Here is a 72,089-nt window from a genome sequence, read left to right on the forward strand (position 1 = left end):
TCTCTCTCTCCACTTATTTCATTTTTACATTTTATTTTTCCCCTCCTGACGATTTTATTCTGGTCAGGACAAACCATCTGAACTGGAGGGGTTAGATTTCGCCCTCTTAACCCCTCCCCCTTTGGATTTAGCCCTCTCAACCGCCCCCTCTTGGATTTTGCCCTCTTAAACCCCTCCCTCCCTTACTATCAGCTTTTTTCCACCTTAAAGAAATCGTCAGGTAGGAGCTAAAAGAAAAGGTTACGTCCCAGGGGTTAAAATAGATCGTCTCTTCCTCTCTTCTCGCTGACCTTTGACCTCGCCATCACGGAATTCACCTCTGACCTTTATAGTATTTCCCTCTGTGTGTGTGTGTGTGTGTGTGTGTGTGTGTGTGTGTGTGTGTGTGTGTGTGTGTGTTATATGTACAGCCGGATGTTGAATCTGGTGGGGAGAGTGTATTGTATTTCTGTTTGCTGTTCTGTCTTTTAATGTAGGAAGAAAATGAGGTAGAGAGAGAAGGAGAGATGAATGAGGGGAAGAGTGAGATAGGGTAGTAAAAGGGAAATGATGGAAGAGGGGAGAGGAAATGAGAAGAGAGGAACTGAGGACGAAAGAGGGGGTGAGGGACAGAATGAGCGAGAAGTAAGATGAATGACAAGAGGGAGATTGGGTAATAAAGGGGAAATTAAGGAGGAGGAGGAGAGAGAGAGAGAGAGAGAGAGAGAGAGAGAGAGAAAGAGAGAGATCTATACAGTGGAGTTTATATGAATCACTGTGCTTTATACGTATATATTCCACAAGGCTTCACCAGAGCACTGTATTTTCCATTATTCGTTTGACCTTTGCCGTAACTCAAACCATATACATTTTGAGCAGCCCTGGACACATCACACACCCATGCCCTACTCCAGCACTGATACTCAACCACTCACTCACTCATACCTCTGTCTACCCTTATATTTGGTTGGTTCATCATTGTCATCATCACACCATAGTCATTATCTACCCTCATCCTCATTACTTGTCATCGCCTCCTTGTTTCTTCTCCTCATTCCTTTTCTCATTTTCTCTCCTCCTCATTTCTTCTTTTCGTACTTTACTATTCTCTGTTCCTCCACTTTTCCCTTCCCCAGATTCTCCTCTTGCCTCCATTCTTCCCTCCTCATGGACGAATACCTCCGCTTCAAGTCCTCCCTCCGCCCCCGTCCATTACCACATTGTTTCTTTTGTCGCGTCACTCACAACTCCGCGTCACTTCAACCTCCCCATCCACCCTTCTTCTCCCCTTCCCCCTCCCCCTCCCCTCTCCCCTTTCTCCCCTACCCCCCTTCTCTCCTCCTCCCCCTCTTCTCCCCCTGCCCCTTATCCTGGTCTGCCCTCTTCTCCCCTTCCCCCCCTTTCCAATTCCTTTCACACCTACCCCACCTTGCCTCCTTAAATTTTCCTCCTTTCCTCTCTCTTCCTCATTTCCTCTCCTTTCCTTCATTCTCTTTTCCTCTTCCCCTCCTTTCCCCTTTCACTCCTTTGCCCCTCCTCCTCTTTCTGTCCTCTACCCCCTCCCCTTCCCTCCCCTCCACCTCTCCTCTCCCCCTTCCCTCCCCACCACCACTCCTCTCCCCCTTTCTCCCCACCACCTCTCTCTTCCCCGTTTCCATTTCCCCTGGCTCCCACTCTACCCCCACCCCCCAGCATCATGCATGAAGCACTCCAGGTGACACTCTTGCCACTCCCCCAGTCTCTCCCCTCCCTTACCCCAGATCTCCCCTCTCCTACTCCCCCTACGTAGCTTTCCTTCCTACCTCCCCTCACCCCTTTCTCTCCTCCCCATCTCCCGTTTCCTATATAGTTTTCTTTATCTTCCCACTAGTCTTTCTTCCCCACCAATTCCCCACTCTATCCACATCCCCACTCTCCCAGCCATCCCAATTCCCCACTCTCCCAAACTCCCCACTTTCCCACTCTCCCAATCTTCCCATCTCCCCACTCTCCCAGTCTTCCCAATCCCCCACACTCCCAGACTCCCAAATTTCCCACTCTCCCAAACTCCCCAATACCCCACATTCCCAAACTCCCCAATACCCCACATTCCCAAACTCTCCAGTTCCCCACTATCCCAAACTCCAATTCCCCACTCTCCCAAACTCTCCAATTCCCCACTCTCCCAAACTCCCCAGTTCCCCACGCTCCCAAACTCTCAAATTTCCCACTTAGCCAAACTCCCAAATTTCCCACCTCCCCAAACTCTACAGTTCCCCACCACAACACACCGCCTCTTCATTATGTATAAAACTTTTGAACTTCTCTTGGAAAAATTCTGCAGTGATGGAGTGATTGATGTTTTAGTATAACTCTCTCTCTCTCTCTCTCTCTCCACACATTTCATCTCTGCTCTTTTCTTGCCAATAACCCCTCCAAACCCGCTTGTTCTCTCTTAACCTAATAAATGTATTTTCCCCCTCGCCATTCCCTCTCACCCCCACTCCATGCACGCTCACCCCAACATCATTCTCACTCCCTCACCACTCTCACCGCCTCCCTCACCACTCTCACCGCCTCCCTCACCACTCTCACTCTCGCCCACACCAGCAGACCTTCCATTTCCCATCGTAACCCAGCACATAGGACGAAAATCACCGCAGGTATGAAGAGCATGAACCGTGTACGTCTTTCTTCCCAGCCTCAATCCCTGAACCCCATCACTACCATTCACCCCTTCCTCCACTCTCTGTTTCCCCGTCATAGTTCTCCCGTTTCCCAGTTTTTCCCCCCATTTCCCCCCCTCACTACTGTAAACTTTTCCAACCCTCTCTGGCAGCCCAATAAATCTGGACTCCCACCACTCCAAACCACCCCAATTTGATCCCTCCCTACCATGCACCCCTCCAGTACCCGGATTGTTTTTTTTTTCTTTTCAACCGTGTTCTTAATACTTTCAACCGATTATTATATTCAGCTTGTGATTAACGTTTAGTAATAGTAGTTGTATTAGTAAAAGTAGTATAGCAGTAATAGTAGTAGTAGTAGTGGTAGTAGTGATTGGTATTCCCTCCTGTCTTCCCCAAACAGATTCTCTAAGTCCCTGTGTCCCAGTTGAGCGTTCTTCCATACACCTTCTTTTTTTCTTTTTTTTTTCCAGTAAGCTTTTGTGTTCTTTAGTCCCAGATAATCATTCTTACATTTCCCATATATCGTGATTTTTTTTTCATTTTTTTTCAACACAACGTCTCTACTTCCAGCCTCTCGACCTGTCCCAAAATTAGTTCCCATCAGAATCCCCCTCCTCCAGCCCTCTCCCCTTCCCTTCCACCTCCCCCTCTCCCTCCCTCCCAGTTCCCCCTCCCCCGCAACTCCCCTCTTCCCCTTCCCTCCCTTCCCCCCACATTCACCATCAGATACACGACAATCAGAGCTTCAAACCGGTGCCCTCCCTGTCCTGTGTTTGCTTACATTTGGGGGATTGTGTGTGTATGTGTGTGTGTGTGTGTGTGTGTGTAATTGTGGTGTTAGTATGAGAGGATTGTGGTGCTGGTGTGTGGTGGTGAGTCTGTGGAGGTTGTGGTTGTGATGCCGATTGTGATTTTAGTACTGGGTATGAAAGGCCGTGTTTGTGTGGTTGGAATATTGTGTGGTTGTGTGATTGTGGTTGGAATATTGTGTGTGGCTGTAATGTTGATTGTGGTTGTAGTACTGTGTGTGTGTGTGTGTGTGTGTGTGTGTGTGTGTGTGTGTGTGTGTGTGTGTGTGTGTGTGGTCTATGATTGTATGGCTCTGATGATTGTGATTGTAATACTGGGTGTGTGACTATTTGTGACCTATGATTGTGTGGTTGCTGTGTTTGTGTTGGGAGTAGCAGTGTTTCCGTGTATGCATCCAACAATCTCCGTGAAACCTGCTTCGTGTATGGCATTTATTAACGTGTACTGTTTGGGTGTGGCGTTTTTGACCCCGTGAATCTTTATATTATTTTTATTTTTTATTTATTTATTTTTTTGGTTCCATCATTCGATTTTTTTCAACTTAGACCTCTAGTAGGGAAGGTGTTATGGAGGCTATATTTAACCCTTCCATTACAACTTTTCAAAATCGAGTCAAATCACCTGGAAATAGTAAGATTAAAATGGAAAATACGACATGGGATTGAAGGGTTGATAAGGTCGTGGCGGTGTACGTTTAATTTTACGTCTAAATATACTGATGAATAAATTTTGCTGACATTACCCAGGAAATTATACATCGTCCTGCCAGTTAAATTTAATCGTGCAGTTTTATCTTAGGTCTCTCTGGATATCATATGGTTTGGGAGGATGTGTATAGACGATAGGAGGGACCAAAGCAGACCAGACCAGACCAGACCATTTCGTAATTCCACATCACATTCACGCCGCAGCTGCATACCATACCACACCACCGTCACGGTATCACCACACACAAAAGCACACCACAAGCACACCACCACACCTACAGTACACCACACAGTGCGGTATGACCATCACACACCACAGTAAACCAACACATCACAACGCCACACCACCACACACCACAATAAACCACCACATCACACCGCGACACCATCACACACCACAATAAACCACCACATCACACCGCAACACCACCACATACCACAATAAACCACCGCATCACACCACCACACACCACAATAAGCCACCACATCACACCACCACACTCACGCAGTCACCACCGCCATCTCACCATACCACCAGCACCATACCGCTCACACACCACACCACACCACCAGCACCTCCCCGCTTTGCGTCTCGTGGAACAATATTGTAGTAATAACAGTAGTGGTTCCTGCTGCTGCTGCTTCTGTTGTTGATGCTGGTAGTGATGCCGCTTCAAAATAATACTCGAGTCACACACACACACACACACACACACACACACACACACACACACACACACACACACACACACACACACACACACACAGATGCAATTCACATGACCCATCATTTGTGCCTGTGTGTTGCATTTACCTCTAATATGAAGATGCAAATGTCTTTTTCAATTCATTACTGTATATTCATGCATTCATTTTATTTTCATTTTTTTTTTTAGTTACACACGCACACTTGATATATTCGTGTGTGTGTGTGTGTGTGTGTGTGTGTGTGTGTGTGTGTGTGTGTGTGTGTGTGTGTGTGTGTGTGTGTTTTATCCTGACAGTTATATTCTGGCTAGGTGAACATTTAGCATTCAAGAGGTTATTTAAGGCTGTATCTGTCTTCCCCTGAGATGAATAAAATTGTCCGATAATAGCCAGAATGAAATATTAAGGACATCATCGTACTGTAATACCAAATCCTCTGACAGCTAGGATTCCTCAGCCTTGCAGTCGCTGGTAGAAGGCTAGAATATAATAGCTAAGTTGGTGTACAGTAGTGAGAGGAATAACTTCGACAACTAACATTGTTTTAGAGTGAAAATTATTTATCCCCATGAGTGTTAGTAGTTATTGCTGATTTGAACGATGTCGTCTGGCGGTATGTAAATTAAGTAATAACACATGTCAGGGGCATTGAAAGTTAACTGAAATGTTTGCAAGATTATGGTTGAACATTCGTGATACAACAGAAATATAACTAGTCGCATGGCATTGTCGTTAGGCTGAACGAAGGGTGCGTACACCTTGATGAACATTGTCACTGCATTTACTAGAGCAGCATCCACTGACAGAGGCAGATGATTGTGTTAGGTGAAGGCAGTGAGGGACGGGTTAGAACGATCCTGTTAACTGAAGAGCTTACTGAGGCCGCTCGTTGCATCCTGGAGTGTTGGTTTTGGTGTCTAGGCCTTGAGTGCTCAGGATCCCAGCACTGGTGTGGACCATGTCTACAGGCTTACAGCACAGCAGGGACATTATTACCGTCATAGCTTCACAGTGCTGTATTACTAAAACAGCCTTATTCACATATTTCACCTTGACAGATTCAAAACACAAGCAGAACCTTATCTTCTTTGATCCACAGCACTTTCAGGATAGACTTACTTTCACTGATTCACACCCAGAACAACTTCCCTCACACAGACTTACATATTTACAACCCTCACACACACACACACACACACACACACACACACACACACACACACACACACACACACACACACACACACACACACACACACACACACACACACACACACACACACACACACACACACACACACACACACACACACACACACACACACACACACACACACACACACACAGCGAGAGAGAGAAGGGGGGGGGGATCATAACCATCAGTTTCACAGGCCTCATTTTCCTTACCCTGTGCCCTCATTCGCTTACAACCCAAACAGGTTCATAATTCTGGCGGATTCACAGCCTAGGTACTATAACATTAACACTTTCACAATCCTCATATCCACACTCCACACGCGTAGAGCAGGGCCATTCCCCCGACCGGTATATCCATCCAGCAGAGCACAAGGCGTCTACACAGATTCACAACACTGCCTTAACAACCCCAGATCCACAGCACTGGCGGAATACCCTCGCCTTCACGTACTCATAACCCGCCTGTTTATGACCCTTACAGATTCAGCTTAAGGATCGTAACATTGCCAGAACGCAGCAGATGAGGCCAGTACTGGGGTGAAATATTGAGAGAGAGAGAGAGAGAGAGAGAGAGAGAGAGCGACCCCTTGGCTAGCTGCCCTGTGGAAATAACAACAGTATTGTAGTGGGTGAACTGTGTGCGTAGTCCCCCCCTCACCCTTTCCCCCCCTTTCCCCCCACAACATCATTCATAGTACCCCCCTTATCCCCACAATAACACTTATAATACCCTTCCTCACCGCACATCATCATCATCATCATCAAAATCCATCCTAACTCTCTTCCTCCGCCCCATCCACACACTCATGTTTCACACCTCCCTTACAGACTAGCCCCCACCCCCCTACACACACACACACACACACACACACACACACACACACACACACACACACACACACACACACACACACACACACACACACACACACACACACACACACACACACACACACACACACACACACACACACACACACACACACACACACACACACACACACACACACACACACACACACACACACACACACACACACACACACCAATAACGTATTTTCTTTCCCCACTCACCCTATCCACCCCCCAGACTCACCCGCATCCTCTCACTCTTATACTTATCCCACTCACTTCCCACTCATTCACCCCTGGACCTACCTTCTCTTTACTGCTACACTATTCACATCTACAGCCAAAATCACCTCCGTCCCTCCTACTCCTTCCACCTACTCCCCACTCTTCTTGCAAAGTCCTTCCCCTTAACTCCATTCCCTTCCACTTCACTTTGTACTCCCCTCCTCCTGCTTCCCCCCACTTCACTTCCTACTCCCCATTTCCTATCCCCCTCTTCCCCTAACGCCAACGCACACTTCATTACTTATCTGAACGTCGCGTTCCCCTGTTAGCCTTGGTGTGGAGCTGATGTTTAACTACTCCACAACTACAACTGCTTCTTTCCCATCCCTCACTACACCATAGTCACTACACCTCCCCTCTCACCCCTTCCCTCTCTCCTCTCACCCCCTCCTTCTCTCCTCTCACCCTCCTTCTCTCCTCTCACCCTCCTCTCTTCTCATCCCGCTGCTCCTCTCACTCACGCACCCTCATCCACCACCAGACACCCTTCGTCTTCCTGCTCACCCCACCTACTCCTCACTCTTCATCTACACTCTATTCCGCCACTAACCCTCCCCTCCAGCCTAAACTCCTCCACTCCGTCTCACTCACCTGAGTGTGGCGTCCCCTTGTCAGTGGCAGTTGTCAGTGTGAGTTGTGATAGTTCCTTTGTCAACAACGGATGGCCCTTCCTCGTACCTGAGCAGAAGAGGATGTACAACGAATGTCTGTGGATGAATTAAGATAAGGTTGCAGTATATACGTATGTGAATATGTATTTATATATATATTTATATTTATGCATTTGTGTATAATTGTATATGTATGTGTGTGTATATGTATCTATATGTGTCTGTCATTTTACTGAAAACATCAACCCCTTAACACACACCGGTGTATTTGTCTAGTTAACACCAAACTGTTAAATCCAGCAGAACAACCATGAGCCCAAGAGTTGAAATCTCTTAACCATATAGACACCGAGCGCTATTTTCCTTCACCACGCTACTTCAGAATTATATTCAGCCTTGTATTGGACGATTTTATTCAACTGATAGAAATCCTACCATCCGGAGAGTAAAGAAAATATCGCTTGGCCAGTTTAACATCACTATTTGTATATTCCTTCAGTGTCCATCCCCTCCACCCCCCCACCCAGCACCACGCCTCACTCAGGACAGTCAATATTCCCGATGCTCCACATTTCCTAATCAATAGTCCACTTAATCGTCTTGTTAATTCAGATGCACGTAGGTTTATTTTTTGCACTAGTTAATTCAGGTGCATGTAGGTTTATTTTTAGCACTAGTCCACTTAGACCTCTCGGTACTATGGGTCCACTTAAGCCTTTTTTTTTTTTAACCATTTTATTAATATGAATCACTTATTACTCTTGCTTATTATTATTATTATTATTATTATTATTATTATTATTAGTGGTAAGGGAAAAAAAAAAACAGCTAACTCCATTACCCTATGGATCTCTTTTAAACTGAACAAAGTCATCTAGAGAAGCCATGATAAAGTAAAAGGTGAAAGCAGATACAGACAAAGATAGATGGAGGCAGACAAGATAGACACACATAGGTAGATGACATAATAGAGACGAATGAATGGAGAGAGAGAGAGAGAGAGAGAGAGAGAGAGAGAGAGAGAGAGAGAAATATATCATGGTTCTAAAACGGTTTACAGCGACGGGTTAAACCCCCTTTCCCAACCGCCGGAATTAATTTTAAAAGCGGGGATATATCCGGTAATATTGCGCCAGTAAGCCGTTCCTTCATCTCTTTGTCTTGGGGTTTTTCGTCCTTTTGCTGCTTATTTCATGTAGCTTAGTGGAAGGAAAGACAGTTGTACGGCTCTGCATCCTTTTCACAGCACTTATTCGCGACTGCATCATACTCCGGTGTTAACTTAGGCTCCTAGTCAGTCTTTCATTTTCCTTTCTCACTGTTACGTGCCGTATTTTACTTAGAATCTCACTCACATACGCTTCTGGTTAGTCTCATTCCCCATTATCTCCAATCTCTCATCTTCCATTTTCTCCCTTCCGTTCCTTATTTTTGCTCAGAACCCGAGTCCTTGACCTTATCTTGCCCAGTTTGGCCGTCCCCCAGAGCCTCAGCGTAGCCGGCTCTCACTCCCACCTCCCTGCCGGCTACACTTTACGGCCACGCACGCACCGCCATTTTGGGCCTTATTGCGGAGGGACGGAAGGGCGAGAGTCGTTCGTTCGTCCGCCGAAAATCCGCCATTCAATGAGGAAACGGTTAAAAGCGTTGGCCCTCGGCTTCTCCGGCTGGAAAATTTTTGAACATGGCTCTACTCTTGGGTCCGCTTCAGCTTGGCCTAAAATTGCCATCTCGCTCTCGTGACTGCTGAGCTTTAGTAAGAGATTAACACCATGATATAATACTACAGTAGTTACGAAAAGTACCATTGAAGGGATATAAGAAAATAATATTGGATTGTTTTACCCCTTTATGTAACAAGATAAGTGTTTGTATTTGGTCGTTCAAGTTTGCATATGAAGGCATGCGATTGTTGAAGATATATGGCAGCAATTGTGTCTACATATGATTCCATTCGAGTCATGATTAAGGTATAGAACATTAAAGTACCTAAAGGACAGCGACATTCTCGTGTATCTTACATATACATACATCATCTAATCCTGTGTTGCCCTATGAGGAGCTTAGGGTCCCGGGGCTAGGCAAGTTGGTCCTGACATTTAAGATGAGAGTGACCAGTCTCACTCATCCCTGAGTGGCATGACGTGAGCAATAAACCCCAACCACCCCTTGGATATACACCTGCACAGGCTCAGTCCGGTCGGAGGGCCGTAATTAGTAAACCACCAGGCGCCATAATTTGGTTGTATGGTTACCACCCAGCGTAGTAGATGGTTTCCTGGTGTACAGGAAACCATTTGGCTTGTCACTCAGTGTAGAGTCACCGGCAGACAGATGGAAGAGGAAAGAAAGAAGGAAAGAAGGACAGGAGGAAGGAAGAAAGAGAGGAAAGAGCAGCTACCCGAGAGCAACACTACATCGAGTGAGTGAAAATACGACAATATTGGAGTCAGGAAAATAAGACAACATTCGAGGCATAGAAATAGAACAACGTTCGAATGTTGAAAGTGAAAACAGTATTCGAGTCCTGAAAATATGACAACAATTGCAAGTTAGAAAAGGTGACATCATGCATATGTTAGGAACGTTGTTGGCCTCATTATTAAAATAAGTGTTTTAGGCAGTTTGATTGTACTAACCACCATCATGTTATATTTTCTGGAGCATATCTGGGAGCTTTAACCTTTTGGCACATAATTAGATAAGTGCTTTTGTTCCGCTGGGAATAGCGTTGTCTGGGGTGGCAAGACTAAAACAAAAGAATAAGAAAAAAAATAAGAAGTGGGTGACAAGAATAAAGCAGAAGAAAAGAATTCGAAAATTGAACCGGGGTAGCTGGAATAAAACAAAGGAATTAAAGAAAATACCATATGTAAATAAATTGTTTTAATATCCGTTTATCATCAACAGCGACATTTCAGCTCCTTTACTTCTATTTGTTAATTATTTTTGTTTATTTATTGCCGCTTCCTGACAGTTTTATTCCGCCCAGGAGAGATTTCAGACTGAGAAGGTTAGATGTAGGCGTTATTAACAGTTTTACTACGACTGTACTCATAATGTTAAAAAAAAGTCATGAGGTAGCAAGTATAAAGGAGAACCAACGTCTTTGAGCTGAAGAGGCTACCTGTAAGAAGTGTGACTGACTGACCGATGGACAATACCATCATGATAAAAGGCACACACACACACACACACACACACACACACACACACACACACACACACACACACACACACACACACACACGTATTTTCATGAATTTGGAGCACCTCGTTACCAGGCGGGTGGGGTGGGGTGGGGGAGTCTGTGTTCAAGAGCTCAGCCCATTATAACCTTCAGTAATGCTAAAAACCTCTGATCAGCCAGCACTGCCCCCTTCTCCACCGCCTTCACCATCACCCTCCACCATCTACACCACCACCATCTCCCCTTCTCCCATCTTCATCGTTCCACATTCTTCTCCCCCTCCCTATCTTCCATCACCCTCTCCATCTGCCCCTCTTTTCTGTTCACCACCACCCTCCACCATCTACACCATCGTCTTCCATCTTTACCCCCACATTCTTCTTCCCCCTTCACAATCTTCCATCGCTCTCACCTCCAGATTCATCACCTTTCACCGTCTTCCCCTCACCCATCATCAGCCTCTCCTTCATGTTCACCATTTCCATCGCTGCCCACCATCATATTATAATTAACTTAGTGGCAGCTCGTTAAATAAAGGGTTAATGAAGTAAAATCCGAGAGAGTATCTTCCATGACAGTGATATAAACCCGTGAATAAATGAAGGAATAGGTAATCCACAAATGACGTGTTTGTAGTTAAAAAAAAAAAAAATCATCAGCCTTGTGTTGCATCATTAACATACAAGTGAAGATTATCGTGCTGTATGCATAATAAATTGCATAGGAAGTGTTGCAAACTTTCTAAACCAAGAAAATAGAACAGGTATAATTCCACCGTGATTTAAACTACCTGTCTGGAATCACACAGTATCATTTAAATCCGCAAAATTATAGTAACCGTATCAATGGAAAATATGTATCGCTTAAAAACACGGTACCGTTCACAAATAAAAACAATATTACCCATTCAGCAGGGGAGAAAAAATTCTGAATCTAGTGCTTCATAATGTAACACCGCTGCAGTGGACGCAACTGTTTTTTTCTTCTCTCTGATTTAATAATACAGTATATCTGATAGTTGACATGACATATTAGGTAACAGAAATGCTATTACAAAAATCGCTACGCCGCCACTCACCCATCACATGAAGTGGCGCGGGAAATGAGAGGTGGAGGAATATATGGAGTGGAAGACTCGGGAAAAAAGGGGGAGGGGGAGAAATGATAGGGTGAAAGGAGGGGAAAAAGGAGAGGGAAAAATGAGAGAGAGGAAAGGTTAAAAGGAGAGAGGCCAAGTGAACGGGTCGGCGAGAAGAAATTGGCGGGGAAATGAAAATTGAGAAGTCCAGCTTGCGTCTTGTTGCCACAGGCGGCACTATACTCCTTTTACTCTAATTTGACTCAGATTTTTCCAGATTTTTGTTCTTGTGCTGCTTATTTTATGTAGCTCAGTGGCAGAAAAATAGAATACAGCTCTATGCCATTTTCATAGCATTCCTTCGTGACTAGCATTATATTCTAGTACTAATATATTCCTACAACTCAACATTTATGATGGAGAGATGACAATTTCAGGCCAAGTTAAAGTAAAAAGAGTATAGTTTTCACGGCGCAATCGTCTGTCCGTTTTAACTTTGACGTTGAATGTTGATCTGTAACAAGACACTAGAATGTGGTATTAGCCAAGGAGAAATGCTGTGGGGAGGATGTAGAGCTGAAGTACTGTACGAGAAATTAGTTGCAAAGTAACGAAAATGTCAGCCATGTTAAGGCAAAAGCACTTTAGTATTTGCGGTGCCAGGTCTCACGGTATATATTACTTAGAGTGGCCCAATTTTGCTTTCCAGTTTCCATTCGATAATCTAGATAAAGCGAATTATTATTATTATTATTATTATTTCCTTTGTAGACAGGAGAATATTTGAACCAATGTTTAAGAAGCAATTACTCAAACAATATAGTTTTTTAGCATACAAAACCGAAATCTTTCTGCCATTTACCGAGGAGGACGGTGGGTGATGAAATGTTCTGTGCGTGACGGGTGAGGAAATGTCCGGTGCATGACGAGTGAGGGAACTGCATGACCTACTTCGACCTCACATATCCCAGGAGGGTTTTCTCGGCCATGTTGGTTGGATTGGGTAGGCGTGCCAGTTACGGTTCAGCGGCATATACCGTATTAAAGAGCAAGAGTATAGCCTTCAGTTATGATCTTTCCTGTAATTGCTGCTGTAATAACATTCCCTATAATGGAAGGTATCTTAATAGTACTAGTAAAATGGTGCCACTGCCCAGTGATATTATTCAAAGTTATGTGAGGCCTTGGGCGGTATTCTCGCGCGGTTAGGAAGCTTACCAATATCCCTTCCCAGCAGTTTATTTCTGATTCTGCTCCGTTTCTATACTGGTGTGTTATGCAGCCTATGTCAGTATTAAAAAGTTATAAGAACTAACAAAGAGGATATTAATGGGTAGTTTGGAAAATAAATTGCTAAGGAAGAGGTGTTAGGGAGACTCTTTACCTGATGAGAATACGTGAAGGAGTTGATGAAGACTGTATGTAATCTTTCCAGTTCGAGAAGCTTTATCCTGAATATAATAGTCTGGTGGTAACAAAGATAAAGAGAGAGAGAGAGAGAGAGAAACTTGGTGGGTTTTAAGTAGAGACATTTGGTGAGATATATTTGAGAGAGAAATCAGATATCCTCCCTGAAATAACGTTCCTATTATAAAGGTCACATAATTTCTATATATTAAAATTTGTCGATTACTGAACCAAGAGACTAACATTAGAATTTGGTGGTAGTCACGAAGAAGTGCTGTGGAAAGGATGCAGAGCTGTAGTATTTAGTCACGAAGAAGTGCCATGGAAAGGATGCACAGCTTTAGTATTTAGTCACGAAGTACTGTGGAAAGGATGCACAGCTGTAGTATTTAGTCACAAAGAAGTGCTGTGGAAAGGATGCACAGCTGTAGTATTTAGTCACGAAGAAGTGCTGTGGAAAGGATGCACAGCTGTAGTACTGCATTATTCAGCCATTGAGCTACGGGAAACACGGTAGAAAAGGGTTAGAGTTATATGTGAATAATTTTGTAGGTTGGCCAGCATGGACCTGCCGATCATTTGATTAACCCTGTTTCTCCTGTGGCGTCTGTGTGTGTGTGTGTGTGTGTGTGTGTGTGTGTGTGTGTGTGTGTGTGTGGAAATAGCACGAGTTGAAAAAAAAGACAAAGAAAAAAGTTCTGAGTGACATTATTTACGCTATCTCCAAGCACAACAGCAACAGAGTAAGCACGCGACGCTCTCATACGTGGCCTCAGATTAAGGAGAACAACATTATATTAAGAACCGATAATTGAACGTAAATGTAGTTCAGTAATTAAATAAAAATTGCCTTTTCATTATATAAACTGTCATGAATGCTATTTTTTAAAGTTATATGAGTAAATATTTGGTTAATTGATGGCAGAGAGAAATGATTGCTCTGTGTGTGTGTGTGTGTGTGTGTGTGTGTGTGTGTGTGTGTGTGTGTGTGTGTGTGTGTGTGTGTGTGTGTGTGTGTGTGCCTGTGTGTGTCCATTTATACCGCCTTATTTCTCATTTCATCTCAATTCCGTCACTTCTCTGTCATCACCCACCATAAACCCTCCGTCATTTCTTTTTCATTTCCCCTGATTTCCTTTCTCTCTCATCATCACTCTCACTCCTCATTCCCTCCCTTCACTTCTCAAAATTTCTCTTCTTCGTCTCTTTCACTTCCATCTCATCTCATTTCTTCCCTGTTCCTCATTTCCCCTCTCAGTTTTATTCATTTCCACTCGTCACCACCTACATCTTCCCTCCCATCTCCCTCGCTTCCACTCTCGCTTTTCCTCTCTTTTCTCTCCTCCTTCTCCTAACACATCTCTCTCCTTCCCCTACACGCATTCATCACCGATCTCTCTCTCTCTCTCTCTCTCACACACACACACACACACACACACACACACACACACACACACACACACACACACACACACACACACACACACACACACACACACACACACACACACACACACATCCCAAGAGAGAAAGGTCGTGGGCATATTTTGTCTTTGTCGTCTGCCAGAAAAAAAGAAAATAAATAAAATAAAATAAATATAAGACGACCAAATTAACGTCCAGTACAGATACTCATGCGTGATTAACCAGCCCTCCATTTGCCGTAATTACCGCTCTAAATTAACCTTAATGACCCGAGAAAGGACGTATTTTCCCGGGAACGTCAAAGGCAGGGGCTGCGTTAGATCCTCATGGGGCTGAGCTACGAGGCGTCAGTGTCAGTTGATCTGTACGCTGTTCACTTTACCTTGGCCTAAAACTTCCATCTTGAATGCTGAGTTATGACAGTAGATCAACACTTGAGTATGGTGCTAGTCACGAGGAAGTGCTACAGAAAGGATGTGGTCACAGTATTGATTTTTTGTCCTTGAGCCACATGAAACAAGCTGCAGAAACATGAAAGTCTGGTCCCATTGAAAGTGAATGAACTTTAATAGTTTTGGAGATCTCGTAACACAGTTTCCTTAGTGATTTTTTCTACTTTACACCTGTCTCTGGTATATATGTTATTAATGAAAAGTACGTCGTTGTTTGTTATAACTGTTAATAACATGGTAAGAATAACTAACTTCTCACCCTACATACAATCTCTACCAGACAGCCTAAGCCACTTGGTAGAGATACATTGGCTGTATCGTCCCCACTTCGGTCGGGATAGGCTGGTCCTGCAGTGGACACACAAACGGCTGATGAGACGAATATATATATATATATATATATATATATATATATATATATATATATATATATATATATATATATATATATATATATCCGAATAAAGGGCACGGTGCTGATATATATATATATATATATATATATATATATATATATATATATATATATATATATATATATATATATATATATATATATATATAATTAACCGGGTGTGTTTCCTTGTTTAAAATCGTTTTTTGGTAGAATAAGATTAAAAAGACAGCCACTGACAGGAGTCCCGGCAGTAATGAAAATGGAAGGGAGTGACATGTGTTGTTAGTCTGGTGTAGTAGTTTGAGAAAGATTGGAGTTGACAGGTTGTGTAAAGGTTAATGTTACATTGCGGGGCAGCCTTGGCGGCGAGTGAAACTAATGTAAACATAGTAGGAGGAGGAGGGGGAGGATAGCTGATGAAAACTTATATTATGGGAGGAAAACTACACTGCTACTAATAAATTTCAGTTTCGGGCTAGATTATTAATGGTCGTAATTAAGTAGATAAAGCACCAGCATAAACGAAAAGAAACATGTATTGTGTAGTAAGGATGGTAGCCGTTTGTTATGGTTGTTTGTTAGCCTAAAACTGTGGTAGTGTGAACGTATGATATGTGACCTGAAAGAGAAGTATGAAAGTGTGACAGCGAAGGAGCATTTGTAGTACAGCAATATATTGTATGCCAGTTCATTTGGCATACAATATACTGCAGTGTGGAAGTATGGTACTCAGATGGTATAGCAGTGAGAGCACGTAATGGTGCGCTAAGCAGTGCATGGTATGATTGGTGGTATTCTAGTTCTTTATGGTAGCATGATAACCTAATTCATGGTAGTGTGTGTGTGGTAGTCTGAAGGCATGGCAGTGAGACAGTAAGTAGTTCGGTGGTATGGCAATGTATGGTGCTATGTGGAGGTGTCTGATACGGTAGACAAGCCTGGTTCTTCATCTTGGTGGTATAGTAGGCTTAAATGATAGTTGCGAGGGAAGGTAAGAGATATGATCCACTTTCCTAAATGGGTATTAGTATTGATCTTGGTCCCAGAGTACACCTTTGTGCTGCAGTAAATACTCATTGTCATCGTCTGACCAGTACCAGTTGGCGAGAGTAAAAGAACAGGGTTTAAATATGGCAGTAAAAGAGTTGAATAGTAAAGTACAGTAATAAAAAAAAAAAAAAAGTAAAGGTGGAGCAGGCGTCTGGAAGTGCTTAGCTGTGATGCTTTTCTCCGCAACCAAAGGCCCAAGGCCATCGAGCCTGTGGAGGGTTATTCACCCACTGACCCTAGAAGTTGTCTTACATATTTACATTATTAACCGTCTCACGTAGGATAGATGGATACTGAGTTGCGTGGCTCCAGTTTCCAGTTTCAGAATTCGAACTCTGACGCTATCGAGTCTGCAGCTTCGTAGCTAGCAGTGCTAACAACCTGTCTTACGTAGTTTAAAAAGTACTAATATTCAGAATAAAATGTATCACAAAGTAATATGGGAATGTAACAGGGAAGTTGAAATGGAATGAGAGAAGTGGAAGGCGGGAGTAAATTGAAGAGTGGCGGTATACCATCAAGGCCTCGCAGCTTCAACTTACGAGATGGTGCGAGATAACGCGAGATGGACGAGGTATTGACAGGTACCGAGGGAGGGAGGCAGGAAGGGAGGAGGGAAGAGAGGGAGATAGGCGGAGGGAGAAGCGGGGCAGAGGGAGAAGAGAGGTGGGAAAGGGGGAGATTGGGATGGGGGGGAGGGGAAAGGAGGAGAAAAGGAAGAGGTAGGGAGGGAAGGAGGGCTGGCAGTCCACGCTTCATTTCGTCTTTTCCTCATCTTTCCTTCCCATCCGTCTTTTTTTTTTTTTCTGGAGTTTTTTTTTTTTGCCCCCCCCCCTCCTCTCTGCGACCTTCATTCAATAATTTGTTGCTTTTCCGTCTCTTTAATACTGTGTGTGTGTGTGTGTGTGTGTGTGTGTGTGTGTGTGTGTGTGCATTTATTTGAGGACATAGTGGATTATTGTTTCTGAAGCAGGAAAGTATGAGGCCCAAATCATAACCTGACTAGCTAAAATCGTATCTCTCTGGGAAGGACAATTTCAGTGGGATGTCTATTGAATAGCTGTGTTGTCTGTGTGTCTGTTTATGTGTGATGTGTAGAGGTAGATGGAGGAAGAGGAAGGATATTATCAAGGCAGTCTGTGTAGTTTTGGGCAGTTTGTTTGGGGTGGCTGTGGTGGGAATATACGAGTATTTGTGCATATATCTGAAGTGTACTGTTGGTTGGAGGAAGTGGGATAGTGGTGAGGAAATGATGTGTAGGGTTGGGAGATTTTGGATGGGTGTGTTGGCTATGCGTTTGTGCAAATGTTTGTAGAGCGTAGTGTTGGAAGTGGGGTAATGGTGAGGAAATGTGTAGGGTTGGGAGATTTTGGATGGGTGTGTTGGCTATGCGTTTGTGCAAATGTTTGTAGAGCGTAGTGTTGGGTGAAGGAGGGATGTTGTTGAGGCATTCTGAGCTCGCATAAGACGCATTTCATATCTCAGTAAAACAGTGAACACAAGAGGAAAAGACAGTGCTCGTGTCAAGTACAGGAAAAATCATGGCTTAATCTCCCTCCTCTCCCCGCTCACCTCGCTGAGCCCCACCCGTCCCCACCCATAATGAACAAACAGAGGAGGAAAATCAACATGTGGGCGTGGGCATGGAGCAAACAGACCAGAGAGACATCAGACATTCCAAACATTCAGAGCGGGGCCAACTACTACACGGCACTGGCAGCTGTACTTCGCATGCAAAATTTGGTAGCACTTAATACAGTAGTTATCATCTTATATTTAGCTGCATTTTTATATGTTCCTTCCAAGATTTTGAATTATTCCTATAAGTTTTATCATAAGCAGTACTTTTTGACGTATATATCATTTTGTATTTAAGCCATTTTTTTTTTTTCCCCTCCCCGAGATCTTGACATATTACTAATGAAGGCTGCATATAATTTGCATCACATGCAAGATTTGTTGATGCATGTATCCCCATATATTTAACCCATTTTTCTTTCTCCATCCAGGATACAATTTTCTTTGTGAAAAATTAGTTGACACAGGAGTCTCCTTTTATTTAGGGCATTTCAGTCATTTTTGTTATCAACCCCAAATTTTGAATTATTACCACTTTTTATCATAGGCAAGATTTGTTGACACGTGCACCCCCTTATATTTAGCCCATATTTCTCCGTCACCCTTCCAGAATTAGGAATAAATACTTAATCAGTTCTATCGCTAATTTCGACTTCGTTCTAAATGGATCTAATGACAGTGTAATTTAATCTTTATGGAATCACCATGGAACTAAAGGTTGCATTGCTATTCAGTATAGTGCCTTTGGAGTTTCCTTAATGTCTCCTCCCTAGCAAATTATTCTGCTCATTGGACCTCAGTATCAGTTTGTATGTTGTAGATGCAAATCTCAACCGCCATCATCATGACCATCGCTATCCTCGTCACTCACCACCACTTTATTTATTTATTTTTTACAGAATAAAGTTGGTTGGTGGTTTATCTTCTTTTCTCTGACTTTGCCCAAAATTGCCATCTCTCCATCTCGAATGTTGATTTTAAAGAGATCAGTATTTGAATGTATTACTGCAATCATGAAGTGCTTTGGAAAGGGTGTCATAGTATCTTATTCTGCCACTCAGCTATGTGAAATAAGCTGCAAGAAGACAGAATTCAGGGCCAAGTTAAGGTAAAAGAGCCACAGTAAGAATGGAATTTCTCAAGCCTTGAGAGTACTGAAGGGATTAATGCAGTTTGATGTCTTGTTTATGGGATAATCTATTCTTGCAGCCTGCAGAGTATTTTATTCACCTTGGAAAGGGTCAGTTGCTGTCTGGGGGTTAATACTACCAGTCAGATAATCAGTAAATCAGATAAATAATAGCAAGTAAGTTATTTGGTCAGAAAGTTCAGTCAGTTAGGTAGTCAGTCAGTCAGTCATTTAATCAGCTAATCATGAAGTTTGTCACAGTAAACCAGTAAGTCACTCTGTCAGTTAGTTAATTGGTTAATTAATTAGTGTGCTAGTACTTAGTCAGTCAGTTAATTTTGGTGAAAGTGAGGTTTGTTAGTGAGGAAGTGTAAGTCTGCTACAGAGACATTACAGTGCAGAAGCCTGAGTATTAGTACTGGTACCAGTAGCTCTTTCATGGTTGAGACATGTCTAGCATTCTAGCTAATGGCAGACATTTTTTCATCTTAGTAAACAAGCTTCAGTGTTAATACCAGGACCACTAACCCTGTGTGGATTGGAACAGTTGTACTCCAGGTATTGACCACTAACCCTTTCTTGATTAGAACAAGTGTACTCCAGGTATTGTAATCTTGCTATCACGAAATAATTTTATTAATCTAAAACTTGGTTGTAGTTTTGTCCAAGTACTGTATTACATAATTTTTAATACATGAAGTCTTCACAGAGCTGAATGAAATTGTTTTTTGTGCTTGAGCCCATAAATCTAAGGGTCGTAGTATCAGAAATTCTAAATGCATCAATTGCTCGTCCTTAAGACATCAAGAAAGTAATTATAATTCACAGTCAGCTGCCCATTTTGCATCAAGTAGAGACTGTCCATTTATGATTTCTCATAGGAATAGATTGATTGAAAACACCAGTTTCGACCATTCAAAAAACTGACTACATCCCTCTTGAACCAGTTAAGGATGGGTCTTTTAAATATTCGTTCGATTTGTATTAAGATAGACTGTATTAATGAAACTCAAAATCAGCATGAGCTTGACATTTGTGCATGACTGAAACCTGGTTGTATGAGTCTGATATTATTATTATTCATAGTGCTTTGTCGAAGACACATTATAAGTACAGTATTCCCAGGCCTACTGCTGACTATCCGGGAGGAGGTGTAGCAGTCATCTGCTCGGCAGCACTTGCAAACGTTTCTCTCATAGACTCAGACCTGACCTCATCTTCATTTGAATTTATGGAATTAATAATAAATTTCCATCAGAATACCATTATAATTGCAATTTGGGCACAGATCGAGGTTTTATGGAGGAGTTTGGTTAATTTCTTGAAGTGTTTTCTCTTTAAATCTGGAGGACATCTTGTTTGCGGTGATTTCAGTTATTAGGTTGACATTCTGGATTCAGAACCATTTTCTTCAGAATTCCTTGAGCTGATCACCTAGAATAATTTTTTCAATCATGTGAATGATCCAACTCATGTCTCGGGATATGTCCTTGACTTGAGCTTGTCCCCTGTTGGTTGCAGGCTTGTATCTGATGTGGAGGTTGATTCAGTTGACCCCCTCATCTCTGATCATGCTCTGATCACTCTTAGTTTTGATATCCCGAAACCCTCTTCCAATGAAAAGGCCATCAGGTTCAGAAATTACAGGAACGTTGACTGCCATTTGATGTGTTTTGAAATTGATTGGCATTTAAACTACATTGATTCTTCTCTTTCTTCTGATGATTTGGTCAATATTTTTAACAATGAATTTAGGTCAGTTTTTGATCATTAGTGTCCTGAGGTAGTAAAAACAATCTTTGTACGTGATAATTCTCCGTGGTATGGTCCATCCATTAATTCTTTGTGTAGACAAGGTAGAAAGGCAGAACGTGTGGCACTTGCAACGGACTGAATTAACTCTTGCATTATGTTTTTGCGAGAAGAGCAGTTGTTCACACCGTAAAAGCCCAAAAGGCTAGGAAATATCAAAATAAAGTTGATTCATATGGTGGTGATATATATATATATATATATATATATATATATATATAAAATGTCTGCATTTGTGAACAGTTTGGTTGGTCAGAGGAATGTAATTGTTAAACAAACTTCTATTCTGATTTTGCGTCATTTTGTATAAACTAAGATATGTCGCACAAGAAATGATTTAGACAACAGTTCTTCTGGTGAAGTGTACTCAGTTGACTTCCAGTCATGGAGCACAGGAGGTCATTTGCTTTCAACATTTCATCCTATCTATCTATCTATTGCCAGACGCCTCAATCCCGTTTGGGGTGGCCACAAACAAAATGCCTCCACGTCACCCTGTCCCCCGCCACTGGATGTAAACAAAGTCAAATGTTACATAAGAGAACTTAACAAAACATTTTGCCCACCCGATCCGTGTAACGTGTCACAACTGTCTGATGTGTATGAGCACGCAGCAGATTTTATCTGCAACATAATAAATAGATGCCTCTTAGAAACTAATTTTGTGAAGTCTGAGATTTGTGCTTTGCTTAGGCCCTTAATCAAGAAGCCTGTCCTTGATGTCAAGAGCATGACAAATTATTGTCCCATCTCTAACCTGTTTTTCTTATCCAATATTATTGAGCGGGCCATGCATGATGAGCTCTTACCATCACTGGAACATAACAGAGTTGTTCTTGTTGTTCAGTCAGAATAGAGAAAATGCCATTCAATTGAAACTGCACTAAAAAGGATTCAGTGACTTGGTGGCAAATACCTAGAGTGGGATGTCCTTTCTCCTAGTTTTGTTGGATCTGTTTGCAGCTGTTGATACAGTAGATCATAAACTATTGTTGGATGATCTATATTTTTATGGCGTTTGTGATAGTGCTTATTTGCTTCTTAAATCATATGTCGTACAGATCTCAGGGTGGTTGTTGATTACGCTAGCTCTGATTTTGCTCCCCATCTGTTTGGAGTCCCTCAAGGATCAGTTTTAGGTCCAATTCTATGTACAGTCTACACGAGTAGTTTATCATCTTTACTTGATACTTATGATGTGTCCTGTCATTTTTATGCTGGCAACATTCAACTCTTTGTTATGTCAGATATTGATAATACCAAGACTAAGCTTGAATCTCTAATGTCTTATATTAAAATTTGAATGGCTAGGAGGAAACTTAAGCTAATGATGGTAAAATGTAGGTCATCATCATCAGAGGAAACAGAAGGGGTGACGACACTGATAATGCCCTGGCTTTGAACATTGGTATGTCGCAGTTTCATCCAGTCATTTCTGTTTGAAATTTGGGTGTTTATTTTAATGCAGAGTTAAACTACAAAAAACATATTAATCAAGTTGTCAGAGGGTGTAAGTTGCATATTTGAATTCTGTACTCTGTAAGAAAATTCCTGAATAGACGTTGCCTCTTAACATTGGTCCATGCAGTGGTATTGTCTCGTGCCAGTTATTGTAATTCACTGTGGATTGGTCTTCCAAATAATATATTAACAAAAGTTCAGTCTGTGTTGAACAGGGCAGCACGGCTTATCTTTGGTCTTCCCTCAAGAACCTCAACTACCCCATTGCTAACTGAGCTGCATTGGTTACCAGTAAAGGCTAGAATTGAATTTAAACTGTGTCTTATTACATTCATTGTTCTCAAGTTTGGTGAACCGAAGGATCTTGCTGAATTGTTAAAACTCCCATCGGCACACCCAGATGTGATGTTACATAGTGAAGATGATTCCTTGTGTCTTGACGAGCCTGGAGCCATTCACCAGTCATCTTTCTTTGATCATTCTTTTGTGTATAGAGCCCCAAGATTATATAATACATTGCCATTGTCCATGAGACAACTCTCTTCTGTTAAATCCTTTAAGAGACAGGTGAAAGCCTTTCATTTTTCAAAATGCAGCAACCTGGAAAGTGGTACTATTACAGATGATTATAGGGTTTAATTGTTGCCCCCCCCCCCTTTTTTTTTTTAACTGATGAACCTTGTATTGTATATGAGAAGTCACAATTCTTGTAATTGTAAAAATAATGTATATGTGTGTCGAGCGCTAGTGAATTCCCAATGTTAGAACTGGCACTTTTGAGAAACAAAGGACCAAATTGTTATTATTATTATTATTATTGGATGCAGCAGAAATGAAGTAAAAAAGCTGTTAATAGTTAAGTGAGTATTCTTGGGGGTGGGGAGAGAAGGGAGGGGAGGAGGGTGGAGGGGGAAAGGAGAAAAAAAGAGAGAGCGGCGAGAAAACAGGAAAGAAAGAGGGATAAGGAGGGGGTAGGGGGGAAGGCAACAAAAAGAAGCAGTCTCCCTGCTCTTCAAGACAACACATCAGATCAGTGATGTCCTATGCTTCCCAGCATGTGACTCCATCCTAACCCATTTCAATGCCTTGCATACCTTGCAGAACAACCCTGTGCATCATCACTGGCTTCACTAATGCCACTTCCACAGCTCATTTATACTGTTGGAAACCAAAGTCCTCCATGTTAGGAAATATGTTAACTTGAGAGGCACACAATTCTACACAACAGCCTTGTAAATATATAACATCCACACTGCACTCATAGACCCACAAAAAAATCTCCTCAGATATTACCAGACCCTCTTAAAAACATCACACCTCCAGACACTCCAGCATTAGTACTGAAGAAACACCTACATACTTATTTCACATGTGGGCAGTAACAACACCTTAGAACACAACTGCCCCACTTCTTGACAGCCACCCATCAGAGGTATCATTATATGGAGCTGATCGAGTTCACCTAGCTAGGCTTTCATCAGAGCGTCACCCACCCCTTCTCAGTTATCAGCATAGATTTGGATTGGTTTGAATCACAGATGCCACATGCCCAGCTTGTAAAATAAACCCACTTAACACAACTCACATTATGGAGCACCGCATAGCATATGCCACACTAAGACACAGACACAACATAATCAACACAGGGCTCCTCTGGGGTGACCTCATAGGGGCAGTTGCTTACATGCATGTCAGTTTTGCTGGACCATGCATAACCATAGTTGAACAACAGCCACCTCACCATCATGACACAGTTAGTCCATGAACATAAAAATCTAGGAGTTCCCAGTTTAAATGGGTGGTTACTCTTGGTCCACTGGGGTTGGTTCAGATGGCCGTGGCACTGGAGCAACAGTGACATTTTCCACCAATATATACTAAATAGTAGATTTTTAAGTACTGTAGGAATGGAATAGAGTTAGATTTACTGATTTAACCTCACTGGTAGACACTAACATCAAGACTGTGTATGGTGGCAGTGTGTGCCCTGGATGAAGCATGGTGGCAGTGTGTGCCCTGGATGAAGAAGTTGTGGTGCCTACCCGGGAGCCAGACTTCTGTTTCCCTGCATCTCACCATGGGAAGGATCTTGGTCCAGTCCAGTGAGGTACTTTCTGCCACAAAGGGGGTGCTGGAACCCTACATAGATTATGAAGACAGCCTCGTAGGAGCACTTGCTTACCTGCAGTTAACAGTTCTCTTCAGACAGACTGGGGTTAAGCAACCTCTATGATGCAATGATGCCTGTTTACTTAATTCTTCCTACTGCTAGGTGGAAAACCTATTATGAAGTAGTTGGTAACAGTCTGTATTAATCCCTTCAGTATGATGAAATCTTAATGAAATTTTATTCTTGATGTCATCACAATCATCCTGACCTCTTCCCACCAAAGGATGAAATTCACCATTAACTTACTTGGTTTTCCTTTGATATACATCTTCACCCAAAACTACATCATACTTGCACAACAGGTACTGAGAACTAAAGTCTGTGTACAAAAGGAATTTATTGTACTCTTCATACAAAAGGTCAAAACAATAAAAAGATATGGTGTTGGAAGATTGGTTAATAGTAAGCTAAGTTCACCATCACTTGTGTGAAGAATATCTGAAAATATATTTCTATTATATTCTAATTAAAAACTGCATCAAACTTTGTAATATCATATTTGACTGTGACCTAAAACACTAACATAACATCATATGTTTCAAACTGATTAAAATAAAATGGAACATTTCTTCATATAAATATCTCTATTTTATACAATTTGTAACTTGAATCACGGAAGTGTGAGTGAGTTAGCCCAACTATCCCAAGACCTAGTATGACATGATGTACAAATATCTATGAGGGTGAAATACAACTACCAAAATGAGGGTGGATCTCAGGGACCATATTTTTGTTGGTTAAGGAGGCTCCCTAGCACCTTTTCCTAACCAGTTTATATCAGCATATGGCATGTAAATAATCTCATTTACTATTTATGCAGATTATCAAAATTGCACAAAGCATAATATTAATGGGTGGTCTGCAAAATAAATGGTTAAGGAGAGGTGCTGGAAGAGCCTATTATGCAAACAAGAATATGGGCCCAGCTGACTGAAGTGTTCACTTCAGTACAATGATGGTGACCCCTGAAGGGACTGCACAGGGCAGCCACACAAAATATGTACCATATGTACAAAGAGATGTGCAACATTCATTAGTTCCTAAAGCTACTAAAAATAAATTAGTAAACAGAAAATAAGTATCAAGGATTCAAGTTAATTTTCTTTCATCCTATTGACAATAAAATTATAATATATCCTTTCTTTGGCATCTGAGAAAAAATATCCACTAGCCTTTTTAAAACAAAACCCTAATAAATTGAAGGGGAAACAAATTGGGATTGTCATTTAATGTGTACCAGGACTTATCACCAATTAATCACGTCCCCCTTATTGTGGACTCCTAAAAGAACCAGTTCTAGAAATCAAATAAAATCACACTTCTGTAAACTGAAATAAAAATTATATAATACTTCAGGTTTAAAGATAACATGTATTCAATCCTCTTCCTCTTCTTCCTCCTCTTCCTCTTCACTTTCACTTTCCTCTTCTTCCTCCTCCTCCTCCTCATTGGCATCTACAGTCCTTGATTTCTTGGTTCCAAAATTTCCTTCCTTAAAGGCTCTCATTTCCTGTGAAAAAAGAAAATCAAGCAAATAATAATCACTAACAAGAGATCCTTTGTTAAATGATATCATCATCATCATTATCATTCGGACCTCCTCTCCTACCCTAGGGAGAGAGGTGAGAAGGAGCAACATCCAGACAGCTAATGTGTACCCAATGCAATGGGCCACACTCCCATTCACTCATCATTCAAGCCCTTGAAATCATTGCTCCATCAGATAGGCCAAAAAAAATTTCACCACAATCTGTAGCTTCACATATACCTGATAGAGCCAATCCAAACGCTGTCACACTAAAAAGGGGTGCCAAAACCCTAGTTATGCGCTTCCCGCACAAAATTCATCCATCTGGCTTGGTCTCTTGTTAGTCCCTTAACCTCACCAACTTCCATACCTCTCTTCCTCACACACTCAAGTCACCATATCCCTCCACCTTCTAGGCCTACCTCGCCTTCTCCCACCCTCAAATTCGCTGATATACCTTTTTCACCACTCTATTGTCATCCATTCTCTCCACATGACCAAACCATCTCAGTACACTCTCTTCAATTCTTTGTTAAACGTAAGAGATGGATACGTTTAGGTGAAGCTACAGAATGCGGTGAAAGTTTTGGGCATATCAGATAAAGCCAGAATTCTGGGGACGTGAATGATGAGTTAATGGAAGCGTGGCCCATTGAACTGGGCAAACTTGGGCTGTATGGAAGTTGCTACTCCTCACCCAGCACTAGGGGAGGAGAGGAGGTCGGGATGACGACAATGATCTCTTGGTCTCTCCTGAGATCATCTCCAACAGGGGATGGGCAAGTTTCAAGCTACTTCTGCCCTTGCATACCTCTCATGCACTCCTCTCCCTCTTCTCACCAATACATAAATCCACACACTGACTTTTATACCACTTTAAGGTACAGAACCCTAATTCCTATCAAAGAAATGGAGTGGGGCAGGACCCCCCCCCCCCCACCCAAAAAAAAAAAAAAAAAAAAAAAAAAAAAAGTGGGAGAACTGTCAAACAGCAAATCCTGTGAAATGAGGCACACAATCACTTGCACATCATCTAAGCTTCCATAATCTTAGCTCCATCTCCCAAAAGAAAGCCCAGCTGTATACACTTTTTTTTTCATAATTCTCTTAGATACACTTCACAGACACCTGTGTAACAGTCAACCCATTAAAAAAAAATCATCGTCATCATCCAGACCTCCTTTCCCACCCTAGAGCAGGGTGAGGAGTAGCAACATCCAGACAGCGTAAGTTTGCCCACTCCAATGGGCCATGTTTCCATTCACACATCATTCAAAGGAGGGAGGAGAAAGCCTTGTCATGTGCATCTCCATTCAGTCCTCTCTTTTCTTAGCTCCCTATTTCGCACCTCTGACACCTCCCAATCCCGAGGTATTTTCGATTTTTTTTTTTTTTTTTTTGGCTAAAACCTCCACTTTTGGTGAGAAACATCAAAAATTCATAGAGAAATCGCCCACCTGAGGTTTAAAATACTCAATCCAGGTACCAGTACCTCCTTACCTGACTGGGTTTTCTAACAGGCTGGCACCAAAGAAAACGAGTTCTATGGGAGGGTAACTATTTCACACCACTCATAAACGGTATTTATTTTTTAACTTAGTACGAATTTATATGTAGTACGAGAGTATATTGGTTTTCAAACAGTAATATAGGCATTATAAGCATTGTTTCACTCACTAACTCATCAACATACCTGACCTTCTTTTGCCACATTACCTGATCAATATTTCTGACTGTTTCTTCCTCTAATGCTATGTAAACTTTGTCCTCCACATTGTCATCGATTGGGGAATCACTCTGGCCCTGAATGTCTTTACTGGCCAGGTCACTGGTAACAGGTGAATTGCCGAGATAATGGCGTGAGGGGGGGAGGGGGGAGGTTATGTGGTGTAAGGCATTGTCCCTGCTTGGCATCTTGTAGAGGAATAGAGGAAGGTGTCCCATGTATACGTATGAAAAATCACACATGAAAATTGAAAATTGTGCAAATTAGGGACCTTGCAATTGCACGACGTACCAATACGTCGTCAGGACTGGCAAATGCAAAATGTTGCAACGTACCCATACGTCGACGGGACAGGGAGGGTTAACCGCGGGCTTGTTTTGCTTTGACTTGTGGCTCCCACGGGCATATTCGCACTCCGACAGACTCTCTAAAAATATTTGCCAAAAATCAGTTATTAGTCCTAGAGTATTAAAATCACATATGCATATGGCACATACCTTCAGCTTTCTCCTGGGGTGTTTGTTGAGCCTTCATCGAGTACCGTAGGACTTGTGGAGACCTCTGAAGTTGGGTAACGAAGTCTCCACTTTACACTTCCCGACAACCCGTAATATGATTACCACAGCCTGATATTATCGTTAGAAACACTATTCTATGATTCTCAAATAGTTTGGAATCCATACTCCCCCCCCCCCCCCAAAAAAAAACACTGTGAAAGCAATGAGAATTACAAGCGCGTATATGACCTTCCCACTTGCGATCGTTCGCCGCTGGTATTCAGTCATTTATTATTCATAAAACCCATCACACTTTATATTTCTATTACTATATAACACTTATATATATCTACAGTCTTTATCCATATGTTTCCTTCAGTAATAGTAGTTTATTGTCACTGTAGGCATTCAATTTCTCTTTCAGTAAAATATGTAGCATTCACTTTCTCGTCCTGTATACTAGCGTTGAGAGTGAATGTCACTTTCACCTTCACTTTCATAACTCATTGTATTCATGCATGCTAGAGTGAAACTTTCACTTTCATTACTCTTAGTATATATACTCGTATTCTTATATTACTACTCATTTACATTTCTATTTACGTTCTCTATTTTATTTACATTATTTACATTTCTATTTTATTTACACTGTGTTGGGCACTGTCACTTGCAGTAACTTATAAAACTGTTTTCCACTGTTCGCTTATATTTACATTCACTGCTTTCACTTGCTGTTTACACATTATTTACATTTCCACTTGCACTGTTTTACTCACCAGAAAGATTGTAGTCACTCTCTATCATTTGTCAGCCCTTTACCTCTCTCCACACGAGGTTTAGTAGGGGGTAGAGGTCACAGGGCCCTTTGCATGGGGCTAAAATGCGGCGGAATTTAGCAGGCGCGAATTCGATGTACTTTCACCTTGAAATACGACAATAAACTGATACTGGTGGCCTGCCAAGGGAGAGTGCAATACTGCCAACGTCAGCCTTGTGAGAGCTGCTAATATATAGCTATGAAATGATTGGCAGGAAAACTAGACAATACATAATAAATTAGGTAGTTCCAGGTGAACGTAAATATCACTTAGGCTTCTCCTTTCCCTCCTTATATATATTTTTATTACGACAACAGATTATATGGCATATTTCATGGGGAAATAAACAGCGAAAATTAGCGAACAAGTGCACGTGAGGTGTTGTCAGGTGATAATTAGCCAATTCCAGGTGTATAGCACTATCACTTACCTTATTTCTTTTTTGTATATATTATTTGGTATAAGAATAGGGCATAGGGTTTATTTCAATGGATGAAATCAGTGGAAAATTCCAGGGAAGATTTACTTAGTGTAGCACGGCCGGGCAGGCGAGAGGAGAGGGTAATGAAGGGGAGTCAAGAACAGGAAAAAATGGCTTGATTGTCAACAATGGATGGGAGTACAGAAGAGATTAGGAGTGCTGACTAGTGTTGGACATTGGCAGTACTGATAGATGATACAAGCCCCATACCATCTCTCCACTTCCTAAACCTTTCCTCCATCTCCCTTTCGTTCTCTGGAATCAACACCAAATCTGCAGCATACAGCATCTCCCACGGGAGTCCGTTTCTAAAGTCACGTGAGAGGGCCTCAAGTACCATGATAAACAACATGGGACTCAAGACTGACCCCTGATGCACACCAACATTCACGGAAAACTCATCACTCAAAACTCCGTTCACTCTTACCTGGGTGTGAGCACCCACATACATAGCCATAACCACCCTAACCAGCCACTCCTCCAGGCCAAGCTTTCTCATTGCCCACTTCACCACCTCTCTAGGGACTCTGTCAAAGGCCTTTTCCAAATCAACAAAAACAAAATACAGATCCCTTCTCCTACCAATATATTTTTCCTGAAGCTGTTGAACAATGAATATAGCATCAGTGGTCCCCCTACCTGGCATAAACCCAAACTGCATCTCATCAATATTCACTCTTTCTCTAATCATACCTTCTAAAACTCTCTCCATTACCTTCATTATCTGGTCTAAAAGCTTTATACCTCTATAATTTCCTCTTTCCAGGTCATCACCCTTCCCTTTATACTCATTTACAATTACACTCTTCAGCCAATCATCTGGGACAACACACTCATAAATAATCCTATTTATCAGGTCAGTGACTAACCTCACCCCTATATCGCCTGAGGCCTTCAACATTTCGGCAGTCAACCCAGACACACCTGCTGCCTTCCCCACCTTCATCCTGCCTATTGCCTCACTCACAGTAGCAGCATCAATTGAAGGCCAAGGGCCAGACACTGGATCTGCTGGCTCCAAACCTTCCCTGTCCCAGTCAAACTCCTCATTCAACAACCGGTTATAATGCTCTCTCCATGCATCTTTAATATCCTCACTGTTCACCACTACCCTTCCTTCATCATTTTTCACACACTGCTCACCTATAATATACCGATTATCCCTCTTCACCTGACCTGCCACCCTAAATATCATATTTTTCCATTCCCCATGATTTAGGTTATCAAGTAATAGTCTCTGTGACTCAGACTTTGCCCTGTATACCTCTCTTCTAGTCCTCTACTTGGCAGCCAAATATTCCTCTTTGCTACCACCCTTCTTCCATTCCCGGAAAAGCCTTCTTTTCACCTTAACTGCAGCTTCTACTCCCTCATCCCGCCACCAAGTTACTTTATGTCTTGGTGGTCCTCTTGTCCAACCGCATGTTACATCAGTAACTCTCAAGAAATTGTTCTTGAGGGCTCTGTACTGTTCATTAACGCCTCTGTCTACTGCTCTCTGTTCAGCCACCACTCCTCAACTCGCTATAGAAGGCATCCCTTACTACTTGGTTTTTCAGCTTCCATATTTTCCTCCTAGGTGTGGAGGATATGAATAACAGCATGATGTGTATCATCATTTGGTTTATAAAGGCTCCAACATGTTTGCATGTGTCAGCCTTGGTCACCTAATGGTGGCTCTCCATAATGCTCGATTTCTGCCAACTTCCCTTTTCAGTCCCATACCCCTGAGGTAATAGTCTATGACCTTATGATCTCTTCCCAAGTCGTTTTCTTGTCTGCCTCTTGCAACCCTACCCAATGCTCACAGTTACCACTTTCCATACCCAACTGTCACCCTCCATCCAAGAGAAAACTTACTGAAAGGTTGAAAAAGAACTGCACAAGAGAATGGATAGTAAAATCAACAGATCCAGAGAAAATACCAACAGATAACAGTCAGTTATAAAAAATGCAAAAAATTTTCTTTCACTTGAAATGCTCAGAAACTGACATACATAATCTAATCATGTGTTGCCCAATGAGGAGCACTTAAGCCCAGGGCTAGACAAGTTGGTCGTGACATTTATGAGGGAGTGACCAGCCTCACTCATCCCTGAGTGACATAATGTGAACAATAAACTCCAATCACCCCTTAGATATAAACCTACACAGGCTTAATCTGGTTGGAGAGCCTTAAAAACCACTAAACCACCAGGCATCATAGTTTGGTTATATGGTTACCAACCAGCATAATAAATGGTTTCCTGGTGTACAGGAAACCATTTGGCTTGTCACTCAGTGTAGTCACTTGTAGACAGAAGGAAGAGGAAAGAAAGGAGGAGGATGGAAAAACAGAAGAAAGAGAGGAAAGGGCAGCCACCCAAAAGCAGCACTGCATCGAGTGAGTGGATGGTGAGTGCCCCAATAAATCCTTGTTATAAGCTCCTTTTCTCATATTCTCTATTAATATATTAGGTCCACAGTTCATTATACAAATATTACCTACCAGTTCCCCTGCTAGCTACCTATTAAGCTGATCTGATAGCTTCCTCCAGTTTGCAGCATAGTGCAAGAGCCAAGAGCTCTGATAATTTGTACCACATCACAAATCCATAATAATTAAGGCTGCTTGTTTTTAAAAACTTGTTTCACATAAAACTGACCTTCTGGTATCTGAGTTTGTCATCCACTGCCATGGCTTCATATTTTGCTTTGGCCTCAGGTGTAGCACTGTTCCACGCTGCCCCGAGCTGCTTGGCAATGTCACCCACTCCCATGTCAGGATTCTCTGCACGAACTTTGGGTCTCTCGTCGTTGCAGAACCAAAAGAATGCAGACCTGAGAAAAATCATTTGAGTCCTATTAATGCCTTCAATTAGGAAACATTTATGTTTTCATTTCTGTTAATGATCTTGCACTGTAGTTGGCTCCAGATTCATTTGGACATGAACCTGGTAGACTGCACAATGAAGCTACCCTTCTCTTTCAATCCACCATCCCCCTTGACAGACAGAGAGAGGGGGATCTGAGAGATGTAGTTGTCCTGTTATACTGGTGCCAGTTCATGAAGGCATCTCCCTCCAGCACTATACCTTTATATCAGTGTAACTCTACTTCATATATAGTATTTAAACATGGATAGTATGTCTGAAAGGAAAGAATCGACACCAAGAAGTATTTCTTACTTCTACCCTAAAAGTTTCCTGGGAATGAATTTTCCATAATGATACAGAAAACCCAAACTTTACACATACAGAAAACACAAATTTTACAGAAATGATACAGAAAACAAATTTTACTAAGATGAAATAAAAAATGATGAAATCAATAGTATTTAGGGCAAAAATACCCAGTACAGTATATCTAGTACTGTACCTTTCTTGCTTTCAATCGATGATTAAAACTTGGTGGTAAAAAGGGTACACCTATAGTTAGTGAGTTTGCAGGTGGGAGGTATGGTACAAGAGTGTGTGAGAATGCAGTGTATGGAGGTTGCTGAATCTAAAGAAATAACTGGAGATTAAGCTGGCTGGATAAACTATGTATGAAGGGGTACATGACAAGGACTTGGCAACCCCGTTTTATTTTTAACCATAAGCTCGTGGACTGGTTCTTTCCAGTGGGTAACATGATGGTGTGTGTATGGTTGCACTTATAAGGCTGAGTTAGGATTCTGGATTTTTGAACAATGAATGAATTAGCTAACGTGTGGCCCATTTCACTAAGCATGCTGTTAATTACTTCTCACCATCATGTTTTTCTCATTTCTCACTTTATGGACCCTACTTTACCCCAGCCTTGGAGGGGAAAAAGTTGGGATGATGACAACTTTCCTTCAAGAGTAAATCGTGAATATTACAACACTGAAGTGCTACATAAAGCTGGCTTGAGTTCTACTGCATCTTTTAGTACAGCATATACAGCAGATTCATTATGATAATCTTGGATATCATTTGGCTGCTAATTTTCTGTAGCCATTTTTAATGCATAAAACATAAAGGGGGCATTATTGTACAGGTCTTGTACTGAACTGTAGTGTAACATACTGTACTTACAAGGCTCTCTTGGGTGCATTTGGGTCTTTGCGGTTTCGCCTTTTGCGTGAGGCACGAGGATTGCGAGGACCCCGGTAACCCAACATTTCCGCATCATAGCGAAGCTTGTCCTTCTCTGCCATGTCATAGAAGCGCTGTTTTTCCTTCTCTGTCATGGTCTGTAATCCCAAGAAAAAAAACTTACGCTTTCATCATCATTCTGACCTTTTACTCCCACTCAGGGATGGGATGGAGTAGTACTGAAATGGCCAGAACCAAAGTGATGGGTTCTAGGATGCAACCATTCTTTCTTCCACAACAGCATATATATATATATATATATATATATATATATATATATATATATATATAATATATATATATATATATATATATATATATATATATATATATATATATATATATATATATATATGTGAACATTGGCAGATATATGTAAATCTATACATTTTGCCCATCACTGAAATCTATTACGTATTATTTTACAAGTTGCCCTTAAATCTGCCCATCAATGCTGCCCCCTAATGATTTTTCCAAGAGTTGACAACACTTAGAGAACTCACAACAGGTTCCTTCTTAAGGTGCAGTTGGATCTGGTTAGTCTACTCAGTATGAAGAACTTAAAATCATCATGGAAGACTATGCTTCACTACTGGTATAAAAAATACTCCATACATCATCCAATCCTACGTTGCCCCATGAGGAGCGTAGAAGCCCGGGACTAGGCAAGTTGGTCCTGACCTTTAAGATAAGAGTGACCAGCCTCACTCATACCTGAGTGGCATTACATAAGCAATAAACCCCAACCACCCAATGGATATATACCTGCACCAGCTCAATACGACTGGGGCACTGTAATTACCTACTAAACCACCAGGTGCCATAATAATAATACTCTATCCATCTGTCTATTGCCAGACACCTTAATCCCATACGGGGTGGCCACAAACAAATCGCCTCCACATCGCCCAGTCCCCCGCCATTTCACTGCCCTGCTCGCAACTCACACCCCCCTCTCTCATATACCTCTCCACTCCATCCCTCCATCTCATCCTCGGCCTCCCCCTCCCCCCCCCCCTCCATCTCACTCACATAAACTCTCCTTGTCAGTCTCTCACCCTCCATCTTCTCCACATGGCCAAACCACCTCAGTGTGTTCTTCCTAACGCTTCCTATCACATCCACATCCACACCACAACGTTCCTTTATACCCTCATTTGTCAGCTTGTCTCTCCATGTGACTCCACAGGGTCCTCTTAAATAAATCATTTCCATTGCTCTCACTCTTGACTTGTGTCCTTCCAACAATGTCCAAGTTTCACTTCCATACGTCAGAGTTGGTATCACAATACTGTCATGCACCAACTTTTTTCACTTCCATGCTCTCTTCCCTGTTTCTTATCACTGCTTTCAAGGAACCAGCAACCTTTCTTCCTTGTTGCACCATTTCAAGCACTTCACCCTTCAAACTTCCATCCTTACTCATCACACTCCCCACGTACTTAAATGTACTCACATTTTCCATTTCCTCACCATCCAACCTCACTGTACATTCACTGACTTCACCTCTCTCAAAGACCATCACTTTACTCTTCCCTACATTCACCTTTAGATTCCGTTTCTTACACACTCTCCCAAACTCATCCACCAAGCCTTGCAGCTCCCATTCGTCTGCACTTAACAACACAGTATCATCTGCAAACAACAGTACAGGGAGTTTCCAAACAATACCCTCTCTCACTAGGGCCACTCCCTAATAATAATAATAATAATAATAATTTGCCACTAAGTATGAAATATTAAAGTAATAAAGCTATGGACAAATTGCCAACATATCTGATCATACAGTATTCTACGCAGCCACAAATATTCCTTAGCACCTTTTCCTTGGTTATTTTTCTGCACATTAAACCTCAATCTTCTCATATTGATATTAAAACTCTATTAGCATACAAGGGAATGTTAGTGTAATATGCAGAATAAATCACTGAGGACAGGATGCAACGAAGCCTCTTATGCCACCTAGAATAAAGCCTACAATCACACATCACAAATACTGTATATGGAAGCTGAAAAAATGAAGAAATTTTGAACAATCATCATCATCAAGGTCATTACCATCATCATCTCCGACATCTTGCTCCTTCGTGATGGAATATGGCCATGACAGAACTGCCTCTCTCCAATACTAGCAAAAAATTCTTTCAATCCATCCTTAAATACTTTTCCGAGCCATCAGGAGTGCTGAGGCCCAGGGCAAAGCTACTCAGTCCCAGAATTTTAAGTGAGGGTGACTGACAAAGCTTGCCGCCCAGATGCAAAAATACTAACTTCCTATATTAATCAATACTGTATCATAAGCAGATAAATAAATAAATAAATAAACAGGTTTCATGGCACAAACCATCACAGGTATCCTGCACATATTTACCAGTTACTGATACTATGCAACGAACTGAAGAACTGTTCATGTTGATGTCTGCCTTGTGGCCTGTGATTAAAAATAAAATGAGTATGGTAAGAACCTTTGTTTTCATACCTTACCCAACACTTAGTAATATAACCTACATAGTTTTTAATGTAAATCCCACTTCCTCTCATACTTTAATATGACTTGGCCATCATCCACCCACTTGATGTACTGCTGCCTACTTTTTCCTTAGCCTTTATCATTCTTTTTCTGTGCCTGCCCTCCACTCTTCCTATTTCTCCCATCTTTCCTGTCACTTCTTACTGCTTTTCTTTCCTTTACAGGTGGCTTTACACTGAGTGACAAGCTGTAAGCCAAGAAACCATTTACAACGCTGGGTGGTAATCATATAACCAAACCATACATGCTCCCTACATGTCAACAAGTGGGTTGGTGGAGGGTTAGTGCCCCTCTCCGTAAAACCAATAACTCAAAGTCAAATGGCCACCCCTTACGGGATTATGGCTTCTGGCCATAGATAGATAGACAGAGAAATAATACAGTACAGTAACTGGACAGAGGTACATGATAACTTGCAGGCACTGAACAACTATCATCATCATCCTAAACTTTTTTCCCCACCTATGGATGGGATGAGGTAGAATCCAGAAACAAGGAACATCATCATCATCATCCGGACCTCCTTTACCACCCAAGGGCAGGGTGAGGAGTAGCAATGTCCAGACAGCACAAACTTGCCCAATCCAAATAGACCACACCTCCATTCACTCATCATTCAAACCCCGGAATCCTGGCTCCACCGGATACGCCAAAAACATTCACCAGCTTCACACAGCATATCTGACTGAGACAATCCGGATGCTACCATGCTCACAAGGGGTGCCAAAATCCCTGATCACGCACTTCTCCTCACAAAATTCATCCAGCCAGCTCGATCTCCTGTCAGTTCCCTAGCCTCACTGACTTCCAAACCTCTCTTCCTCACACACTCATCTACCATATCTCTCCACCTTCTTCTTGGCATACCTCGCCTCCTCCCTCCTTCAAATTCACTCAGGTATACCTTTTTTACCACTCTATTGTTAACCATTCTTTCCACATGACCATACCATCTCAGGACACTCTCTTCGATTCTGGTGTCCACTGACTTCCTCACTCCATACCTTTCACGAATCGCAGTATTTCGTATCCTATCCACCCTCTGTACTCCACATACATTCCTCAGCAGTCCCATCTCCACTGCTCTTACTCTTGACTTTTCATTTTCATGCAACACCACAGTCTCACACCCATGTGTTAGAGTTGGCACTAACACTCCCTCATGTAAGCCTCATGCAGCTGCAACACTCAAGCCTCTGTTTCTTATCAAGGCCTTCATTGCACCAGTCACTTTTTTCCCTTGTGTCACTCTACTTTCAACTTCTTTTGCACATTTTCCTCTCTTTTCTATCACTGTACCCAAGTATTTGAACTCTCTCACCAATTCCAGTCTCTCTCCATTCACTGTGACGTCACACTGGGAGTCACCTTCTCTCTCAAAAACCATCACTTTACTCTTCTCTACATTTACTCTCAAGGCACGACGTTCACAGACATCAGCAAAACTCTGCACTAGCCTACCAAGTTCTTGTCCGGTACTTGCAAGCAGTACTGCATCATCAGCATACAACAAATTTGAGATATTCCATCCATCACCATTCATTACGAGCGCCATCCCTCTCTCCATTACTCGTGTTTTTACTTATCTCATCACCCCATCCATATATGTATATTGCACAACCAAGGGGACATCACACAACCTTGTCGCATGCCCACACCGATCATGAACCACTCACTTAGATGCCCATTAACCCTTACACCTGCTTCACTACCATCATAAAAACTCTTGACAGCACCTAACAGCTTACCATCTACACCATACATGCGCAAAACTTTCCACAATCCCTCTCTGTCCAGTTTGTTGTATGCTTTTTCCAGATCCATGAATGCCATAAACACCTTATGGTCCTTTTCACAAGCCTTCTCTGTTACCTGTCTCACTGCAAATACTTGATCCACACATTCTCTGCCACTCCGAAAGCCACTCCGTTCATCACTCACTAGGACTTCTGATATCTCTCTTCCTTTCTCTATGATAATTCTTCCATATACCTTCCCTACCACACTCAATAAACTTATGCCACGATAATTCTTGCACTCACTTCGCTCAACTTTGTTTTTGTACAGGGGTACAATCACAGCCTTTTTCCACTCTGCAGGCACAGTTTCACTCATCCATGCCTTCTTACATATCTAACAAGCACTTCATTCCATTCTCTCCACTAAACTTAAGAATCTCTGCATACACCTCATCAACCCAAGCTGCTTTCCCATTTTTCAGCCATTTCACAGCACTCTTCACCTGTGCGAGTGTCACGTCTCCTGGCACAGCATTCCTTCTCTGCACACACCCAAAACCAATCATGTTTATAGCCACTCTGCTCTCTCTATTCCCATTCATCAGGTTTTCAAAATATTCTTTCCATCTGGTCCTTACTTCATCTCCATGGGTTAGTAACCTACCACCTGCATCCTTCACACCATCACATTTCTTTTCGCTTTCACTTCTACATTTCCGCACCTCTTTCCAGAATAACTTCCTATTTTCAGAGTAGTTCACATTCATTTTTCTTCCCAGATCATCATTTACCTCCTCCTTTTTCCTCTTCACTGTCTCTTTAAGTGCTTCTTGCTCTCGATATACTCAGTTCTTATTTCAACTGAACCCCTATCCTGTAAGCACTTTAGCCACTTCTTCCTCTTTTCCTCCACTGCTCTCTCAACCTCCTCATCCCACCATGCCATACCCTTCTTTTTTGTTGATACTCTTGCCACACCACACACCACTTTAGCTTTCCTAACTAAGCAATCCCTATATGCATTCCACAGTCTGTACAGATCCATTTCATTCCAATTCAGTAATTCTAACACATCTTCTACTCTGGTCCTGTAATCATCTGCCATTTCTTTGATCCTCAGCTTCTCAACTAACAGTCTTTCTCTCTCACTGCTCCTCTCTCTCTTGATCCACCTCACTCCTCTCAGCTTGATCTTGCATACAATGATCATATGATCTGACAGACCTCCACATCGTCCTCTCACAGCTCTCATATCAGCAACCATTCCTATCATCGACCTCTCTACATGCACGTAATCAGTCAGGCTTCTTTCCACTCGATCCCCGTTTCCTCTACACCACTTATATGTATGTGCATCTTTGTGTTTGAAATAAGAAACAAGAAACAAGAAAGTATAAAATGGGAAAACAATCAATGTGTTACATGAAATGGGCCAAACAATCATTCACACATTTTTCAAGCTTTTAAAATCCAGGCAAGACCTTACAAGGGATACATTCCACTCTCCCCAATACTTTTCATTTCTGCATAAACCTAGAAAACGTAACAATGTACAACTCAGCACTAATTTCTCAAGAATATTTTCAGTTACACAAAATTAAACTGATTTCAACCAGATACATATGCAGTAAACTCTTTGATGTGCAGATCCCTCTTTTAACCAGTGGACTGTGCAATTACCCCCCCTTTTTTTTTTTTTTTCCCGCACCCCGTGGTCTATCTATCCATCTCTATCTATTGCCAGACGCCTCAATCCCGTTCGGGTTGGCCACAAACAAATCGCCTCCACGTCACCCTGTCCCCGCCATTTCACTGCCCTGCTCCCAACTCACACCCTCACACCCCCCTCGGTGTGCAAAAATTGAAGAAAAACCTTTTTCTTTTTAGTTTTTGTTTATTATAAACTTGAAGATAAACATCCAGGGCATCATCTGGTGAAAAGAAACAATACCGGTATCTCTCTTTCTCTCTGCTTAGGGCCATGTGTATGTTTACTTACAGGAGTAGTTAAAAAAAAAAAAAAAATCTTGTTTATCATAAACTTGAAGATAAACATGCAAGGCATCATCTGGTGAAAAGAAAAAAATCTCTCTCTCTCTCTCCGTCTTTGCGTAGCGCCTTTTGTAAGTTTGGTTAGGGGTGGAGTAGTTAGCAGTGATGCACAGCCAGCACAGCCTAAGCTGTGGCTTGCAATGTGACGCTACCCAACCTGAGCGGTGGCGTGCAATCCACGGGTTAACAACCACCTTGAGCTGGCCGAATGTTATGTTCATTTAATGAATTTTCGTTCGTTTTGGGCTTGTGGGAAACATCAACCAGTGTGGTGTCCCTACACACACACACACATGCATGCTTCTCCGCATTCTGCAGAATGCCACATCAGTCTCTGGGTGACCAGCATTGCGAGAAAAGCCATAAATAGAGCATTTATTGAGAAAAGAACCATATAGACCTTGCTGTATGTTACTGTGTATGAGTGTATGGCCAAATGATGCACAACATTTAACGATCTTTGTTCAGTAAAAGCCATGATGTCTAGGAAATTATCGAACAACATGATGTTTGACTTTGACGTCAAGAGTCTGGTACCAATTAGTTCGTTGAACCGAGGGTGTACTGTCTACAGTATATCTGACCAGTCTGATATGTATTTTAATTTTGCTCCTTTCTATACACCTTATTTTCCCTTCAATAATGAAAAGGTTAATCATGGGTTTGGTTAACTCTTGCAGTTTGAAAAGTAACATATATCCTATGATGAATAAAATTGTTTGGAGAGCAACAGCAGAATAAACCTGAGTTACCTTCCAGTGCTCTACACATTTGCAGACCAGCTAAAACATTTTTATCACCCAACACAAGATGATTCTTGAAATCTTATTTACCTTCCAGCGTTCAGCACATTTGCGAGAGAACTCTGAGAAGATAACATTCTCATCGGGGTGTTTCTTTTTGTGTTCCTCCCGGCATGATTGCACAAAGAAGGCATAAGCTGACATCCTTCCACGAGGCTTGGTATCCACTAATTTGGCACGAGGCATGCTGATTCTGTGAAGAAAGACTGATTTTACAATAAGGCATTGGCTGACCCATTTAATATATATATATATATAAATAAAACATAGTGGCCCTGATACCTACACTCCTTGCTAACATGTAAATGAAAGATAATACCTGATGTATGCAAGTTGTCAAAATACAACTTTTAACACCCTTACCCAGTATAGGCTCTGTGTAAATGTATCATAAATGCAAAACAATTACGGTAGCTTAAAAAAAAAAAAAAAAAAAAAAAAAAAAAAAAAAAAAGGACAAAACTTAACCGTTTCTATCTATCTATCTATTGCCAGATGCCTCAATCCCGTTTGGGGTGGCCACAAACAAATCGCCTCCACGTCGTCCTGTCCCCCGCCATTTCACTGCCCTGCTCCCAACTCACACACCCCTCTCTCATATACCTCTCCACCCCATCCCTCCATCTCATTCTCAGCCTCCCCCTCCCTCTTCCCCCCTCCACCTCACTCAAATACACTCTCTTCGTCAGTCTTTCACCGTTCATCCTCTCCACATGGCCAAACCACCTCAGTGTGTTCCTCATAACACTTCCTATCACATCCACACCACAACGCTTCTTTCTATCCTCATTCGTCAGTCTGTCTCTCCATGTGACTCCACAAGCTCCTCTTAAATAACTCATTTCCACTGCTCTCACTCTTGACTTGTGTCCTTCCAACAACGTCCAAGCTTCACTTCCATACGTTAGAGTTGGTATCACAATACTGTCATGTAGTAACTTTTTCACTTCCATGCTCCCTTCCCTGTTTCTTATCACTGCTTTCAAAGAACCAGCAACCTTTCTTCCCTGCTGTACCCTTTCAAGCACTTCACCCTCCAAACCTCCACCCTTACTCATCACACTACCCAAGTACTTAAATGTACTCACATTTTCCAATTCCTCACCATCCAACCTTGCTATACATTCACTGACTTCACCTCTCTCAAAGACATCACTTTACTCTTCCCTGCATTCACCTTTAGATTCCGTTTCTTGCACACTCTCCCAAACTCACCCACCAAGCCTTGCAGCTCACCTGGTTTACTCACCTGGTTGGCTACCCTAATACAATTAACAGTATGGCTCGGTAGGAATCTGCTTTTCAAGAAGTAGGGCAGCCCATACTTGCTGGCACGCCAGCCCCGTTTCCTATATACATCATCATCAGAATAGGCTATTGATTAGGGGCTGAGTTTTGTGCCATATGCACGGTAGTTGCACTACTTGAAGGACTTCAAATTATGAATCGTAGTTATTCAGTTTAGTTGAACAGGATGTGACCTAGTTGTGAGTGGAGGGAATTTTTAAATGATGCAACTGAGCCAGCACTAATAGCATCATCTGAAAGAAAGTTCCAGAGATCTATACATCTGATGCTGAAAAACCTGCGTCTACACTCGGCTGAGGTGCGGGGCTTGGCCACCTTAAATCTATGGCCCCTGGTGTGAGTTAATGAAGGAAGAGAAAAAAGCTCAGGCAGTGCAATTGGGGACTGGCAATGAAAGATTTTCCAGCATTTAATGAGGTCAGCTCTGATCAGTCTCCCTTTTACAGAATACAGGCCCAGGTTTTTCAGACAGTCAGCATAACTGAGTTCGGACAGGCCATTGATTTACTTAGTCCATCTGCGCTGTACAGACTCCAGGAGCCTCTGATCTCCGTGGTAGCCTATGTTCCATACAGTGGAACCAAACTCCATGATGGGTCTGATGTGGGATTTGAATAAAGTCAACATAAAAGCTCGTTCTCGACAGAGGGTGGACTTTAATAAATTATTTTACAGGCCTGCTGCCTTTTTTACAGTATTTCTTATATGTGAATGAAATTTCAGTGAACTGTCAACCAAGATACCCAAGTCTTTGTGTGTAGTTTCTACGGAGAGGCTGGTGTTGCTTCGTCTTCACTTAACAACACAGTATCATCTGCAAACAACAGTACAGGGAGTTTCCAAACACTATCCTCTCTCACCAGGGCCACTCCAACATCCACTATCCTACCTTGTACCTTTTTTATTACACTATCCTACCTTGTACCTTTTTTATTACCCCATCCATGAACAGATTGAACAACCATGGAGACATGACACATCCCTGTTTCAACCCAACCTCCAAAGAGAAAAATTCACTTAGTTCACCATCCACACACACTGCAGCCTTAGCACCATCATACATACGCTTCACAGCATTCAACAACTTTCCATCTACAACATATATTAATACTTTCCACAATCCTTGTCTATCCACCCTGTCATATGCTTTCTCCAAATCCATGAAAGCCGTTTCTGCCTGAAAATGTCATCTTTTATCTTTCATCTCCAATCCCCGGATAATTCTATTCATCTTAGGATTCCTCAAACTGGAGGAGTTAGACTGTTAGACGGGCACTTCATTTTCTTCAGTATGCTGCTACTAACAGACATTATTTCACAGCTTAATAAAACTGTCTGATACTGTAGTATGAAGAATATATGGTACTGTACTGTATAAGGCATCACAGTAAGGAACGGTTAAAAAATGTGCAAATTAAGCAAAGGTAAAAAATGAATGGCATACATATTTCAAGGCAAAAATGACTGGATTTAATAAGCGTAAATCCTTAGTCTGGTTATGCATCTCTAAAATGTCACTGGCTCTCATTGACTGCAAAATTTTCTCCATGTAATGACTAAGGGAAGTGAATTTTCTACTCCATGCATTGGAAAAATCCACAACATGTCTAGATTCTCTTCACATTATAACCCATTTTGCTAAATGATATCGGTGGGAAAAAAAAAAAAAAAAAAAAAAAAAGTACTGTACAGTAGTTGCCTTATCAGTATATTTAACCCACCATAAATACAATTTAAGCCTGAAACAGTGTATTGTCTTACTGTGTTATTCCCTTCTTGAGCTGCTAATCTAAGATATATTACCTTACTTTAGCTGCTTACTACCAGAAGCCATCTGTGAATACCGTATCTGTATAAAATTTGTTGGTAATTTCCAGCTTTCATGTGTTGTTATTAATGCTTGGAAAAATGTCCCCTGGTAATATAATTTCAAGTGCCACGGTAATATGACGAGTGGTTTTCAGTCATCTGTCAAAAGGCCAAAAGTCTGAAGTTATATAAATTAATCGAAAAACTGATAACAGCTTAACAGATATTCCTGAATCTTACAGCACTTGCACGCAGCAATACATTCTTCACCAGCATCTTAAAATGCAATTAAACCACCAGATTATTATATGTTATTGTACATATTCCGTGTCAAGAGACCTGACAGGCTGACACGTCTTCATTCAAACCTTGACACGGTGTTCAGCCACTTTTGTCCATCGTATTCTGAGACGACCACAAAAATCTGAAATGGCTTGAGGCCTCCTCATTCATGACCAACGTCTTCGACTATCATTTAACACTCATGTAAACTGCACATATTACACCGCCACACAAGTTGTTAGGTCAAACAAGTAAATGAGATTAAAAAAAAAAAGTTAAGTGGTAGTAATATAAGGTCTAAACTACAAATAAAACACAGTTTCTACTTGACTGTAATTACATGGCCTATGGATTCGAACGCATAAGAGGGTGAACATGTAACTCCCGCAATGCCGCCAGGCCGAGACCACTCCATTCCCTCACTTCATTCCCTGGTCTACTATGGCACCCGTCACACTCCCCTGCCATAATCCGCCACCTACAGGATCCATTAATCACACTGGGTAATTAAGCCGCTTATTAGCAATTAAATCTACCTACGATCATTGGCTTCCCACTTTGTTTTATGGCTGCCATTGCAAGGGTTAAAGGAGGACGCTCTGAAGTTTTAGGAAATTTAAGTCAAGACAAAAGGAATTAGAATATCACACTTGGTAAACCTGATAGTCCCAGCCTCGAGGATTCTCGCGATGGCCTAATTACTAAAGGCCAAATTGAAATAAGTGAGTAATTACTATACCTTTGGAAGGGTACACTTGAACGCAAAGGTCCCACGGGCTAGTCGACGGCGTTCTTCCATAGAGAAAGCATAGGGAGGCGATCTGTACCCCTGATTGGTCCATTTTGTGTTTCCCGCAAAAACCGCCCAATCACGATCTTGGTTGCATAATGGCCCTGTGCGGTGAACTGCCAATGAAAATTCAGAAAGTTTGGAAGAGTTGACGAACTTAATTTTAGTAACTTTTAATTTAAATATTTTACCGGTTAAGCAAACCGGGCGCTTTGATGTGAAGAGGCATGGAGAGGTAGTCTGTGGAAATTACGAATATGCATATTCACTATTTATCCCATTGAGAGAAATGCGAATACAGTCACATTAAATGCATTACATATAATAATAAGCCGCTTACCACGTTTGATGCTACAGCCAATCAATGTGCTTCTTGTTTGTGTCGTAGGGAAAAAACTACGCTGAAGGTCTTTTAAAAACTTTTTTATATCGCACATTAGGAAGTAAGTGCGTGAATAGACAAACATTACAAATCACGAAAACATTAATAAGCTGAAATATAACAGACGTAGTACGGTAAACGAGAAAAGAATGAGGTTTATTATGACAGTATTAACATTGGAATCTGGTGTAAACAGATGTGAAAGGGAAAGCGGACGGTGTAGTGTCAAACTCGGGTACTTGGTATACAAAACTGTGTTCTCGTAAGTTTTGGTAGTACACCGGCAGACGGAAATATATGAGTGAATTGGTGGTCTCTGTGTGAAGTGAGTGGGTTGGTTCACGCGATGATGGTGTTTGTTTGGTGATACAAAGCGTAAAACTCCTAAAAAATAAAGGTAGATTGGAGCCGAGTCCCTCTTCTTCATGAGGTACAGTACAACAGGGGGCTCTTACTCCGTATTACCTTGAGAACAGTCTCGTCGGATCACCAGTGCCATTCATTGTAAAGGAGCTCCGGTACGTAATCTGTGCCTTTTGATTACTAGCAGCATTATTAGAACCAGTCATATCTAATAAACAGGAAGGCTAATCCTCTTTGCCACTGTCATTATATCGTGCCAGTTTTGAGTTGGATAATAAAATATACATGCTAAACTAAATGCGTGATATATAACAGTGAAATGCTGAAGGAAAACCAAGGGCAAAAGTACTTGTGTTCCAGTTCTGCCGATCCTAACAGCGGATGACAAACTTGCCACGACATAACCATAGTTACTCCTTGCCCATTAGTCATTGGCAGTTTAACCAGTATTCCTCCTCCCATCTTGTCATTTGCTTTTACGGTAGTGCTTAATGTTAATAAGTTCTTAGTATGAAGGGATTGTATATTCATCCCTGAAGTTAACTATGTTGTGGAAGTTAGTTACAAAATGCCTCCATTTCATCATAAGGGTTTTGTTGTACCGTACGGTATATGATTGATGAATTTTGTATTATTATTTCACGCCACTATCATTAAACCAACAGCCTTCACAGTTGCACTTAGCCTTTGCCACACTCAACTTGTGTCCAGAGGTGGATGAGTTGGACAAACTTGTCATGGCTGCAAATGACCACTTTCCACAAGTCCAGATTTTCCACTCCTGTTTCTGTTAATTATGCATGGTTCACATATCTAGATTTCTCCCACTTTCAGGATACAGGGTAGAGCTTAAGACTGTCTGACCTCATTTGCAAGGATGGCCTGAGGAGTTTGTGATGAGGGGTGGGTGACAGTTGTGACCAACTTGCTGCATACTTGATCAACTCACCCCTTATTTGACCAGCTTGCCCCTTATTTGACCAACTTGAACATATTTGACCAACAAAGGAGATATTGCACTTATGGTATTTTAAGAATAAAAAATAGCCTTAGGATAATACCGGTATGTATATATACATACATATCAGTACATGTGTATATGTATACTGGTATATATATCACACACACACACACTGATGATTTTACTGTGAATATTCATTGCACTTCACTATATACTCTACTTCATTTGTTGGAAAAGCATTTTTTTTTTTTTTTTTACCAACTGTGTGAACATTTGATCAACTCATAGCCGAGTATTGGGGGTGACCTCCCTCCCCCCCAGGCCAGGCCATCCCTGCTTGTACTTGAAGCCACCTAAACCTGGACCCAAGCCTGAATTATTGTTGACAAGAAAATAAACACTATGCAAATTATTTAGTAGTCTGATTAAACTAATTCACCCATTCATGACATTTGGAGTTATTTACGACCAGACCAGTAGTAGAAGTGCATACAATTTTGCCCCGACCTCCCACCCCCTTGCCACAATTCTGTGGGTGAAGGAGGTCCAGATCAAGGCACCTTGATTAATGTGGTACCGTACTTGATTTTGGCTTAGACGATTCTCCTGACAGGAGGGAAACGAGTATTTTGTATTGTCCCCTAAATATACTGTATAATTATATGAAAGGAAAAACTTATGTAAAATAAAAAGATTTTTGTTCCTTTTGGAGACCTTTCCTATTATGTAAAAAAAATAAATAAAAATAAAAGAAAGCCTACCCCATTTTTAACCAACTCAGAAACAAACATTGGGGTGGTGACCCCTCACCCCCATGCCACCCCAAGCTGGGCTATCCCTGCTCATGTGTGCATATTCATGGGGGAAGGTGAAGAGTTTGAAGGATGTTTTTATATAGTACAGAACACAAACCATGGTCACAGTGAGCTTAAATTATTTACAAATAACTTGTTAATTGCCTTTGTTTCATATGTTGATACAGGTAAATCCCGGTTTAACGATGCAATTGGTTAAGTAAAAACTCATCGCTGGGTGGGGTATCGTAAATCAGGGACAATTTAACATGTAAAGTATAGGGATGGGTTTTCAAACCTTGGGTTCCCCCCTCCCCCCCAACCAAGTCCTAAACTCACCCAAAAAAAAAAAAAATAAAAAAATAAAAAAAGCCATTCTAAATGGCCAGACATCTGCAAAAGAAGCTAACCTAAGCCTAACACCTGTTAATAACTCCCTAAAACCAACAAATAAAATTTGAAAATCATAAAAAATAGGTCAGAAAATTTCAAACACCTCTCATCACTTAGCTACTTCTTGTAGGCTAAGTCCATGTCCAGTCCTGGTCGTCATCACGAGGTAGGGTGCAATACCCATCTCAAAACCTGGAGTAGGCTCACGATAGGTGGGGTAGGGTGGTATTTCTACCCCTGTCACTAATCCGGGGTATCGCACATAGGGGTATCGTAAATCAGGGTTTGCCTGTACCATACTGGACACAGGCCTCAGGTCTCTTGGCCACATCTTCATCAGGGTTTGATTGTTGCATTCTGTTGGTGTCCAGCTCCATTCCCAAATTTAAAACTGCTTCATAATTATATGTAACTTCTTGATTATCCCAATATTTGTCTGAGCTCCCAAGTGACATAACTTTGAATATATACTGTACACTGTATATAATTTTTAATTATCGTGCTGTTCTGTATTTATGAGTTGGTGAATAACTACACGGGGTTAGTTTTATCATTTTGCTTTGAGTTTAGTCTTGGGAAAGGGAATAATTACAAGAGTTACAGTTTTATCATTTTGCTTTTATTTTTCCTGGGAAAGGGTTATGTCTGTGGAGTTTCTGAACATTGTTTTAAGCTAATAATTGCCATAATACAATACCTGAAGCTACCTTGTTTCATCATACTGCAAGAACTAGATCTTACAATATCTAAATGTAGTGTTCAGTCCAATGAAATTCCTATCTTGCAACCAGTTAAAGAGTTTGTAAGCCCTTAATTTGAAGCCTTTAGAGCCTATGTGTAATTTTTTTTTATTTTTTTTTATAGCTATCAGGAACCATTTATACTTTCCATGCCATATAATTTTTATCTTGAAATACATGATGTAATTTACAACAATATGCAATAGCTACCAGTGTATCATTTGGCTAACCTGTTGCAGCGTGGAACCCAAAAGGTGGTAGTTAGTTAAATCACAGTTTTGACCCAAAAGGCGTCTGTTCATGTTTCAAGACATCCAATACCCACATTTATAATCTCCCCATTCGACAGCCACCAGGGGAATTGGGATGATTGTGCAGTAAATAATTATCATACTGGATTGTTGGTGCAGTACGGTACATTTGTAGCTATAGCATCAATTTGATTTAACAAAGTGTACATTAATTTGTATAGCAAATTTAAGTCAACTTGAAAAACAAATTGTAGCATACAGCTGTCTCAGCTATTCTGGGCATTTCATTTTTTTTATGTGCTTGCTCTGTACTGTAAGTGTTTGCTGGCCACACTGTAAGACTGAATATTGAAATGGTATTCAACATCAGATCTTCAGCCAGGCAGACTTACTTCCTTATCAGAGGTAAGTTTGTACTGGTGGTAACTGTGGAATTAATCAGAATTTTTTCTCACTTCACATTACAGTACTGTATGTATACTACAGGCCACCAGGCATTATGGTATTAGGCCTATATTTTGGAAGAGAGGATATAGCCATTTACAGTACTGTACAGCACTTACTTTAATATCAGTCTGTATAGATTATTAAGGGATGTACCACTGAACACAACTAGTCTTTCCAGGTGAGAGAAGATGAATGGGCTGAGCACAGAGGAGGACTCTGGATCACAGCACGACCAAGTGTGTTGCCTGGTGGATGCAGGGGAGCGGTGCACTCAGTTGGCTGGCAATGCTGCATACAACAAGCGTATACAGAAAACGGTGGCTCAAAGGAAGCTACGTCTGCACATGGATTCCACTGTTAGTTTGTTGCTTGTGTCCCATTTTGTTAAGCCTCCTAATCACTATATACAGTACATGCTTTCACTTTACAATTTTACGTTGACATTGTAGGAAAATCCAGATTTAATACCGTTACCTCATGTTTGAAATGTTGTGGGTATAAGATATTGTACCCGGTACTTGTTTTTGTGAGTGCGAAGATAAGATTGTTGTTTTTGTGAGTGCTAAGATAGAGTAGCTAGTTGTTCTTATGAATGCTACAACACAGTAAATATCACAATAAATGGTTTTATAATTGAGTGGCAAGTCGCACTTAAGGAAAGGTCTTAAAGTAGTTGGTTGTGTAGTAGAAGTAGATCAACATTTTCAGAAATTTATTGAGAATTCAGTTAGGTAGGCCTTTTAACAGAATTGGTGGTCAGTGACAAATGCCATTGGCTAAGTTTTCAAATTACATTTAGCTACTAGTTGTAAAATTTGTGTGTATAGTGCAGTAATGCCTTTCCTTTCCCCAGTCAAGCCACAACTATATTTGTGAATACCACAAGGGAGTGATCCAAAGTGTACGAGTCAAGCGCAAAAGAAGGGATTCAGAAGAGGATTATGGAGAGTTTGATGGTGACCATCCAGAGGTTGAACTTTACAATCTACAGGTGAAGTGGTTCATATTAGTATTCTGACCAGTCATATTTCTGGCCTGTCATATTTAGTAATCAGAACTGTATGTAATTTTTATTCATAACCTGAATAGGTGACACATCAGTCACAATCTTCAGGAGGTCTTTTTTGCAACCTATGTTTGAGCTGTGCAAGAGAATATGAGAGAGATGTCAGCATACAGCAGCACTAATAGACAGCAGAGCTACACTGTCACACACACATCCCACAGCTCCCCCAATTCTCCTGAGAGTAGCCAGTAGTGGGTTCACATCCAGATGAACCTGGACCCACAACAACGTCATAGTTGCATGAACGAGAATGAATTTGGGAGTTTAGGACCTGTTGTATTCTAATAAGCTTGTGATTGTTATGCCCTGGTGATAGTACTTGTTTCTTAGTGCATTAGGTGCTACCAGCATTCAGACACGTACTATGTAGTTCCATTCATAATCATAGTTAAGGGTATCTTCTTACTCCTAAAATGCTTGTGATATACAGTATATAATAAATTTGAACTGTACAGTACACAGTAAAATGTGCATTGAAAACATCACTGGTTTCTGACATGATTGAAAACATCATTGAAAACAGATGTACATTGGGCAAGAAATGAGTGTGAACTATAATCACTAATGCTGACCCTTTATATACAGGTAAACACACTGAGAAGGTACAAGCGGCACTACAAAATTCCCACCAGACCAGGACTTAACAAAGCACAGCTGGTAGATGTAAGTTTTTTTCTCAAAGAACATACATTAGTGTCTCAAATTTGTGTCTTCAGCTACTGTAGTTCAGGTTGTTTGATACTGCAATATCGTATTTATTTAAGTTTTTATGATCTTGTCCATTATAGTAATACTAGTACTGGTATGTACTTTTTGGCAGCTTGGAAAAAAGCTGGTCATTGTAATGATATCACTGTATTTTGAAAGCAGCTGAAAGTTTAGAGAAGTATGTCAGGCCATGTAGAAATGGTGGAAGGATAGATGAAAGCTGGGGAGAAGATACTAGAGAATTAAGTGATATTGTCATTAAACCAAGAACTGTGACTTATATCAGAAAATGGCCAGCAGGCAAGTGCAACTTGCATCACTTTAGTCAGGAAAAATAAAATGTATTTTTCTGCACTGTTTTGAGACCAGTAGGTGATACCATTTGGAACAATTTTTCAGCCACTATTCCCCCTCTGTTCATGCTGTATTTTTTAATGCTGTTTCCCCTGAAACTTGAAAGTTAAGCATGCACGCTGACTACAATGTTGCACATATTGACCTAAAAAATTGGCAAATGTATACTTTGAAATTTGATCTTTCATCTTACCATGATAGAAAAATGTCGGATAGAAATAAAAGTTTGATAATTTTTCATCATCAGATGTGAAACTTGAACTTAATGCATAGTGACTAAACTATGAGGGATATTGACTTTTTACTAACTCAATGCATATTGACTAAACTATGAGGGATATTGACTTTTTCCTAGACATACAAGTGCCTTGACATTTTCTGTTTCACGTTAGGGTAATAAAACTGGTTTCTGATATCATTGAAAACAGATGTACATTTGAGCCTGCAAATATCCTCTTCCTTTACTGCCCAAGTCCCACTACCATATAGCATTACACTGCTAACACATGCTGCATACAAAGATCCCTTAGCACATAGGGCAAGTCCTCTCGGTGTCAGGAGAGGCAAGGGCTCTCTGAACTTCTTCCAACCACTCCTCATACTTTCTGCAGAGCTAGTTCCAGCCCCACCTCCGGCACATAACGTGCCTCCCAAATAACAAAACTCTTCCACACACTCAGGAGACTTACCAGCAAGTTCAATCCTTTCACACCTGACAATCTTCACCTGCTCTCCGCGACACACCGCCACATGGAATTAGCATTATCTCACAGTCTACCTCTAATACCACTACATCTCTTATGCACCCACTTATCGCAGACACTGCACAAGATGGGATTACTGACCATGCCCTTGTGTCAGATTCACATGGCCAATCTCTTTCTTTGACAGTACTGCCATCAACCCTAGATATCATCACTTTTGTTTTATCTGCATTTATGCTTAAGCCCTCGTGCCCCATATCATCTCTCCACTTCCTAAATCTTTCCTCTGCCTCCCTTTCATTATCTGCAATCAACGCCAAATCATGAGCATACAACATATCCCGTGGGAGTCCATTCCTGAAGTCACGTTAGAGCTTCAAGTACCGTGATAAACAACAAGGGACTCAAAACTGACCTCTGATGCACACCAACATTCACGGAAATTTCGTCACTCATATCTCCATTCAATTTAACCTGGGTGCGAGCACCCACACACACACACAGAGTGAAAGAGAGAGAGAGAGCCTCTGTGGTGTAGTGATAGAGTGTGCGTTTCGTACACTGGTGAACCAGGGTTCGTGCCCCACCAGGGTAATAAACCTTGGGAGTGTTCACCCGGCCACGTACTGCATTGGCGGACACAAGGGGTGCTGTGGTTGAACCAGTGTTGCTTAGTATAAAGTATGCTTGCACCCAGTCGGCTTGCGCGGGCCGATTACACTTGGTTCACAAACTACACACACATCCATAGCCACCTACAACACTACAATTATACTTACAAGCACTTCTTACCCTACAGTACATACAATCTCTACCAGACAGCCTAAGCCACTTGGTAGAGATACATTGGCTGTATCGTCCCAACTTTGGTCAGGATAGGCCGGTCCTTCAGTGGATACTCAAACGGCTGATGATGATGATGATGAAGATATATATATGTATATATATATCACTCAATGTAGTGCTGCTCTCAGGTGTTTGCCCTTTCCTCTCGTCCGTCTTTCTTTGTTTCCACTCTCTTCTGTCTTTCTTTCCTTCATTCTTTCCTCGTCCTTCTGCCTGTGGGTGACTCTGCAGTGAGTGACAAGCCAAATGGTTTCCTGTACACCAGGAAATCATGTGCTATGCTGAGTGGTAACCATATAACCAAATTTGGGGGCCTGGAGGTGTAGTGGGTAATTACAGCACTCCAGTCGGATTGAACTGGTGAAGTTTTATATCCAAGGGATGGTTGGGGTTTATTGCTTTTGTAATGCCACTCGGATGAGTGAAGCTGGTTACTCTCATCTTAATTGTCAGAACCAACTTGCCTAGCCCCAGGCTCCTACACTTCTCATGGGGCAATTCTTCTTAGATCAGATAATGAGGTTGTTTAGTAGAAATGGGTAATTTTGTATTTTGCAGTATCAGCAGGGTTGGTTTGATTTTAGTGGATTATCCTTTGAAGTGCATTGTTGTACTGTATTACTGTGTTTAATCACTCTCATCTTAAATGTCGGGACCAACTTGCCTAGCCCCGGGCTCCTACGCTTCTCATGGGGCGACATAGGATTGGATGATGGATGGATGGAAGTATTTGAGGTGTAATGAAATACTAGATTTTTTATTTTTATTTTTATTTTTTTATTTATTAATTTTTTTTTTATGGGGGATAATCATTTTAGTACCATATCCAGACAGCTTTGGCTGTCTCTTGTTTCTCATGCTTTTTCAGTTGGCTTTCTTCTTTTTTCACCATTAAACTTTCATTTTCCCATGCCCTGTTTCATTGATACATTGGTATCTCACCTGTATGTATCATTTGCACATGTCTGTACTATCTCTCTAGTATAGGTTACTTCTGTTATCCATTCCAGCACATGACATCAGATTCCTGTAAATTATTCCTATTTACCAAAGTTATATAGTTAACTAGCATTTTATTTTTGTTTCAGATCCTAATGAAACACTTCCGGACAGTTCCAGTAGCAGAAAAGGAGTGTCTCACATATTTTATCTACATGATTAAGGCTAATCGATCAAAATTTGACCAGAGAAATGGTTCAAGTATTGATACATGACTTTAGGTACCAACAAAGAAATATACATTATGTTAAGCCGTAACATAGTAATTTATTCTCATTGATTTTCTAAAGCAGTCACTTCCAACAGATAGGATATAGAAAGATTATTGCCCTCATAAGTTTCTTATATATTTGGATATTAATGATTGTTATGTATCATTCCAGAATGCAGTCTCATTACCGAAAATGTGATTAATCCATTTGCAAATCTCATTTCATTTAATGAAGCTCCTACAGAGTGTTTTTTTTTTTTTTAACAGCCTTTGATAAACTTAACCAGAGGAAAATTTTTAGCATTAGAACATAGTTGTATTGTAAATAGCAATATATTTTCTGGTTTGCACTACTATGAATGGAAAAGTTGCTGATAGGTTTGAAAAGCTCAACATTAGTTGAGGGAACTATTGGTGCAATATATCCTTCTATGTATGTACTGTACATTACTGTGTAGCGAAAAAGTGGAGAGGGTTAGCTGTAGTTTTATTATACCGTAGCTGTATCCTTGTAACAGGAGTGTGTTGTGATACATCAAGTTTACCTGGTATTTGATCTAATTTCTAAAACAGCAAACAAAACAGTGAATCCATGGTTTGAGATTGGGTATGGTAGAATATTGTAGATGATGATCACGTATCATATCTATGTTTTATCTGCCTATAGCCAGATGCCTTAATCCTGTAAGGTATGGTTACAAACAATTCACCTACATGTCCCCCTGTCTTCTTCCATTTGGTTGCCTTCCCACCAGCTTGCACTTCTCATGTATCTCCCCATTGTATTTTAGAACTTTTGAAAGTGGAAGGTAATTCTGTATGGTGTATTGTTCAAGATGGTGATGGAAGAGGAAAGCTTTTGAAAAAGATCACAGTGAATCTGAATAAGGAGTACCGGTGAAACTACCTTTTCACAATGAAAACCACATTACACACAGCAAGTCCTCATTGTCTTTCTTTTTTTCTTTTTTTTTTTTCTTTTATTCTTTTTCTTTTTTTAAAATAAGTATTGCCATTAAAGTTTAAAGCTGATTTACCAGTTTCAGCACACAGTACCAAATGTAAAAGTTGTGGCTTTTTAAACAGTTCCATGATGTATAATGAGGACCACCTGAATAAGAGAGAGTGACAGAATACATTATGAATGGGTTAGGTAGTGCATCTGGAGGTAAAAATTATACAGAGAGGTTGTTCCATAATTGTGACATTTTTAAGGTATCACATGTGGGATTTTTAGATTTGTCAGTATCTGCGGCACAGAAATCATATAATTTAAGGTGAATGACTCATCAAGTGCAAGGGATTTATTAATAATTTCTCACTTGATACATTTTCAGTTGGCATTCTTTTACAGCCATAGTTTGTGAACAGTACGGGTACTTCAAGTACCATAACATTTAAGCAGTCGAAAACACTTTTCAAATAGAATAACGTTGGTTCAATGCTAAAATGCCATTATGGATAATTAAAGTTTATGGCTAAAAGTACAGTACTTGCTTTATGATCCATACTTCATCCTAACTTTTGATGGGAAAATGAAGTCAAGATGGTGATGATATTTCAAATAAGATGAGTACATGCTTGTACTGTAATTCATACACATTAGATATGGATGCCCCTCATAAAAACAGTCTTCACTACACAATTTAGTTCCATACAATGTGATGGATACTCAACTCTCCTGAAAAATAGAAACATAAAGGTACATACTGTAATTTCATCTGTGGACTAAATTCCTTTCAAACTTGTTACACTTGTTACCTCTCCTACGTATGATTGACATATTGTTTTCAATCCTCACCATTCACCATATTATAGAGCAACTTGTGGAAGGATGGTAATGAATGTGTGTAGGATTCTCTGGTATAAATTCATTTTTCGTGGGGGAGAGGTGAAAGTATGGTACAAGACAAGGACATACTGATAATAAAACATCTTCAAGGTGCAAAGTACTATATACAGTAGTTTTAGAAATATAAAAAATATTTTACATCCTCAAATTTTGTTTTTATACAAAAATCAAGAAAACATTTTGACTGCCTTTTAAGGTGCCATTATACATTGAGTGTTAAGTGAGGAATTATTTTTCTTTAACATCACTGGAAAGGTGTTGCTATGCAACAAAATCCAGGAGGGAGTACAGTGCTTCAGAAATTGTGTGATTTAAAAGTTAATGTAGAAGACTGAATGAGCAGTTTGAAGAAATTGCTAGCTATTGAGGAAAGTAGTTCATTTAGAGAGTATCGGGATATAGATCATAGACATTTACTAATCATCATCAACTAAACCTGTGTTGCCCCATGAGGAATATACAAGCCCTGGGCTAGGCAAGTTGGTCCTGACATTTAAGATGAGAGTGACCAGCTTCACTCATCCCTGGGTGGCATTATGTGAACAGCAAACCCCAACCACGCCTTGTATGTGAACCGACATAGGGTCAATCCAGTTAGAACGCCATAATTACCCACTAAACCACCAAGCACCATAGTTTGGTTATTTGGTTACCATCCAGTGTAGTAAATGGTTTCCTGGTGTTCAGGAACGGCAGGTCACTCAGTACAGAGTCACCCATGGAGAGAAGGAAGAGGAAGAATGTTGTAAGAGGAAGGAAGCTTTTGAGTAAAAGACAGTGCTCAAGGATTGAGACTCATTATTGTCAAATGAATATAGAAACATTTTAGATGTTATGGACATAGTCTGTCTAAAGACTTCACATAAATAGAGTGGTAAAAAGAAAAAGGAAGATTTAGGGTAATGTTGGAAGATGATATACTGTGTTAAATGATTTGTACAATTCATTGGTAAGGGAAGGAAGAGAAAAGCGAGCAAGTGAGAGAGAGGTTTAGTATTAGTGGTTTTTTGTAGCCTCAGGTTCACCTGAAGTATGAACCCAGTGAACTGTAGGTTGAAGTAAGTTAACCATTTTCCTTTTGAAGGAAGAGAGGGAGGTGAGGGATATTTGTACAGCCAGGTAGCATAGCTGCTTGGCTATTATCATTGCCCCCACATGAAGGTGTCCTTTGGCACCAAGAGAACCCTGTAAAAAGGGAAAAAAAAAAAAAAAAACTTTTTATAACTAATTAATAGAAACTGGATCATTATATCTGATATTTAATGATATTCTAAAGTTACATATCCACTGTAATTCATGAAATAGATTACAGTACCATAAGTGTACACGTATGTTTTAATTTTCAATAAGTTCAGTATGTTTCCATTCAATACTAGTTTAACCATCTTGTGGTTGATCAAACAGTCATCTGCTTTTCTCCTATAATTATGTACCATACCTAAGGATATTGTTTGGCTGTCTCAAAGAGATTGTTGAAGCTGAAACTTAGTAATTTGTTCATTGTAAATAGGGTTTTGCTCTAATCTTGAGATGGTTTGGTCATGCCTATTCCTTGATGGAGAGTTGTGAGCTAGTAAGGCATCCAAGATAATGATGAGGGTGTAAGTTATAGGTAAAAGATTGATTAGTTCAGAATGTCATGTCTAAAGATAGTGGGTGGCATCAGTGAGATACCAAAATATGGGAGATAGAAAATGGAAAAGAAACTGAAATATGTTAGTGCAGTAGACAGTGTGATACTAAAAATTACCAGTATGTTGTTCTTAGAAATTGCAGGGGAGCTCCTTATTGAGTGTAAATGTGAAGTGTGATAGTCAGCAGTATTGGCAATGAAGAAATGATTGTAGTGTAGAAGAAATATGCAAGGCAGATGAAATTCTGATGTTTGTATTACAAAGTGGACACAATTACAAGAAGGCTTTCAACTTTTCATTTGTGTATGCTTTAAAAGAAAAAACGTTTTTAATATCTCTCTGGCTCAGAAAAACAGTGTTCTAGGTTTGAATGTAATCAGTTCTGTGAAATTGATTATTGCATAGTTTGACATAGGGGTTCTGTATTTTATTTGTATTCCTCTATCTGACCTGGGCCACAGATGGAGGGGAAGATGTAAGATGAGGTAGTGTGTATGAACCTTAAATCTAGAGGTATTAGTTGAGAGCTAATGCAGGACAGAGACAGGTGGAGTGCTGCTGCCAAAGCGACCCATCTGACCCATGCTGCATGGAAAATGTATGTAAGACTAAAGATGATGATTTCTCTGTCCCTGTCTGTACAGCATAGTATCTGCCTCCCATGTGGTGCCTAAGATCACTTCCAGATGGTAACATGTTTATTAAGGGGAGCAGACAGTTGTTACTTATGAAGGTACATTTGTTTTTCTTATATTTGTCTGATTTTTTATATGTTTTGTTACTTTATATGAGCAATAACATCCCAAAGTTTGAGTAAATTTGGTCAATTAGTTTTCACAGAAAAAATAATATATGCATAATATGTATAAAAAAGAAGAGACACGAGAAATGGGAAACCAGGAGAAGTGTGTTCATCTGATCCCTATAATATTTGGCAGTTTTACTAATAAAACCCTCATTAATGAATTGCCCCAACAGTTTTTTAATATTCTTCACCATTGCTGAACAAAAAAATTCCCAAAATGCCTATATATTTATCCCAAATTTTACCCCTTTTTCCCATGTTCAAAAAATCATTACAGTCATGTTTGTCAGTCTCTGAGAAAAATATATGGCCAAAATGTTCCCCTTTCATTCCTCTTTTTGTAGGTATTTTGCTTTTTGTCTTAGGTTCAAAACTAATGGAGTTATATCACTGCAAAGGACTGTAAGTTTAATTCCAAGATATCACTCGTTTTCTGTTGACTTGCAGTGTCTTTATGATTCGAAACAACTAAGGTACTTTTTTTGTATTTTATGAGTTAGGATTAGGGATGGTTATGAAGAGGTAGAGAATGCTGGAGAAAACAAAGATGGAGAAAAAGACGTAGAAGGTTGGGGGTCATCAGGTGAGGTGGTGGTGGTGGGGGGGCAAGTGAGAGGGGAGGTGGCAATGGTGGAGAAAAAACTGCTGCTTCCAACACGTTTTTCTTCCATTGAAATGGCGTCAAATTCTTCTCTGCTGCTTTCTGACACTGCAGTAGCTTCTTAGACAGTTGCCCCATCTTCAAAAAGTGTGCAAAAACAATGACATATGGCCAAGATTAGCACAGACTGAGAACAGGTTGAAACCAAGGCTGGCACGTCTCACCCCTTCCTGTGTCATCATCATCTCTGGTGTTTCCCTGCCTCACTACCTCACTCTGCACAGTCACACTCCCATTGCCAGACGTATGACATAATTTTTACAGGAAAAAAAAAGGAAAAAAATCAGGAAAACAATAGTCTGTCTATCTATCTATTTCCAGATACCTCAGTCCCATTCAGGGTGGCCACAAACAAATCGCCTCCACATCACCCTGTCCCCCACCATTTCACTGCCTTGCCCCCAACTCATGCCCCCCTCTCTCATATACCTCTCCACCCCATCCCTCCATCTCATCCTCGGCCTCCCCCTCTCTCTCCCCCCCTCCACCTCACTCACATACACTCTCGTCGTCAGTCTTTCACCCTCCATCCTCTCCACATGGCCAAACCACCTCAGTGTATTCCTCCTAACGCTTCCTGTCACATCCACACCACAATGTTCCTTTATATCCTCATTTGTCAGCCTGTCACTCCATGTGACTCCACAGGCTTCTCTTAAATAACTCATTTCCACTGCTCTCACTCTTGACTTGTGCCCTTCCAACAACGTCCAAGGTTCACTTCCATACGGTAGAGTTGGTATGACAATACTGTCATGTAGTAACGTTTTCACTTCCACGCTCACTTCCCTGCTTCTTATCACTGCTTTCAAGGAACCAGCAACCTTTCTTCCCTTCTGTACCCTTTCAAGCACTTCACCCTCCAAACCTCCATCCTTACTTATCACACTACCCAAGTTCAGTACTTAAACATACTCATTTTCCAATTCCTCACCATCCAACCTTGCTGTACATTCACTGACTTCACCTCTCTCAAAGACCATCACTTTACTCTTCCCTACATTCACCTTTAGATTCCGTTTCTTACACAGTCTCCCAGACTCATCCACCAAGCCTTGCAGCTCCCCTTCGTCTTCACTCAACAACACAGTATCATCTGCAAACAACAGGACAGGGAGTTTCCAAACACTACCCTCTCTCACCAGGGCCACTTCAGCATCCACTACCCTACCTTGTACCTCTTTTATTACCCCATCCATGTACAGATTGAACAACCATGGAGACATGACACATCCCTCTTTCAACCCAACCTTCAACGAGAAAAATTCACTCAGTTCACCATCCACACACACTGCAGCCTTAACACCATCATACATACTCTTCACAGCATTCAACAACTTCCCATCTACTCCATATATTCTAAATACTTTGCATAATCCTTGTCTATCCACCCTGTCATGTGCTTTCTCCAAATCCATGAAAGCCGCATACAACTTCTTTCCCTTCTCTAGAAACTTTTCCACTATAGATATAAGAATGAATATCTGATCTACACAACCTCTTCCCTTCCTAAAGCCTCCCTCTTCTTCTCCAACTAATTCCTCTGTTATTTCCCTAACTCTGTCAATAAGTATCCTACCATTCACATTTCCTATTATACTAAGAAGACAAATGCCCCTATAATTACCACAGACTTCTTTTTCCCCTTTTCCTTTGTACAAAGGAATAATTATACCTGACTTCCAATCCTCCGGAACTCTTCCTTCCTCCCAGGCCAATCTGCACATCTTCCACATCCATTCTACTACTATCTCTCCCCCATGCTTCAACATTTCACCACACACTCCATCAATTCCTGGAGCTTTCGCCAATTTAACTTTCTTCATTGCTTCCACAACTTCTGTCCTACTGATTTCTTCCTGTCTTCTCACCTCCCTCCTTCTCCCAGCCATTCCCTAGCCATTTATACTTGCATTACTTCCATCCTATATGTTCAACAATTCCTTAAAGTGTTCTCTCCATCTGCTCACTTTTTCTCCCTTCTCCACTAGTAATCTACCGTTTTTATCTTTCACTCCCCTCGTAACTTCACTTCCACCCTGTCTTACTCTCTTCACCTCTTTCCAGAACATTTTCTTACAGTCCCTCCACTTTACACTCAAATTCCTTCCAAAACAGTGGTCATAGTATATATTGCATAGAAAATGGATATTTCTGCAGGGAAGTGACCTCAGAACTGGAATTACAAAATAATTTTTTTTGAAGGGGAAAGAATTGTACAGCTGTCAAATTTTTACAGAGAACGAGTGATGCTTGAAGCTATTTTATGGGATAACTTTCGCAAAATGCCTTTGTCAGTCGAAAATCGGTCCCTGCTGGCGTCCGCTCCCCTTAACTGATATTGATTTTTGTTCCATCCATCATCCAATCCTATGTTGCCCTATGAGGGGCGTAGGTGCCCGGGGCTAGGCAAGTTAGTCCTGACATTTAAGATGAGATTATTTTAATGCATGTTGGTTATCTAAAGGAGATTAATTATGATTGAAGGTCATTCCCTTGATAAGAATTCCAGGGGAGTTACTGTAACTGATCATCTGTTCATCACCATAAGGTACTGTTTTGTCAACCCCTTGAAACTGGTGATGTATCCCATTGGTTTATTCTTGCCATCTCCAGATGATTTTATTTGTTAGAAGAGTTGTGTAATGAAGGGATGGTGAATGCCATATCCAACTCCCTTTCCTTTCATCTGAATAGTTTTTAAATGAATAAAATTATCAGATATCAGAATGAAGCAGAATACATCATCAGACTAAGGAGGTTGGTCATATAGCAAATCTAGTACTGAGCATACCTGGTACTACTACTCTGCCTCCCCTTATATATTTTTTCATACAGGTTTTTTATCATCTGCAGGAGAGAATTATTCTGATTTGATCAGTACTCTCTGGAAAACTATTGTATTAGCAGAATATGAAACTTAATGCATCTGAGATTTGTTGTTGTACACCCAAGAGTGAATTGGTATATCATATTGTATATGTTAGAGACTGACAGTTTTTCAGTAGATCTTAAGTTGATAAAAGGAATGTTAACCCAAAGCAAACTTGAACCTTTAATCTAAGACTTGCTAATACTGTATATGCCATTGTATAGCTGTGTCATAAAATAGGGGGTCATATTCTATTTGGTTTTAAAGGGTTTGTAACACCTCTGCCCTAACAATTTATTCTGCACGTTACACTTTGGCATCTTGTATGTTATTAAGGCAAATCATGTTTGTATTAAAGTAGTACAAGTAGCGTAGGAGACAAGGTGTAATATGCAAACTGAGTAGCAAAGGAAGAGGTACCGGTACTATGAAAAATTCTTGCCACGTAGAATGTGGGCCAGAAACTTCATTCTTCAGTGCATTCATTACAGCTGTATTTTGGCATATATTTGGACGTTATTTCTTCTGTGAAGAAAAGATTATGCCTAGAGTCGTGCAAGCCACTGAACAGATTATTGATGGTTAATTCTCAGCTAAGATTTATGGACTCTCATAGCACGTTAACTCCTTCAAACGTGATGTAGGTTTTATTTTTCTTGGTGTTTCTGGAGGATTTTATTTAAGTTAGGAATTGCCTCTCATATGGAAGGGATTAAAAAAGACTATATCTAACTCCAGTTTGAAAAGTCTCCCAAGTTGAATGAAATACTGTAGTCAATTGGCCAAAATATAATTAAATAATGCTGTCACTGGAATGAATGGTTAACCCCATGAATTGGGTGGTATAATGTTTTATTCTTGCTATCACCAGACAGTTGCATTCAGCTTTGAGAGATTTCCTGAACGAGAGAGGGTAGATACCCTATAACCTTCCCTCATCCTGTAGCGCAAGGGATCTTTCCTAAAGGTGAATAGATCATCTGGTGGTAGGAAAAACAGATTGTTAATAGTTATCATCATAATGAAGGGGTTAATGTGCACCATTATTGCTGCTTTAGACTGATTATGTTATTCTAAGGGCTGTATTATTAAAACTGGGTGCACAAAGGAGTAGGCAGTCCCATGGTACATGATCAGCCATTGTCAAAGCACCAGTGAGAATAGGAAATGGTTAGACTGCATTCCACTGTATTAATCATGTGTTTCAGTAATGACGTAAAAATCTTAATATTATCGGTTTTAATAATAAGGCCCTTAGAACATGATGTGGATATGATGCAAACGGAGATGCTGTTTGGATGTACTGTATTTTACATGTATTTGTTTTCTGAGTACTGTATGTGTTCAAAAAAGAGAGTCTAAAGATTTATTTTATTATTGTTTTAACCCTTTATACCCAAGGAAATATTTTACTCTTGCTATGTAGTCAGTTTTATTCAGCTTAGAAAAATCAGATTGTGAGTGTATAAATGGTGATTTTTTATAACCCCACTGCTGCAAATTGTTTCTTCAGAGTCAGTTAAATAATTTGACAGTAGCAAGAATAAAATGAAAAAAAATCTTTGGATTCAAGGGGTTAAGGATTTCTTTGCTTTGATTGCTTATAGTGTTGAGATTATGCTAGTAAGAATTTGATTTCTAGTCTTTTTTTCATAAGTTTTGCAGCCCAGTAATGCTCTCATTGCATTATACACCTACTGTTAATTATTTAATTTGTCCACCTTAACTTGGTAAAGATTTTCATTCCTTTGTAGCCTGTTTCTCATAGCTCAGTAGCAGGTGATGGCAACTATGATCCACTCACTTGATGTAGTGCTTCCTACTTCTTTTTAAGATGACTGCACTGAGTGTGGCATCCATCCAAGGCCCAAACCTCCACGCTGTTTCCTGTGCCTTACTGTGATGAGGCATTGTCCACCACAAGGGAACATTGGTTTACTGCATGGGATGGCCCTGCAGGGGCTATTGCCTTTCTGCAGTTGATGGATCTTTTCAGCCAGAAAGATTGAGGTTCCTTTAGTATTACCACAGCTCTACATTCTTTCTATAGCAGTTCATTGTGACTAGTGCCGTATTTTAATATTGTCTCTTGTACAGCCCAGATTCAAGATGGAGAGGTAGCTCAATCAGTAGAGAGGTGGCCTGAAGTCCTAATGGACCCAGGTTCAAATCCCCGCTGGGGCAGGGAACAGTCTAAGGATTTGAATTTCATTAAATCAGGCTTTACTGATCTACCAGAAGACCCGCCGACATGTAAAAATACCCCTGCTAATACCAATACACCAGCCCTGTATGAGACAGCCCTATCATGTATTCAATATGGATGGGGGCGTGTTAGCACCGAAGTGGTGACATGTAGAGGTGTATGGTATGTAGGATGACAGCTGGGCCTTGATAGCAGGCTGTGAAACCTATGGCCAGAGTCAGGCACTTAAAAAAAAAAAAAAAAAAAAAAAAAAAACTAAGTGGACACTTATTAGACAGTTACAGCAGTGATTTGCAAAAGCACAATACATTATTTGATATTATTTCAAAGTTTTATTCCTTTCAGTCAGACAATGTATTTTCTCATTTTTACTCTTGCAACCACCAGATGGTTTTATTCAATACAGGACAGACCTCTGGAAGTGAATGGGTTAACGAAGGCAATATGTAATTCCTCCAGTTTAAAATGTCTTTTCAAAACATAGTAAAATTATCTGGTGAGAGTAATGGTAGAATATAAAATGTGTCGTTGAAGTGAAGGGGCTAAGCTGATTATTTATTAACATTACTAAATATTGTGTACAGATGCCTGATGTGTTTCTCAACAGTCTTCATTACATGTTATATTGAGCAACATAGTAGTGTTATGGTTCTAAACTGACATTACAGCATTAAGAAAATATACAATCATATTGTAATAAATGTACACAAAGTGTTGTTTAGTTTGATATGCATATTGATGTTTAGTTGTGTTTCAGTATACCTGAAAAATCTTTTTACTTCACCCAGGTTTTCAGGAGACAAGAGAAATGATGAATTTTGTGTATTATTGGTGGTCGAGTACTGTACCATATCCCTCCAGCCAGGTGTGGTCCTTAAGGGTATGTTTCTTTAGAGTGATTGGGGTTTTTTGCTCACACAATTTTCAGTTGGGAGCAGGCAACTGGTCACTCTCATCTTGTTATATCTGAAACAAATAACCTAATCTAGGGTCTCTAAACTCTTGGTGGATCAATGAAGAATTGGGTGAAGGATGACATATTGAAAACACTGGAAGGAGCAGATATAAACCTTGATGTACAGTAAGTGAAAGGATATAGTTGTGATTTGTAGGCAAAGTGTTAGATGAGATGAGTAAATGATTGGAGATATCTAAATAGGTTTCATGGAGGTCTAGTTATTCCAACCTCTTAAGATGAATTTTCAAAAAAGAAAAAGAAAATTGCCGGACTGTATATTATATAGACTGTCTTTATCCATTCATTCATCCATCATCCCATCATTTATTGTTCCAACAAGAGCTTAGATGCCATGGACTAAGCAACTTGGCCCAGATATTTAATGTGAGAGTAAACATTTGGTTGCCCTGAGTGGCATTTTGGGAGCATAAAGTTCCCATTACCCCTCAGGTGTAAAGTCTTAAAACGACATCCATTTGGAGTGCATGAACCCACTAGACCATCGAGTGTTATACTTCGTTGTAAATACAGTACAGCACACAGGTTTTCATGGTTGTCAGTCTGCTAAGTTGGCTCACTGGCATACATATATTGTATCACTGCTTCATCATGATCCTGACCCTTTCTCCCACTTGCTTCATCAGTAGATAATTTCTGTCATGCATTTCTGTTATCAGTTTGAGCTATTATGTCTTCACATTGACTTATTTTACTTCAAGGAAAAGTAAGTTCTTCATTGTTGTGTTAAACAGGCTAACCACTGGAAGGGTCATTTACCCCAGCATAAAGGACAATGGTTGAAAGTTGATGTTGTAATTAAATTTTATTGAGATATGCTCTGTATGTCATGTGAGAATGACTTTCTAAATCAGATGAGTATTTGTTTTTTATCAGAATGCATAGTGTTTATAAGTAAAGCAGGTACATATGCAGTACAAAACGTTGTTATTTTTTTATTTTTTTTATTTTTTTATGCGTAGAACAAGGAACCAAAGGCCAGGAGCCTGCAATTATTGTTCCTTTCAAGAGAAAAACAAAATACAAAATACAGAATTCTGTATAATGACAGGAATGTATGGAATATGATGTGGTATTTAGTGTATCATGTATGAAAAGGAATGATGTTGAGGCATTTTGTGACATTCCATAAAGCTAGAGTATAATGTGTTTTCCAAAGGAAGTTACAGTAGAGTGGTCATAACAAACTGAAAAGACAGTTCGTATTTTATACAGGTTTGTTAATGATGCCATTCAAAATCATTACTACCAACAATTACTGTGACTCAGGCAAAAATTACCTATTTCTTTGACTCATGAGATGTTTTAGAGTTTTTAAAATGCTGTGTTTTCTGTTTGTGCTTAATTTTGAATGGGATTGTATACTTCCAGCCATTACAGTCATTACTGTAGTTTTTAATCTCATTTATAGATCTGGCAATTTTTTTAAAGACACATTTTTTTAAATGGCTGACTTTTCATCTTTTTGATGTACAGTAGTTGTGTTTGAAGCTTGTGAAATTAGTCTCATGCCTTAACACAATCAATTAATCCTTGGTAGATAAACAGTCTTAAGTAGTAATATTGGATACTGTAAGTAAATATTACTTGCCAATCAAATACTGATGAGTCCTTGTATTTAATACAATGTTAGGTTATCTCTAACATGCCACACGTTTCCTTTTTATTATACTCTAAGTAAGCTCATTTGTACTCATATACAATATATACACCTTTGAATTAGCTGCATTGTATTGAGGAATTCATTATCTATATACACTCTTGTACTGTACAATAGCTTTTGCTAACCCTCTAAATCTATTCATGGTTGGAGGAAAGTAGTAACCAGTATTTCACATTGAACCAAGACCTGTTGTTCAGTGCTAAGGCGATGATTGGAAGTTTTACCAGGCTCCATTACGAACAGTTCACAATGAAACCATTATTCATGAAGTCTGTAACAACCCTGAACTACCAGTAATTCATTATTTGTTGTGAAATCTTTGTTACAGTTTCCATTCAGCCTAGGAGAGGAGTGGAGGTTGAGCAGAAAATATGGCTCACGTTTATACATTAGTTAGTCAAGGTCTTCCAGGAGGGTTGCAGAGTACAGCTGCATAGTGAAGATGGGAGAGGAGGAGGTAAAACATTAGCTGGGAGTAGAAGAAGAGGAGGGGAGAGAGTAGGTAAATGGAAGGAAGGAGAGAATATGCAAGGGAATTTAAATAAGAATGGTGGAAAGGTGGGAGTAAGAAGGGAAATGGAGTATATAATAGCAAAGATGTAGCTATGGTGTCTTCACTATCACCACTTCTCCATCCTCTCCTTCTTTCCCACAACATAAGGCAGTCACTGGCAGCATTGGATTCCACCGTCTGTTTGGACATGCAAAATCATAGGTTAATTTGTTTATCAATAACTTAGCATTTGGGATGTATCAGCTTTGTCGATAAACAGGCAAGATTATGGTAACCTAGGCCTTATGCCAACACGAAGTAAGAAATGAAGTTCTGAGTTTAGTGCAGGAATTTAACTAAGATAATCTGTTTTAAGAATGACTGAAATATTAAGGGATTGAACAGAGATCATGCAACATGAAAACCTGCTGTTAGGTGAATAAGGCTGATATATGCATGTACAAAACCTTTCAAAACAAAGTGAAGTGAAACAACAGTGAAGTTATAAGCATAATTCAGTCCTGTCCTCTAGACTAGAACATATAGTATGATTCAAAATTAAAATATACTTTCTTTAATTATAAAGCTTACTGTGTGTCAAGGGAATGGTGTGCCTTCTTTATGAGCAGTGACTCATCTGAGCCGTGTTTGTAGTCATAGTGGATTCGCCGCGTGGTGAGTCCCTCAGGCAGATCATCTGGGTGAGTGTGATGCATATAGGAGAGAAACACCAACCACAGCAATGATCCAAAAGATATAAACATCACTCGGTTCTTCTCTGGTACCAGACTGAAGTTGACTGTCTGAATGATGGGCCACACAGACAGGCTGATCTGCAGGTACCAATTCAAGGATTCCGTTTAGTGGCAGTTGCCAGCGTTACTACCACGGTATCCATCATCACTGTTATTAACCCAAATTGCATTCCCATCTAGCAGTGAGATAAATCCATTAGTATATTCTATTACTTGAACATCTTTTATTAACATTGCAAGTACTGTAGCTCTTTCATTACAGCAGTTAAGTTTCATAATAGATATAAAAACTTAAGATATTACCTAGATTGCAATTAATTACAGTGCCTGGCTTCTTGTTGCAAAGCACTAAGAAGTTTTAAAATATTGTGGAAATTTCCATTGCTGTCAGTGATGAAATCTCTTAAGTCATCACATTTCCTGTCTTCATGATGTTCTATTTTAATTGTTCATTCGTAAGCTGTAACCCTTTTTATTATATGGTACAAAGAATACCCACAATACAGTGTTCATAGGTTGTGTGTGTGTTTAGGGGAGGGTCCATTGAAGTAACATGCTCCCCACGTGACTATACCTGTACTGACAATTTGGCCACTCCGGGACCAAGTTTATTGCCTAGTAGGTCACCCACTGGCATCTGATGGTACAGTCAGGGACAAAAGTTTGCATATAATCTTTATGTGTCATTTTCTTCAGCTGACTAATTCTCAGATGAGAGATGTAATTTATGTTTTTCTGCTCTAGATAATTAACAGATGTGATGCACTGGGGAGGAAAATGACAGTTGCTGTGAGTGAAGATGGAGGTGAAGTGGAGGATGCTGTGAGTGAAGTGGAGGCATTGGAATGAGTAGGTGAACTTTTGCCCCTTACTGTATTTATATGACTCAATACTATCTCCCCCATTAATTATAATTAATTAATCTTTGTCCCCTTTCCAACCATTAACCTCTTTAAGCGCTTCAGTTCAATAACGTACTGTCTTTTGTACTGAGTTTTTGCTGTTTTCAGATTATTTAGTTTCCGGGACTCTTTCCTAACTGGAGAGTTAGATATAGGCGTCATTTACTCCTTCACTGTAAGAAGACCCGCTCCTAACTGACAGTCTCAAGAATTAGCAAGAATGAAATAAAGAATACTTCATCGGGATGAAGAGGTTGACCCCCTCTGTACTAGTCTAGTGTTACTCTGTTGTTGCAGCTCGCCATTAAAGACGAAGAAATAGCAATTTCAGAACAAAGAAAGAAAAAAATTTACCTCATCTCTGCGGCGTGCATGATCTTTATCATGGCCTTTACTTACAACTAATGTCTGCTAAACTGTCATCACTATTAACCACCACCATCATTACAATCATCCCCAGGAAACATTTTCATCCCCATAAGGCCTACACCATCACCACGGCTACTTACCGCATCACCAGCCTTTTCTTTACCATCCTTCTACCATCATCAACAACAACAAAATACCGCACCTCTTGGCTTCTATGTAAGTTGGCAAGGAAAGGGCGAGTAATGATAACATACGCAACATGCTATAAATACTGTACCTCTCTCTCTCTCTCTCTCTCTCTCTCTCTCTCTCTCTCTCTCTCTCTCTCTCTCTCTCTCCCGTACCTTGATATTAGTATTACTATTTGTGCTAGATCCAGACGCCTCTTTGGGACCGTAAGGGGTGTGTGGTCTGTAAATTTATGTAATCGATTTATCCTTAGGTCAAGTTTTTGTAGTGAAGCAGTATGGCGAAACTCCGTAGAGTTTTGGGAATATTTCTGCAGGCTACCGGGTATCTCCAGATAAGCCAGGGGTCAAAAATAGATAAGTAAATAGATTACAAAATGCAATTGAAAAGTAACAGTAATATCCTGAAGCCAACTGAATTTCTCACAAACTGAATAAAATCTGAAGACAGCAAGAAAATAAAAGCACCGTACTGACGGAGTTAAATTAGCGTTGGCATAGGAGACTGATTTATTTTACAGCAACACCATGCTCTTTCAACGTTGTAATTATATTTTTTTTATAGGCGTAGTTTGTATCAGTATAAGAGAGAGTAAAAAGGTATTACACAAAACAGATCGCAGAAGTGTTACGAACTCGATTTAAGTCAACGTGATTGCGAGCCAAGGAGTATGCTATTAAGGGGAACTCCGAAACATCCAGATTTATTTATGGAGTACACGCCAGAGGCAGGTGAGAGTGAGAGAGGAGATGATGGTGACGCAGGGGTGGGGGAAGAAAACTCAAATTAGAAAAAAGAGGACAGTAAATGTGTGTGTGTGAGAAAGAGAGATGATGATGCAGAGGTGAGGGAAAAAAAAAACTCAGAAGAGAAAGGAGGACAGTAAACTGTAAGTGTGTGTGTGAGAGAGAGAGGATGATGATGATGCTGAGGTGAGGGAAGAAAGAACTCTAAAGACTGAGGACAGTACACTGTGTATGTCTATATGTGTGTGTGTGTGAGAGAGAGAGAGAGAGAGGAGGATGATGATGATGCAGAGGTGAGGGAAGAGAGAAATCAAAAGAGAGAAAGTAGGACAATAAATGTGTGTGTGTGTGTGTGGGAGAGGATGATGATGATGATGCAGAGGTAAGGGAAGAAAGAACTCAAAAGAGAGAAAGGAGGACAATAAATGTGTGTGTGTGTGTACATGAGAGATGATGATAATGCAGAGGTGAGGGAAGAAAGAACTCAAAAGAGAGAAAGGAGGACAATAAATTGTGTGTGTGTGAGAGAGAGAGAAACAGGTTGCCAATAGATTAACCCAGTTGTACCAGCGTGGCGTCACCAAGCCTCCCCACACCTGTCACACTAGAATTAACACGTGATGAACGCTTCTTAGTCATACCATGCAGAGGAATATTTTGAGATTTTTCTTTAGTTATGTTGTGTTTTTATTTGTCTGTCGGTCTTTTTATTTGTGTGTCTATTCTTGACTGTCTATATCTATCTCACTCTGCCTATATATATATATATATATATATATATATATCTGTCTTTCTATCTGCATTCCTGTCGGACTATTAGCTTTCTGTCAGTTCGTTCACATGCTGTATGTCTATCAGTTTATGTATTTATCAATTCTTTATCATCATCATAACTATACTGCAACTCTGACAAATGTATGTGGGATTAAAAAACAAGAAAACGATAAAAAAAGAGAAAGCAAAGCTCAGATACCCAAACTTGAATCATGTCAGTCCTAGATCTGCTACTGGTACCATGTAATCCAGCATTACCTGTTTCATAGCTAGATGGACGCCGACAAAACCAACAACTTCACTGGTCTTGCCCAGTGAGCCGTTCCTGGATACTGAGCAGGAAGAAAAATAAAAAGGAACGAGGAGCTTATAAACATTTGTAGCAAGTTTGTTCTCAGCTGCCCAAGATCAACAGCCCCTTTCATTAATGTCATATTGGAAGATCGACTTATGTATTTACAAATAATAATAATAATAATATGAATATAAATAATGATAAAAATAATAATGACAAATAAATAAATAAATAAACCATCCCGCATGACC

The 72,089-nt window shown here is 40.5% G+C and overlaps 3 protein-coding genes across 5 annotated transcripts in view; 1 reads left to right on the forward strand and 2 right to left on the reverse strand.

Moving 5' to 3' along the window:
• Positions 1-25,298: 25,298 nt before the first annotated feature.
• On the reverse strand, positions 25,299-45,434 carry LOC145398617 (high mobility group protein DSP1-like). Of its 3 annotated transcripts, none has more exons than XM_080271429.1 (5): positions 45,377-45,434; positions 41,269-41,431; positions 34,055-34,212; positions 32,663-32,837; positions 25,299-26,477 (listed from the first exon to the last, which is right to left on the reverse strand). In XM_080271429.1, the coding sequence occupies exons 2-5, from the start codon at positions 41,422-41,424 to the stop codon at positions 26,343-26,345; spliced, it is 624 nt and encodes a 207-aa protein (XP_080127555.1). In that variant the 5' UTR covers positions 41,425-41,431; positions 45,377-45,434; the 3' UTR covers positions 25,299-26,342. The 3 variants fall into 3 exon arrangements, with proteins under 3 accessions (XP_080127555.1, XP_080127556.1, XP_080127557.1); XM_080271430.1 differs by lacking the exon at positions 45,377-45,434 and adding an exon at positions 44,724-44,788 and having other exon boundaries at positions 41,269-41,444; XM_080271431.1 differs by lacking the exon at positions 45,377-45,434 and adding an exon at positions 44,724-44,783.
• A 4,512-nt stretch (positions 45,435-49,946) lies between these two features.
• Sap30 (SIN3-associated polypeptide 30) lies at positions 49,947-54,650 on the forward strand. The gene is made up of 4 exons (XM_080271432.1): positions 49,947-50,114; positions 50,612-50,749; positions 51,410-51,487; positions 54,525-54,650. The coding sequence occupies exons 1-4, from the start codon at positions 49,947-49,949 to the stop codon at positions 54,648-54,650; spliced, it is 510 nt and encodes a 169-aa protein (XP_080127558.1).
• A 13,745-nt stretch (positions 54,651-68,395) lies between these two features.
• Positions 68,396-72,089, reverse strand: part of LOC145398799 (mpv17-like protein) — a 6,164-nt gene continuing 2,470 nt past the window's right edge. The window contains exon 4 of the mRNA XM_080271608.1: positions 68,396-68,641. Within this exon, the coding sequence (XP_080127734.1) occupies positions 68,396-68,641 (246 nt within the window). The remainder of the gene's footprint in view (positions 68,642-72,089) is intronic.

The sequence above is a fragment of the Coenobita brevimanus genome, chromosome 46, assembly GCF_032717465.1.
Source record: "Coenobita brevimanus isolate Jiangsu-jjx chromosome 46, ASM3271746v2, whole genome shotgun sequence".
Lineage (NCBI taxonomy): Eukaryota > Metazoa > Arthropoda > Malacostraca > Decapoda > Coenobitidae > Coenobita > Coenobita brevimanus.

Bases quoted from the DNA above. Each gene is read 5' to 3' on its own strand.
- LOC145398617 (XM_080271429.1), bottom strand. From the start codon at position 41,424: ATGCCTCGTGCCAAATTAGTGGATACCAAGCCTCGTGGAAGGATGTCA. The intron at 34,213-41,268 runs GTAAATAAGATT...TTGGGATTACAG, and splicing joins AATGTGCTGAACGCTGGAAG to ACCATGACAGAGAAGGAAAA. The intron at 26,478-32,662 runs GTCAGTTTTATG...CTTTTTTCACAG, and splicing joins ACAAACTCAGATACCAGAAG to GAAATGAGAGCCTTTAAGGA.
- Sap30 (XM_080271432.1), top strand. From the start codon at position 49,947: ATGAATGGGCTGAGCACAGAGGAGGACTCTGGATCACAGCACGACCAA. The intron at 50,750-51,409 runs GTGAAGTGGTTC...CTTTATATACAG, and splicing joins TTGAACTTTACAATCTACAG to GTAAACACACTGAGAAGGTA. The intron at 51,488-54,524 runs GTAAGTTTTTTT...TTTTTGTTTCAG, and splicing joins ACAAAGCACAGCTGGTAGAT to ATCCTAATGAAACACTTCCG.